This window comes from Apium graveolens, chromosome 6 (genome assembly GCF_009905375.1).
Source record: "Apium graveolens cultivar Ventura chromosome 6, ASM990537v1, whole genome shotgun sequence".
Taxonomy (NCBI): domain Eukaryota; kingdom Viridiplantae; phylum Streptophyta; class Magnoliopsida; order Apiales; family Apiaceae; genus Apium; species Apium graveolens.
In genome coordinates this window covers 3754799-3826887 of record NC_133652.1, presented here as the reverse complement: position 1 = coordinate 3826887, position 72089 = coordinate 3754799, and the positions used below count along the sequence as shown (strand labels likewise).

At 34.2% G+C, this 72089-nt stretch overlaps 6 protein-coding genes across 9 annotated transcripts; 2 read left to right on the top strand and 4 right to left on the bottom strand.

Moving 5' to 3' along the window:
- The first annotated feature begins 32092 nt into the window (after positions 1–32092).
- On the top strand, positions 32093–36119 carry LOC141663645 (axial regulator YABBY 1-like). Of its 2 annotated transcripts, XM_074469437.1 has the most exons (8): positions 32093–32183; positions 32289–32402; positions 32806–32967; positions 33199–33316; positions 34651–34699; positions 34853–34928; positions 35732–35806; positions 35921–36119. In XM_074469437.1, exons 2-8 carry the CDS (start codon positions 32298–32300, stop codon positions 35924–35926), a joined length of 591 nt encoding a protein of 196 aa, XP_074325538.1. In that variant the 5' UTR covers positions 32093–32183; positions 32289–32297; the 3' UTR covers positions 35927–36119. The 2 variants fall into 2 exon arrangements, with proteins under 2 accessions (XP_074325538.1, XP_074325539.1); XM_074469438.1 differs by lacking the exon at positions 34651–34699 and having other exon boundaries at positions 32151–32402.
- Positions 36120–37410: 1291 nt separating this feature from the next.
- Positions 37411–41464, bottom strand: LOC141668979 (putative GABA transporter 2). Of its 2 annotated transcripts, none has more exons than XM_074476044.1 (7): positions 41095–41447; positions 40596–40826; positions 39929–40026; positions 39320–39506; positions 38781–38911; positions 38133–38369; positions 37411–38039 (listed from the first exon to the last, which is right to left on the bottom strand). In XM_074476044.1, exons 1-7 carry the CDS (start codon positions 41192–41194, stop codon positions 37662–37664), a joined length of 1362 nt encoding a protein of 453 aa, XP_074332145.1. In that variant the 5' UTR covers positions 41195–41447; the 3' UTR covers positions 37411–37661. The 2 variants fall into 2 exon arrangements, with proteins under 2 accessions (XP_074332145.1, XP_074332146.1); XM_074476045.1 differs by having other exon boundaries at positions 37879–38039; positions 38110–38369; positions 41095–41464.
- A 2024-nt stretch (positions 41465–43488) lies between these two features.
- LOC141666920 (protein trichome birefringence-like 23) lies at positions 43489–47651 on the bottom strand. Its single transcript, XM_074473167.1, has 3 exons — positions 47275–47651; positions 45972–46249; positions 43489–44645 (listed from the first exon to the last, which is right to left on the bottom strand). The coding sequence occupies exons 1-3, from the start codon at positions 47501–47503 to the stop codon at positions 43872–43874; spliced, it is 1281 nt and encodes a 426-aa protein (XP_074329268.1). The 5' UTR covers positions 47504–47651; the 3' UTR covers positions 43489–43871.
- A 2421-nt stretch (positions 47652–50072) lies between these two features.
- On the top strand, positions 50073–59133 carry LOC141667494 (protein SPA1-RELATED 2). Of its 2 annotated transcripts, XR_012552645.1 has the most exons (9): positions 50073–50297; positions 51431–53281; positions 53425–53582; positions 55457–56267; positions 56644–56790; positions 57259–57576; positions 57732–57794; positions 58310–58567; positions 58663–59133. XR_012552645.1 is itself a non-coding variant. In XM_074474015.1 (8 exons), exons 2-8 carry the CDS (start codon positions 51479–51481, stop codon positions 58499–58501), a joined length of 3492 nt encoding a protein of 1163 aa, XP_074330116.1. In that variant the 5' UTR covers positions 50074–50297; positions 51431–51478; the 3' UTR covers positions 58502–59133. The 2 variants fall into 2 exon arrangements, 1 of the variants encoding a protein (XP_074330116.1); XM_074474015.1 differs by having other exon boundaries at positions 50074–50297; positions 58310–59133.
- A 310-nt stretch (positions 59134–59443) lies between these two features.
- On the bottom strand, positions 59444–60538 carry LOC141667495 (uncharacterized). The gene is made up of 3 exons (XM_074474016.1): positions 60344–60538; positions 59985–60218; positions 59444–59910 (listed from the first exon to the last, which is right to left on the bottom strand). The coding sequence occupies exons 1-3, from the start codon at positions 60513–60515 to the stop codon at positions 59729–59731; spliced, it is 588 nt and encodes a 195-aa protein (XP_074330117.1). The 5' UTR covers positions 60516–60538; the 3' UTR covers positions 59444–59728.
- Positions 60539–60562: 24 nt separating this feature from the next.
- LOC141664445 (uncharacterized) lies at positions 60563–62622 on the bottom strand. The gene is made up of 2 exons (XM_074470397.1): positions 60630–62622; positions 60563–60574 (listed from the first exon to the last, which is right to left on the bottom strand). Exons 1-2 carry the CDS (start codon positions 62616–62618, stop codon positions 60563–60565), a joined length of 2001 nt encoding a protein of 666 aa, XP_074326498.1. The 5' UTR covers positions 62619–62622.
- Positions 62623–72089: the final 9467 nt, after the last annotated feature.

Below are 72089 nucleotides of genomic sequence, written 5' to 3'. Positions count from 1 at the left end.
TATTTCTGTGGAAATCTATTGACACAAGCAAATTCTGATAATTGAGCTTAGTTGAGTTTACTTTGTTTATCTTATTACTAAGTCACAAATTAGAATAATGCTACTCATCTGTTAAGTTCTGATACTAGTAAATCTGCTGAATGCACTAAGTGCTGATAAACCTCACTTATCAAAAGAAAAAGCAAAAGGATCAAAGAATAAAATCAGGTACTCCTTTGAGATCTAGAGTAAAAATGTGGAAGGGACGACCCAAGTGCATTGCTGGTATTAAGTAAATATGCATTAGAAAAGCAAAATATTTTCTTGGTGACTTTTCACACTCTATGATTACTGGAGAAATACTCTGATAATAGCATAAATTCTAATAAGCAGTCGTGACTCACTTACACTGAGAAGCCACTGTGAAATGGAATTTAAAAAGATGCATAAAATTAGCACAAAATAGTTGAGGTGGACTCAAGCATGAACTTATTCAACAGTAGGTTTCAGAATAATGACAGCTCGTTAGCAAAGTTTTAGTTATGCCTTAGTTGTAAGATGTACTGAAGTGAATTAGACTTTACTCTTTGTCTGACATTTAGCTTAATGCACACACTAATCACTCCATATGAATGATGAAAATTATTGTGGTGGTCTATGTTGTTTTAGATAAACAGTCATTGTGTCACTTTGCACAAATTCTGAGGACAAGTTCTGGTTGCATGTTCTGATGATTAAGTTCTGAAGAATATAACTCAGAACTTGTATGAGGACTTACTAAGATAGGCATTCCTTTTTGGAGTTAAGAAATTATGTTCTGATGACTGTTAAGTTCTGATATAAGTCTAAGTTATGATATTACAGTCTAATTCTTTACTTGATTTATCTGTGGATAAAATTTGATAACAGTCTCGGTTCAAACTAGAATATGTTGAAGTGGAAGATTAATAGTCACTATGGTTAGGGTTAATGGTATTCGTACTTGAACAGTCAACTTTTACTTGCTTCTTGTGCGCATTAAACCATGTTTTCTCTTTCCAATGAATGTTTTTCTTTTTCCAAGTCTGGGGAGACGAGGTAGAATTAATTCTACCTGTCAGCATTAAATTTCTTTGCATCTTCTGGCATTCTCTTGCCTATATAAGCAACCACTTCACATCAGCCTTCCCATCAAATCCTTTCTCACAAACTCATCTTACCTTCATCCTTTTTCTTTCAAAAACACCATGGTCAGATACAACATGTTTTTGAACTACGAAACATTCAATATGGAGCTAAGCTGTGCCGATTGGCAGCAGGAATGACACGTCACTGCCATTCCTGATGAGATATGGGACTCTGTCCCACAGGAGGTACTCACCCACCTCCTGTTCTTCTATATGGATTATCATCGCCATCTGGAGCGATTGGAGGAGGAAAGGCTGGAAGCTCTCCGCCAGCAAGAGCGAATCATTCGACTCGCCATTCTGTTTGTCGAGAGTAGGAAGAAAAAATGATTTATTTTCTTCTTCCTGTTTTTCTTCATCATCAGCCTTGCCCTGCTTCTTGAGCTAGGACAAAGGCTGTTGACGTTAGGTTTAGCAGCTTAGGGAAATCTTGTCTAAACTCTGATGTAATTTCAATTTCATGAATGTATTCTCTTGATATATTAATGAAATTTGTCTTTATTTCAAGATTTTGTCTCTGAGATATTTTGTAATGCATTGATAAATCCTGATAAATATTCTGATGACCATATAAATTCTGTTTTAATTTAAGTTCTGATTTTACTTTATCAGTACTTACTCATCTGATTTATCCTGGTCATTTTCACTTGATTTATTTTCAGAATATAAATGTTGCAGTGCAAAAATAATTAAATAAGTGGGAACGGTTTCAATTTTGAATTAAAACTGTTTTACCTTGATTAAAGGAATATCTGGGTAAGTGGAACGGTTTTTCCTTGAAAACAGGCAAGTGGGCAAGTAATGATTACTATTTTCTCGCACCCAGTAACTATCCGTTATTACTGCATGTCTGATAGGTGTCCAACGGTAACATTTTTTTTTGAGTATAAGTAAGAAAAAGAGAAGATTTTTTTAATCTTTTATTTTCCTTCATATTTTTTCTTCTCTCCTTGCTTTTACTCTCTTTCTTCTTCTCACGTTGGTTTTTCATACAGACATTTTATCAAACACCTAACAGGCACGCTTAAATCTCAATTTTTCACATGGCACCTAAGAATTTAATCATTGATGGAGCTAAGTTTGTTCCAAACAACTATGCTGTAATTCTTGATCATGCTGAAGCTCCATCTGAATTGCATTTTGTGCAAGATCTTCTTGCACACAGTGAGATTGGGTATGCATTGACCCAGCCTTCAGTCTTTTCAAGCCAACAAGTTCTGACATTTTGGCGGACTGGGCACTTTGATGATGGTGGTAAACATGGCACTCCTAGTATTATTTTCGAAGTGGGTGATTCTTCATATGCAGTCACTCCTGGTACAATACGCAAGGCTCTACATCTCCCAGAAGGATGTACATTCTCAATTCCAGAGGAATCAGCTCTTCAGGAGTTAATGGCCAATTTGGGGTATGAACAGAGTTTGGCAAAACTTGGGCAGTTGAAACGGGCTCATATCAGAAGATAATGGATCTTCTTCTTCGACTGCATCATTAAAGCTTTTGGGAACAAATGTTCTAATTTTGATGTTATCCCAATTTTGAGTCAGCACATCGGGTATGCTATTATAAACCAAACTCATTTTGATTTTGCAACTGGTATAATTGGTTTTATTGGGGATAGATGACAGAGGATAGGAATGTTGTGTACTTTGCTAGATTCTGTCAACTTATATATACTTTTTGTACTGATGAACCTCAATTAGTCAGTTCCTCAACTCCACCTTTTAAAGTTGTAAAACGCTACTTTAATGACCTGGTAAATGCTGACACTAAGAAATCAGTGGTTAGACCTTTACAGATTCCTCAGTCTGTAAAACAGATCTTAGTAAATGTTGATCCTGATACTTATAGATTTGTTTATTCTGATGTCCAACCAACAACAACCTCCCAAAAATCACAACAACCATCAGCACCTACCACTCATTCTACTCAACCAACCCTCAGACAACATATCAAATCCTATCTCTCCACTTCACAGACAGTTCAACCCTCATCATCAGCACCTACTGTGAAGCCTTCATCTTCCAAACCAAAGAGGACAAAGACTGTTCCTAAAACACTTCAGAAGAAAAGGAAGATTGCTTTGAGAGATGAATCTGATACTGAGGAACAAGTTCCTTGTAACACCCCCAGATCCGGGGTCGGGGATCCGGGTTGTCACGGTCTTTCTTTCCACAATATAACTTCACTTAATTAATAATAAATAACCTCATGCTGTGACCCCATACTAACACACACCACAACCCGTTATAGTCTCAGAGATGAACATCCACAAATAATCACAAGTCGTTTTATTCCACAATTATAAGTCAATACACCTTAAAAGGGTTCTGAATAAATTTACATTTCTTTGCCATTATTACAATTCATAAGTATACATAAATCTGGTACATCAAAAGTTGAAGCCTAGTCTATTGGTAGTTCCCTACCTCAGCTACAGTGACTTCAATGCCTATAGGAAGCTGCGGAACGCTTCCTATCCGCTCGCGAATTGGGAGCTTGGTCCTGTTCATCTTATCTATCTGATGTTGTGTGATGAAAGAAGAAAGCAAGGGTGAGCAGCAAGCCCACCAAAATAATATGTATAATGATTAACAATATATGAGTCTACTCATAATACTCATGAAAGTCTTGGTCAAAAGAAATGAACCAAGTTGATAACTTAATGCGATGAAGTCACAAAATATTCAGTATATATATATATATATACATAGATACTTTTCAAAATATTAGAAGTCCTCTTCCATGCATAATATACACAAAGTCCCAGTGTATAACTGTATATAAAAAAAATATCGTTGCAAGGTGATCTCATATATCTAACCTTGTCTCAACGTTTTTCTGAGAATCTTTGTCATGCATAAGACAATTATTAATTAGATATAAGTTTAAAAGATGAGGTTACCAAATACCCCAATATACTTATATCTTTCCCAAATACTACTTGAACTACCACCGTTCAAGTTATAATCAGTTTTAAGAAAACATCCCATAGATGAGACCACAAGTTAAGACTTGAATAGATTCAATCTTTGAAAGATTATTGAATGAAAAAGTTATGAGATACTTTATTTAATCCCGATATATGTATATCCACATATATACCTCTTTAAACATTTCCTGGAACCTCTGTTATGTAAAGTATGAACAGAGTTTGAAACATCCAATGAATTTTGGAAAGGAAAAGAATTTTGGCATAAACCCGATATCTCGCTGATCAGGCAAAGATACCAATAAGTAACCTTTTCTACTGTAGATGGATGAATTCCTCACCGGTCATCACCCTGGCCGCATTAGGACCTCGCGCTCGACCGTACCCCGGCCCCTCACGCGTTGATGGACTGCCACCCAGCCACTTACACAATAATAGACCGTACCCCGGCCTGTCGCTTATGCCGACTCAATCAAATGGACTTACTTCCCGAACATTGGGCAAGTAATCAAATTGTTTTCTCAAAACAGCAACCTCGTTGCGAATATAAAATACACCACAGAGCCGGATTCCCCAGGTTTTGAGCGAGTATTTAAATCCCCTTAAAAGGAAGATCTTAAATATAAAAAAAAGAGTTTTGGGATCCGCTCTGACTTTTAAAAATCATTTTGAAGACTCGAAAACACTTTAAAGAGTGTTTGGAGTAAAGCTGATTTAATGAAGTAAATCAGTCCCCTGAATATTTAGAAAATGACTGAATATTATTACTTAAATAATATTCCCATAAAGAATAGTCTTTATAAAAATAATTGAAGTAGAAGTATTAAAATTTATACTTGAAACGAGTAGTAAATAACCAAAGATATACTTATATGAAAGTATTATCTTTATTTGAATAATCGAAAATAAGTTTGATTATTGACATCTTATTCTTTGATAAAATAAAGAATATATCTCAGCAAATAATCGGAGTCATAGATCCTCAAATGAATATTCAAATAATATTCAATAAATAAAATAAGCTGAGTCATAATACCTCGAATGAATATTATAAATAATATTCAATAATAATATAAAAGAGTCATAAGCCCTCGAATAATATTCAAATAATATTCAATAATAAAATAAAGTTTAAAGTTATCGAATAAACCTTATTCGATTAATAGTTTGGAAAACTATAACCATATATATATAAATATATATATATATATAAATATCCAAATCCATATATACAAGATTACTCGGGATCCTCGACTCCCGGTTTTAGAAAATATTTTCACCTTTTGGGTCCCTATACTAAGGGTATATGCAAGATACCGCTAGCCTCTAGCATAGGTATTACCAACTGAACCAACAGATATATATTTCAAGAATATGAAACAGGCATGCATATATACCATATCACATGCTACAATATATCGCAAGAATTTGCTAAATAACCAACATGCATCTATCGCAAGATAATGCATATACAAGTGTATTCATCACAACAACAGTATAACGGATAGAATACTTGCCTGAGCGACTTGGGGGTGAGAAAGGCTCGGGACGAGTCTGATAACCTATAAACAACAAGTAAGTTGGAATTAAACCAAAATCACTTGTAAATCTATACTTTAACTAACTTAGACTCTAACGCTTGTTTTGCGCTCACTGATTTGCTTAAGTCACTCGGGTACCCTCGGCTCCACCATTTTTAATAATTTAACCTTTACGAGTTTTAAAGCGATTCCTTCGCGAGTGTCTTACCAACTGCCTAACACACTTACCATAAATGTTTCATACATTAATTAACCCTTTTTGGTCTTTAATCTATGTTTCAAAGTAAGGCGAGGGAAAAAGTTTTGTTCGCGAAACGCCGTTACTTGAAACGGTCGTTTCTCCTAAACCGTGCATCGGAATCGAACGAAATACATATCAAAACGAAGCTCGTAACATGAGCTATCTAAACATGGCAGTGGTCATAATCTAGCAGGGGGTCCTCGGGTCCTAATGTTATGCACAAAACAGTCTAAAGAAAATCGGACGTTACGACGGCTATGTTTACGCGATTACCAATATTTATACCACTCCAATTCTTTACCAATTCACTACAAACCACCCAACCATCATCAATACCTCAAACACAACTTATATCAAGGCAAAGTCAGTCCATAATCTCAAGGTTTTCCAACTTATTCAACCACAAACATGATCTACTAACCATAACTTAAGATTCATTAACCATTAACCAAGATTCATATCCAAAATCACCACAAATCCAACCAAACCATCTAACATACATGGATCTTGCTATACATACATGGATATTTCTATATATACATTAATCCATCCATAAACTCATCAAAACTCAAAGTTCAAACTATAAGTTAAAGGTGAGAGTTGTTTATACCTCCTTGAAGCTTCCTAACACAACCCAAGAGCTTTGAATGCCTAAAAGAACCTTGATCCTTGCTTGTATAACCTTAATCTTTCATAAAAATCCAAGAAAACTAAAGTTATTTCTTGAAGGTTACTATTCACCATCTTCTTCCTTGATTTATAGAAAAAGATTGGCTTGGAATTAGAAGCTTAAACTTATAGGAAGTATGTAACTTAACTAGGAGAAGCTAGGATAATTACCTTGCTAAATAATAAGTGGTGGAGCTTGGATCTTCAAATTTTAAGAAATGGGCCGAGAGCTAGCTTGGGAAGAATGATATTTTTGTGTTTTGTTTGATGAAAATGAAATGATTTGCTTGGTTGGTTGATTTTTGTGTTGTTTTTGGTTAATGACTTAATTAACCTTTTATTTGTGTGGTTATAAACCAACCACACCTCCTCCTTCCCTATGTCATGCTTGTGTCACCTTGCACATGTCATTATGCTCCCACTTGTCCACACCTTGTGGTTTGATGATGTCACAATCCCTGGCTTCTTGTACAAGCTTGTCTCTTGGTCACTTATTTGTTTTACGGTTCGCTTATCTTTCGTTCTCGTTTATCATTTGAGGGATCATACACGGGATCTTATTACTTAGGTTCCCTTAACCTTTCTCAATATATTATATTCCTTTTATGATCCTCTCTTATAATCCTTTAATTTAAATCCTTTTTATCCTGTTACCTTATACTCAATTCTCTCCGTATATTGTGGATTTCCGGGAAAAATCAAAGTGTTCGTAATTGGATTCTGACGATCTTTACATACACTTATATACCTCATAGAGTACTAATAATATCCCATAAGATCAATAATAGAACCCCTACATAGCGTGGCATGAAAAGTTTTCTCGTTCAGCAAAAACACTATTCATAAGGGTTTCAAAATTTCTCAAAAATTGGGGTTATTACAGTCTCCCCTCCTTAAAAGGATTCCGTCCCGGAATCAGATAGAAAACAAATGGGGATACTTTCTTAGCATTGTGCCTTCTAACTCTCTAGTCAATTTTCCCACATTGTGGTTCTACCATCAAACTCTGACTAGTTTGATAACCCTTCTCCTAAGCACTTGTCCCTTTTCGATCTATAACCCTTTCTAGTTGCTCCATATAGGTTACGTCGGGTTGCATATCTATGCGCTCATATGCCTCTATTTATCTGGCATCTGAATTACACTTCCTTAACATTGATACATGAAACACGTTACGACCTGCTACATGTTCGGGGTTAGGGCTAGCTCATATGCTAACTTCCCAAACGTCTTAATATATCCAAGGGTCCAACAAATTGTAGACTTAGCTTTCCTTTCTTTCCGAACCTCATCAATCCTTTCCAAGGGATACCTATAACATTACTAGGTCCCCTATTTCATACTCTTTATCCTTTCGTGTCAAATCAACATACTTATCATGTCCATCTTGGGCTACTACCAGCCGTCCTCTGATTAGATCTATCATATCCTTGGTCCTTTGGACTACTGCAGGTCCGAGCATCTTGCGCTCTACAACTTCATCCTAACATAAGGGAGATCGACATTATCTTCCCTCAAGAATCTCATAAGGCGACATCTCGATAATGACATATGATCTATTGTCGTAAGCTAACTCAATCCGAATTAAGTGATCATTCCAAATTCTTTCAAGTCTATTGCACAGACTCTCATTATAGCTTTTATCATTAGAGCTTCTGCTTCTCAATACCCATTCTTTTCCAGTTCGTAATCGCTACTACCTTCCGTTCCTAATATTATACTGGTTATACTTTTGCTCGTTAGCGTTCTATAACCTTTTAATAACCACGTCAACCTTAGTATCACGAATGTGTTCCCATTCCGCATACTACCACCACTTTATTACTCCTTTTTCAGTTGTTTCTATTTTCCAAAATTTGATCAATCAAATAGAAGTAAAGGAATTTGTTGAGAGATCACTATGATCATGAACACTTGTTATATCGCATAGTTAGTACAGAAGGTGGCCAGCCTTTAGTACTCGACAAGCAATTAAACAATAGCTGGTATCCTACTCGGCTTCTATCACACAGATAGATAGTCATTCGGCAATACCTCCCCTTCTGGAAGGGTTGTTCTTCTCAGCTTACATGAAATGAAAAGAAGAGAAAAGAACGAACTGAAGAGAATTGTATATTCATAAAAAAAATTTATTGCCATAAAATATCTGGCTTGGAATCTACCTCTGAACTATAGAGGTTTGTCATAGAAGAACAAAACATATATGTATTTATATCAACATCAAGTATTATAGCATCGCATTTCACGTGCCTAAATATTCTCGCTATCCCGTCCATCATTCTATGGACCCATGCTCTTCCTCGAGCTTATACACAATCACCTTTGAAACTCCCTCGACATCGAAAATCGAATTTGGGATCTCATTCTATATGTCACCGTTACTAGGATTTTATGCTCGCACCGCAACCTTCCTCGTATAGTAATACGACTCTCTTTTCATAAGAGGGAATAAATATTCAATAGGTAGATACTCTACTTAATTAGTCTATCAATGATAACTTATACACTACCACGACCCGATTAGTGGTACTCAATCTCAACACCCATTCCAATACAACTCTCACGGTTGTAATCAGCTCATTACTCGCAGAATCATTGCTGCCTTACTATGGTCCACCACTGACCTACTGTAGTCATTCATTTTCCATGAAGTCTTAATAGCTAACCATACGGAGTCCATACATCTCGTATCTAATTCTCCTAAGGAGTTAACATAACCACCAATCACAATTCATGAAGAACACTCCAAACTCTGACGTACTTTCATGACATGAAGTAGATAAAATTGCAGAAGAGTTTCAATCAAAGCAACGATAGCAGGTTAATACCATTCTTAATCATATGCCTTAAATAGAAGACTTAACTCAAAGGTTCGTCTAGTCCTTTTTGAAACATGGTCCTGGCTTATCTCAAGATAGGACCTCCTAAGATAGATAGCCCGCTCATGGCGATTACACGAATTAAACCTTTACCAACTACTATTACGGTTGGGTATTGCACAGTCATCAGAAGGAATGTCAATCTTCCAAACCATAATACAACCTTCACAGTTTTAACCATCCTCACTGTATTATTTTGGCACAAGCGCCTATAATTATCCTCTTACCTTTAAAGTGTCGGCCACCTCTTTGGCCTTTCCTGATATTAAAATTTCCTTATAGTCAATGTCATTTTAACCACCTCCAAATAAATTTTCTACCTTATTTCAATCACAGCTTATGTGAAAATGCTTTTCTTTAATATCTGATGAGTAAAAATAAAATATCACCATTTTTCCATAAGTTATTGCCTCAATCCTTAGAGGCTAATCACTGTCAAGACTGACTCATAATCATACTTAGAACATCTTTTATCTTAAGTCCTAATTGCCCTGAACAATTTTGACCATTACTGGTTCGATCCATACTTTCTCGTGGTTTAACACGTGCCCCACTTGGCAACATTATAATTACGTCATATTTCCTTTATCAACATTTCTATTCTTGAAAAATTTTTTTAATATTACCTTTCTCCTTGTAAAACCTCTAAGGTTATCCTCCAATCGTTCCTCCTGTATTCCCTAGATACAGGGCATATCAAGATACCATTTATTAATACCAGAATCATTGTCTATATACTTCTGAAAAATTTCTCCACTGATTCTTAAAGGTTGTTGTTACCTTAACCCTTCCCCAATCATTCTGTCAAAACTCATACTGTCCCTATTAAGGGTGAAATGCCAACCTTTATGCATTCCCCTAGGATTCATTTTAAGTTACCGGTGTTCTATCCTTAATTCCACCTTTAAAAGGTACCTGCATCCTTCCATGGATAAATCAAGTCATATATCCTTGATAGATTATCTTATTCATCATTCCCACCTTGATAGTGTATACCTAACTTCATAATAGCATCCTTATTCAAATTGAGGTCAATCCATATGGCCTCCAAAAGATAACAATGGTCATCCGCTTTTCTTTCCTGATTTGGTAATGATAACATGGATGTTCTGGAAGATATTGGTCATGTTCAACGTGAACTTCTTCTTAATAATTCCTTATTTACTTTTGTTTTTTTTTCTCAACAGTCACCTCAATGTTGGGATATCTTTCATACCTGGCGTCTCCCTTTCTGGGTATCATGCCACCGGTCTTACACTTCACATTCTTGAAGGTCACTTCCTTCATCCAATTTTCCTAGTTTCTTACTTCCTTGTCTCCTCAGTCTATCCGCGTCTCATTGTTTATCCTTCGAACTATCTCAATGTTTCCTCGAATCCTCCCAACTTAAAGGGGATAAAATATATGCATCTCTTATGCCTTCAACCGTCAACTTTAACTCTTGGTGAATCACCCTCATCCTGACGATCATATACTTTTCTATTTCTATTAATATGAGTCTTTAGGATTTCCTCATACCCAACTCCCTTATCATTCCTCAAACTCTGTTGCCTTTATATTCCTTTCCACTTCAATTCCTTTTTATTTTCCTTTCTCTTATCATTATTTCATGAACCAACACAACATAAGCATTGATTTCAAATATCCCGTCATTCTGGATTCGCGTCTTCAGAACGAATCTTAACAACTTTTACAGCTTAGATTCATAATTCATCATACTCGTCTGCCTTTGTTCTGGCTCTAAAGCTTTTACACTATCTCCATAATCTTGGGAAGTACTTTCCCGAAACAATTGGCTGAACTTTAATCAGTTTATTATAATCTCTTGCTCCGTGCCTTCCTTGGCCTTTCACCAGCAGGTGGTCTCTCTCTTAGGAGGGTAAGTGACAAAAACACTCTTTTGTGATTCGCCAATTATTTAAAATCTCAAATGTTCCTGCATTTCCTTTAGCCAGGCTCTTGCCTCGCCTGGGTCAGCTTGTTCCTTGGAACTCTGAGAGCTTAGCGACTTAAAGGTCCTGAAAGAATTTCACACCACATTGTTTCCTCAGGGTGGTGGGTGGGAATAATAGTCTAAGTTCTGTCTAGAAAGGCCCATGAATTGCCATATAGGAGTACCGCTTCGGATCTCCTTTCCTTACTCGACTTTCTGTTTCCTTAGTATGAAATGTTTCATCCTACTCCCCATAATTGGGGTCATCTTTTAATTTAAAATCCTCATTTTCCACTCCATTATGTTATGGCTTCTTTCTTTCTTGATGGCAACCTCCCTGACTATCACATTCAGGGTTTGCCCTAAATCTTATTCCTCAACTATGGCTCTCATCTAAGTTCTCATCCTTAAGCTCTTGAACTTTCGGAACCCAAATTCTATAGGAATACCTCATTATTCCCTTATCATCTTTCTCGGTATTAATTTCATATTTATTTGTTGGCTCTCTGCCTTCATTCATAACTTTTTCTGGCACAATATGATCTTTTCCAATAATTCGGGCTATATTGCAATCTCAAACAGCTTTTCGGTACCGGCTCCGGTTACCTTCACTACTATTTCCATTTTCTCAAAATCTCTTATAAACTCTCCAAAAGACATTATCATCTTGAGTCTCTCCTTTTTACTAAGGGCATCAGCCACCATATTGGCTTACCCCGAATGATAAAGAATCTGCCAATCATAATTCTTGATTAGCTCTAACCGCCTCCTCTGGCGTATGTTGAGCTCTTTCTACGTAAGAATGTACTATAGCACTTATGGCTTAGGTAATTCTCGCACTTCTCTCCATACAAGTAGTGCCTCCAATCTTTAGGGTAAAACTATTGCAACGAGCCTAAGCTCATGGGCGGTGATATCAAATTTCATATTACCTTAATTGTCTTGACGCAGACGCGGTTATCTTGCTGTGCTAAGAAGCACCCTAATTCCTTATGCGAAGCGTCACTTACAAATCACAAAATCTCCTTTTTCCATCCGGCAATGCCAGCATAGGGGCCATCACCAACCTCTGCTTCAGTTCTTGAAAGCTGTTCTCGCATTTCTCTATCCATTCGAACTTCTCAGTCTTACGAGTAAGCCGCGTTAAAGGGGCTACTATCTTTACAACTTGAACGAACCTCCGGCAGTGACCCGCCAATCCTACCTCTGGTAGTCGACCAAACCATGGTCATCAATTCATCAGTGGTCCTTTATCCAATCCTGTCAGGATCCTCCATGGGATCCTCCTCAACAACTATCCCTTCTAGGATAACATCCTCAACCGCTATATCCTCAATATCAACATCATCCGGTCCTGCATTAGGACACTCTATCGGATCCACAATCTGATTTCCAATAACTAATAAAACATCATCGCGTTGTTGCTCCTCAACCTCAGGGTTCGGAGTTCCGCTACCATATACGATAACGAACTACGCTCCTATCACGATATTTATAAGGGTTCCCATAAGGGTTTTAACTGTCAGTACTATGTTAGGTAGCCCGACTATGAACTTGGCAAGAGTTCTTATTATCTTAGTGAATCTTATTATCTTAACGTCCCATCATCTCTGAGGTTTATAACGCTTAGCTCTGATACCATTTCTGTAACACCCCCAGATCCGGGGTCGGGGATCCGGGTTGTCACGGTCTTTCTTTCCACAATATAACTTCACTTAATTAATAATAAATAACCTCATGCTGTGACCCCATACTAACACACACCACAACCCGTTATAGTCTCAGAGATGAACATCCACAAATAATCACAAGTCGTTTTATTCCACAATTATAAGTCAATACACCTTAAAAGGGTTCTGAATAAATTTACATTTCTTTGCCATTATTACAATTCATAAGTATACATAAATCTGGTACATCAAAAGTTGAAGCCTAGTCTATTGGTAGTTCCCTACCTCAGCTACAGTGACTTCAATGCCTATAGGAAGCTGCGGAACGCTTCCTATCCGCTCGCGAATTGGGAGCTTGGTCCTGTTCATCTTATCTATCTGATGTTGTGTGATGAAAGAAGAAAGCAAGGGTGAGCAGCAAGCCCACCAAAATAATATGTATAATGATTAACAATATATGAGTCTACTCATAATACTCATGAAAGTCTTGGTCAAAAGAAATGAACCAAGTTGATAACTTAATGCGATGAAGTCGCAAAATATTCAGTATATATATATATATATACATAGATACTTTTCAAAATATTAGAAGTCCTCTTCCATGCATAATATACACAAAGTCCCAGTGTATAACTGTATATAAAAAAAATATCGTTGCAAGGTGATCTCATATATCTAACCTTGTCTCAACGTTTTTCTGAGAATCTTTGTCATGCATAAGACAATTATTAATTAGATATAAGTTTAAAAGATGAGGTTACCAAATACCCCAATATACTTATATCTTTCCCAAATACTACTTGAACTACCACCGTTCAAGTTATAATCAGTTTTAAGAAAACATCCCATAGATGAGACCACAAGTTAAGACTTGAATAGATTCAATCTTTGAAAGATTATTGAATGAAAAAGTTATGAGATACTTTATTTAATCCCGATATATGTATATCCACATATATACCTCTTTAAACATTTCCTGGAACCTCTGTTATGTAAAGTATGAACAGAGTTTGAAACATCCAATGAATTTTGGAAAGGAAAAGAATTTTGGCATAAACCCGATATCTCGCTGATCAGGCAAAGATACCAATAAGTAACCTTTTCTACTGTAGATGGATGAATTCCTCACCGGTCATCACCCTGGCCGCATTAGGACCTCGCGCTCGACCGTACCCCGGCCCCTCACGCGTTGATGGACTGCCACCCAGCCACTTACACAATAATAGACCGTACCCCGGCCTGTCGCTTATGCCGACTCAATCAAATGGACTTACTTCCCGAACATTGGGCAAGTAATCAAATTGTTTTCTCAAAACAGCAACCTCGTTGCGAATATAAAATACACCACAGAGCCGGATTCCCCAGGTTTTGAGCGAGTATTTAAATCCCCTTAAAAGGAAGATCTTAAATATAAAAAAAAGAGTTTTGGGATCCGCTCTGACTTTTAAAAATCATTTTGAAGACTCGAAAACACTTTAAAGAGTGTTTGGAGTAAAGCTGATTTAATGAAGTAAATCAGTCCCCTGAATATTTAGAAAATGACTGAATATTATTACTTAAATAATATTCCCATAAAGAATAGTCTTTATAAAAATAATTGAAGTAGAAGTATTAAAATTTATACTTGAAACGAGTAGTAAATAACCAAAGATATACTTATATGAAAGTATTATCTTTATTTGAATAATCGAAAATAAGTTTGATTATTGACATCTTATTCTTTGATAAAATAAAGAATATATCTCAGCAAATAATCGGAGTCATAGATCCTCAAATGAATATTCAAATAATATTCAATAAATAAAATAAGCTGAGTCATAATACCTCGAATGAATATTATAAATAATATTCAATAATAATATAAAAGAGTCATAAGCCCTCGAATAATATTCAAATAATATTCAATAATAAAATAAAGTTTAAAGTTATCGAATAAACCTTATTCGATTAATAGTTTGGAAAACTATAACCATATATATATAAATATATATATATATATAAATATCCAAATCCATATATACAAGATTACTCGGGATCCTCGACTCCCGGTTTTAGAAAATATTTTCACCTTTTGGGTCCCTATACTAAGGGTATATGCAAGATACCGCTAGCCTCTAGCATAGGTATTACCAACTGAACCAACAGATATATATTTCAAGAATATGAAACAGGCATGCATATATACCATATCACATGCTACAATATATCGCAAGAATTTGCTAAATAACCAACATGCATCTATCGCAAGATAATGCATATACAAGTGTATTCATCACAACAACAGTATAACGGATAGAATACTTGCCTGAGCGACTTGGGGGTGAGAAAGGCTCGGGACGAGTCTGATAACCTATAAACAACAAGTAAGTTGGAATTAAACCAAAATCACTTGTAAATCTATACTTTAACTAACTTAGACTCTAACGCTTGTTTTGCGCTCACTGATTTGCTTAAGTCACTCGGGTACCCTCGGCTCCACCATTTTTAATAATTTAACCTTTACGAGTTTTAAAGCGATTCCTTCGCGAGTGTCTTACCAACTGCCTAACACACTTACCATAAATGTTTCATACATTAATTAACCCTTTTTGGTCTTTAATCTATGTTTCAAAGTAAGGCGAGGGAAAAAGTTTCGTTCGCGAAACGCCGTTACTTGAAACGGTCGTTTCTCCTAAACCGTGCATCGGAATCGAACGAAATACATATCAAAACGAAGCTCGTAACATGAGCTATCTAAACATGGCAGTGGTCATAATCTAGCAGGGGGTCCTCGGGTCCTAATGTTATGCACAAAACAGTCTAAAGAAAATCGGACGTTACGACGGCTATGTTTACGCGATTACCAATATTTATACCACTCCAATTCTTTACCAATTCACTACAAACCACCCAACCATCATCAATACCTCAAACACAACTTATATCAAGGCAAAGTCAGTCCATAATCTCAAGGTTTTACAACTTATTCAACCACAAACATGATCTACTAACCATAACTTAAGATTCATTAACCATTAACCAAGATTCATATCCAAAATCACCACAAATCCAACCAAACCATCTAACATACATGGATCTTGCTATACATACATGGATATTTCTATATATACATTAATCCATCCATAAACTCATCAAAACTCAAAGTTCAAACTATAAGTTAAAGGTGAGAGTTGTTTATACCTCCTTGAAGCTTCCTAACACAACCCAAGAGCTTTGAATGCCTAAAAGAACCTTGATCCTTGCTTGTATAACCTTAATCTTTCATAAAAATCCAAGAAAACTAAAGTTATTTCTTGAAGGTTACTATTCACCATCTTCTTCCTTGATTTATAGAAAAAGATTGGCTTGGAATTAGAAGCTTAAACTTATAGGAAGTATGTAACTTAACTAGGAGAAGCTAGGATAATTACCTTGCTAAATAATAAGTGGTGGAGCTTGGATCTTCAAATTTTAAGAAATGGGCCGAGAGCTAGCTTGGGAAGAATGATATTTTTGTGTTTTGTTTGATGAAAATGAAATGATTTGCTTGGTTGGTTGATTTTTGTGTTGTTTTTGGTTAATGACTTAATTAACCTTTTATTTGTGTGGTTATAAACCAACCACACCTCCTCCTTCCCTATGTCATGCTTGTGTCACCTTGCACATGTCATTATGCTCCCACTTGTCCACACCTTGTGGTTTGATGATGTCACAATCCCTGGCTTCTTGTACAAGCTTGTCTCTTGGTCACTTATTTGTTTTACGGTTCGCTTATCTTTCGTTCTCGTTTATCGTTTGAGGGATCATACACGGGATCTTATTACTTAGGTTCCCTTAACCTTTCTCAATATATTATATTCCTTTTATGATCCTCTCTTATAATCCTTTAATTTAAATCCTTTTTATCCTGTTACCTTATACTCAATTCTCTCCGTATATTGTGGATTTCCGGGAAAAATCAAAGTGTTCGTAATTGGATTCTGACGATCTTTACATACACTTATATACCTCATAGAGTACTAATAATATCCCATAAGATCAATAATAGAACCCCTACATAGCGTGGCATGAAAAGTTTTCTCGTTCAGCAAAAACACTATTCATAAGGGTTTCAAAATTTCTCAAAAATTGGGGTTATTACATTCCTTCTTCAGAACCTGTTATTGATGAAGCTGAGAAAGAGACTTCTCAGAAGGATTCTGGAATTGGGGGGTCTAGGCTTCTCAAGAGGCTTAGAAGAATGACAGTTCCTGAAACTCTCAAGGAATCCAAATCTACAAAGAGATACAAGAAACAGAGGACAAATAGGTCAGTTTCAGATGATGAAGAGGAAGCAGCTAAGGAAGGGGATCAGGAATCTCTGATCTCACAAGAAAAGGAATTTGCTAAAGTTACTTCTTCTCCATCAACTCCATCTAAGGAAGCTGTTTCTGAAAAGGTCATCACACCATCTGTATCTCCTGTTGATCCAGGCACAAGTGCTGATATTGATGTTCAAAACTTGGTTGTGCCTGAAGTAATTCTCTTAGAAGCTCCAACAGCAACTAATCTTTCAACAACACCTGTTACTGATGTTGTTCAAACTCCAGAGTTATCTGCTACACCTTCTCTGCATCTAGATGTTGATGATCAGACTTTAGGTGAGCATCAGAATATGGTTGTTGATCAGAACTTAGAACCAGATCAGCAATTAGAGGATGCTGAAGCCTCCATTGCTACTCACACTGTTGTTTTAACAGAGGATACTGATTCTGTAAGTTCTGTTGCTGCAAATGCTGGAGATACTGGTGATGCTGCTCCAACTGCAGATGCTGATGAAGCAGGTCCTTCAGGACATGCTTCTCAACAAACTATTCTTAAGTCTGAACTTGTTAAGAAGTTTGTTACCAGAGAAGCACCAGTGCCTTGGAGTGAAACTCCTGCAGGACAGGAGTGGACTAAGGAATGGAACTCAGTTTCCTGTGTTCCAACTGAAAAGCATCTTGCTGAGCACTTGACTAAAGCTGATGAAATGTTAAATTCTGATGATTTTAAAACTCAGCTTAGAGTCACTACATTGAGTACTAAACATCTACAAGGTCTTCATTCAACTACTTATGCAGAGCTTCACAAGATTCAGGAAGAATTTATCAAAAAAGAACAAGTTCAAAAGATTGATAAGAAAAAGTTCTTCCAACCTACCTTTGACAGGATTGCTTATATTGAGAAGACTCAAGATACTCAACAAGCTCAGATTGATGATATTCTGAAAAATCAAGCTTCTCAGCAATCACAACTTAATGAAATCCAAGCCTCAGTGGAATTGTTTGTCTCTCTTCTACTACCTGCTGATGCCAAAAAGGGGGAGAAAGTAATTAAGTCCAAATGCAAGATTGACAAGACACTGAAAGGGAAGGATGATGAAAAGGATGATCTAGGAAACTCTGGAACGGGTAGAGGTCATAGTCAAGGTAGAGGTTTCACATCAAGAAAAGCTACAATCACAAGTCACAGGACAAGTTCTGATACTGGGAAAAGAATAAGTTCTGCTACTAGTAAAAGGATAAGTTCTGATGAACTTTTAGATCTTGATGAGGAAATGTCAAGACAGTTATTTCTTCAGGAAAATCCAGGAATGGACTTGGAGAGTTTAATGGAAGAAGAAGCCAGACTTAAATCAGAGAAAGTCACATCTAAATCTGAAGCTTCTGGTAAAAAGCCACTTCCAAAACTCAAAGGCATTGTGATCAAAGAAATGACACATACTGAAGCAACATTGGCTAAATCAAAACCGCAGATAGATCCAAGATCCAAGGGTAAAGAAAAGATTGGTGAACCTATCAAGGTTTATGTGCCTCCTGAGGATGAAGAAATTACTGATGAAAAGGATGATCTTACTCTGACTTCAAGAAAAGTTCTTAAAACAACCTCTGACATGGCTCAAGTTGTTCAGAGTCAAGAAACTGTAAGTTCTGATATTCAGAAGAAGCAAGTAACCTCTGACATAGCTCAAGTTAACTTGATATCAGAAGATAGACCAAAGACACTCCTATCAGGATTCACTAAAGCAAAAAAGACTCAACCTTTGAAGACTACTGCAAGTGGTTTTGAAGCTAGAGTAGTGACTGGAAAGGAAGCAAGAGATAAAACTGGATTGGGAAGTGCTGATGAAAGAAGAATACATAACACTACCAATGATCCAACTTCCTTGTGTGAACCAGGTATTGGAGCAACTCCTGAGAGATTGAATCAACTGGAATCTGTACAAATGGTTTACCATGCCTACTTGAAAGAATACATCGTGTTGTATTTCATAACAGATGGTAGGGTTTATCATATAAGGCAAAATGCCATTCCATTGAAGTATTTTGAAGAATTGGAGCATGTACTATTCTTACTTCAAGTAGATGACAGATTGACAGGAACTGCTGCAAACTATTTGAAGGATCAGATTCAGAGACAGAAAAGGCTTTATTTTGTTAAATCTGACAGCACATATGTTCCAAAGTACAGAGATCACAAGGGTGATATAGTTGAAATGAAGCCCAATTCTGCTCAAATTATAACTACCTTTCTAGGGTACAGGGCTGTGGAATTCAATCTTGAGTCTGATAAATCTTATTTGATCAGACTGGATTAGGATATAAGAAAAGCAAAGATTAATGATCTCAGGGCTGCAATCTTTCAAATTGGTGAAGATACTGCAGAGCTTAAAGATGCCAAAAGGAGAATGATTGGTGAACTTAGATATGCTGAGAGATGTTTGTTGAAGAACTATCTCAGACCAACTCCTGACATCAGAGAGATCAGAAGATGAAGCCAAGTCAAAGATCTACAACTGCTTAAATTCTGATATTTGTACAGACTGAAGTTGTTATCAGAAGTTAAATATTGATAAAGCTTTAAGGACTGTAAGTTGTAGTTATCTAGTCTAATTCTCATGCATTTGTACTTAATGTTTTTGACATCATCAAATATCTGTTAAACTTGTATATTATGCTAATTTACAAGTTGGGGGAGATTGTTAGATATATTTGATAATGTCATGGCTAATATGATTTATGTTTAGTTTTTCAGATCTTACTTAACAGGACAAATCAGTATTTAACTGGGAATCAGTACTTATACTGGAAGTCAGGACTTAAGGATATCAGTACTTATATTATCAGGAGATAATCATCAGAAGTTGGATATCAGAACTTAAGTGCTGAAGGACGATTAGATAAGGAAAGTAGCTGATTAAAGGAAAGAAGATCGAGATAAACATAAGAAGAGATATGCATGAAGAAGGAGTTCCGTGAAGAATGGAATACTTGGAAGAAAAGATATATGATTGATATATTTTAGGAGGCAGAATTATATTCCATATCAATTAGCGATTATCTTGTAACTGTGTAGTATATAAACACAGACATAGGGTTTACACTAGAAGTGTTATCATATTCGAGAAGATTATTCATTGTAACCCTAGCAGCTCTCGTGATATTTGTTCATCACTGAGAGGTAACAGTTCCATACTGTAACAGAGTTTATTGTTTCAATAAAGTTTGTTTTCTGTTACTCAAGATATTAAAGTTCGATTTGATTGTATTATACACTGTATTCACCCCCTCTACAGTGTGTGTGACCTAACATATTTCGTTTGTCCATATACATGTAAAATTAAGCCTTTGGTAGTACTTGTAATCTGAACTATATAAACAAGAACCGGTACTTATACCTATGCTTCAGAATCATAGTTCAAGTCAACAAACAAAAGTAAATAAATTGTACTACTATCATGTACTTGAAACAATCATATACTATAGTATTCAATTTTTTGATCATTGTAGACGAGATCTTCTGCAATAATGTCTGAAATTAAATATATTGTAATACTATCTTTAGTTAGAATTATGTTAACAGGACAGTAACATGTAAAATGTTTGTAAATTATGATATAACAAGAGTATAATCAACCACTGATTATTATAATTAGCAACTAGAAATTTTTTTCAAAAAATAAACAGTTATATAGGGTAAAAAACTAAATTTTCATATACTATACCTTAATAGAAATTTTTTGCATAACGTGCCACATGCAAAGGCGATGCTTAATAGAAAGCAAACCATTTTCAGCATAAAATGCATTACGAATAGCGACCTTCATAGCAGGACACTGATCAATCACAATGACAACTGCATTTCTTCTCATAGCTTTTTTAAGATTATTAAAAGCCCAGGTGTAATCACCAATACTTTCATGTGATAGAAGGCAAACTGCAAAAGTAACACACTTGTCATGTTTATCCACACCAGTGAAGGGGCAAAGATCATATTGTACCTGAAAAATAAAAATTAGTAAATATTACCAACATAATCATTAAACATTACTAACAGAAATCACTAAATATATATGAGTTGTTTAATTTTCTTTTAAAACTGAATTAAAAATACAATTTTCATACTTGTCTGTATCAAAAGTCACATCAAACGATATTGCATCACCATATAGTTCGAAATTCCGTCGACCGATTGCATCGGCCCAGAAAAGCTTGGTCAAGTGCCCACCAGAATCAACGTCGTAATCAAAATAAAAAGATTCTGATGTTTCTTGAATGACCTTAAACTTATCAATAATCATCTGTCCATCCCTTTCACCAACAAATAATTTCAAATCACGATTAAAATTTCTAAAATCACGTAAGGAAGCACCTACATTGGCATAACCACCTGCTTGTTCCTTCGCGAAGCCAAAACTTTTGCCAGGACCAATATTCACTTTCGAAGCATCAAAAACAATATTTCTCAAACTAATATTCATCTCTCTATTAGACCTCAAAAACTGTCGACCATATTCAGTAGCCAAAGGATGGTTATGGACTTCAACAAAAGTTTGAATAAAATATTTATCATCACCCATAAACTTCAGGACAATTTTGGCTTTGCAGCCACACCTTTGAGAAACAGTCTGCCTTCTCTTAACAGATTTCCTTTCATCGTAAAAATCATTAAATCCCTCACAACTACAAACATAATGTTTAAGAAGAATAGTCTTAACATCATCTTTATCTTTCTTTTATGTTCCCTTGCGAACACCAAAACCACCAAGATAAGCATATTCTTTGTAAAATCTGTATCCTTTATCTAAACTAACAAAAACTTGATTTTCGAATGGAACGTTGATATCACCAACACAGCTTGGTTTATAATACTTCCTAACACCAGGTGACACTATGTAATCTATAACTGAACATTCACTATCTACCGATCCTCCTCCACTACTAACAACACTACTACAATTAATCGGAGAACCATCACCACAACTTGAACCTGGAAATTAAAATATTATCACTAGTAGTACAACCTATTATGACTAATAAAATTACTTTTAAAAACTAAATTAACATATACACTTAGATCAAATAAGAGTAATCTGTTTTTGTGCAACAAATTAATCTCATGAATTAATATAACATTAGCAAAAATCAGTTAACGAGCTAATTAATAAAATTAACATATACACGTAGCTCAACTTAGATTATATAAATTCAACACCTAATTAGGAATTACAGTATAATTACAAAATATAAACTAAAAAAATCAAAAAAAATAGATAAAAATGAAAAATCAATGTTTGCGCAATTGATTAGCTAACATCAATTACTAATATAACTATAAAAAATTAAAATGAACTTCGTTAATCGATATGTAATGAAAAAACAATGAAAAAAATCTAAAAAATAACATGATTAGATACAAAAACCCACAAATTTAACAATTCAACAAAGATACTAACATAAAACGATACATAATACCTTGATTATCACTGATTTTGGTCAAATATGATATAATCATCTTCAAAAACACATACTTAGATACAGAAGCCTATAAACAATAGAGAGAGAGAGAGAGAGTATAAACTCGAGAGATAGATATCGAGAGATGCAGAAATCGAGAGATACAGAGTATAAACTCGGAGAAAATTGCAGAAGAGAGAGAAAGAAGATAGAGGAAAAATTTCTGTTATGACAGAGTTAATGCTGAGATAAATGTCTTTTTTTTTTTATTTTTTTATTTTTATTGAAATAAACGGCTGTGATTAAAGAGGCCTATTAATAGATCTATGGTCCATATTAGGTTTGCAATTTTTATTTTTATTTTAGTTTGTATTTGAGCATTTGTCTAGTTTGTATTTGAGCATTTGTATATATATATATATATAGGGGAATGATCAAATAAAAACTAAAATTAAAATAGAAACTTATAACTAATCTAAACCATTAGATCTACCCAATTTAATGGCCCCCTAAATCACACCACCCAACTACCCTACACCCTCCCACACTCAATTTCAGCTTTTCCCCTCCGTTTTTAATTTGATATTTCCCGTCAAACCGTAATTTTTTTTAAAATCCGATTTCACTGTACTTTTCTACATATCTCAATGATTTATTTGCATACCATATGTGTTATATTTCGAATTAATTTAAAAAAAATTATTTGGTTTCTAGTTTTTATTCTAAATTGGTTTCTATTGGAGTAGCCCCCTATATATATATATATATATATATATATATATATATATATATATATATATATATATCGGCCTAAATCCAAATATGTTTCAATTAGAATCGGATTTTTCTTATCCGATCAAATCTCGGATTAAATTTTAAATAGGTCAATCCATATCCGCTAAAATGGCATCGGACCGAATCGAGTCACATCGAATAATCCAAATGATTTGACTTCTAACCGATTTGTTAATATTAATCCAATTTTTGTATATTTGAACCAGTCTCTTTGAAATACATTGATTAATATTTGATTTGATGTTATATTGAGGCAAATGCACACATGTCTTTCCATTCCAAATGATTTTAGGAAGCCTTTCCCTGTTTAACCTTGTTTTCTGTTCACTTTCCCAAACTAACCTACTTTGTTCAATTCTTCCCAAAATAACCTACTTTTTTCAACTCTTCCCAAACTAACCTACTTTTTATATTTTCTAAGTTTTAGTTATAATTATAAATTATACATTATTATTAAATTATATATATGCTAAATTAATTTTTTAATATAACATTTTCAATAATAAATAAAATTAAAATACAATAATTCATTAATACTTGGTTAAATATAATGCATATTTTAATTTTTTTTTCTATTTTGTTTCGCATATTTCTTGTTTGAGCAATTAAAAAAACTTGTTTGGACAACCACACTACATTATTGATATCAGATATGATCAAATATAAAATCTGGACAACCAATAGAAATGAAGATATTGAGATAATGTTTTATCTTGAAAATTTAATAAAATATCTAAAAGTTGTGGTTGATATCAATGTAATCTTGACAACCAATCAAAATACAAAACAAAATTACTCTTATCCTATCTCTAAAATGCCTATATATACAAACCAATCTACAACAAATAAATCATAGAAAAACAAAGCAAATTAATTTGCATATGGATAATGAGAGTTTTCTAGATATGATGGAAAGAGCAAATGCAGTATTCAATTTAAGTGAAACTGATCATTTAATCTCTTCACACGAGTCTGAAAGTGATGAAACTGATGGTGAAGATGGAGACAATCCCAATTCAGATTCAACAAGTTCTGATGGTGAAGAAGGAGACAATCCAAGCGCAGCAGTCGGAACACATGTACCTACCACCCCATGGTTTACAACAGAGGCTTTTACTAATAATTCAGGTGATTTTTCTAGTGCCTCTAGTGTTAATCCTCTTGGTAGTACTATTTTTGAAGGTCAGTGTTTTGAAGATAAACAATCTGTCATCGATTCGCACAGATATCGATATGGTCAAGCAACAACAAATATGGTTGAAACATATAATGGTCAATTACGGTCCGCTCGTCATCTCCTAGTCACTTCAATGGTTGAGTACATATATTATCGGAGTGTCAAACTTGTTGCTGAAAGACGAACTCAAACACTGAACGATCTTCAAAATGGTCATGTATATTGCAAGAATTCGAGAGAGCTCTTTCAAAAGATTGAAGAAAAGGCATCGCCACATAAGATTATTCCATACAATCAAGAAAGAGGGGTATTTGAGGTGACTACTGCAAGATACAAAACAGATAAAGGATTTCGGAAAGGTGGCAACAAGCATCATATAGATCTCTCTAAAGGATATTGTTCTTGTGGAAAATGGCACAGGTATCACTCTCCTTGTTCTCATATAGTTGCTGCTTGTATGACATGTAACCTAGATTGGAAGTAATACATTGAACCATATCATACTCTACTAAAATTATATGAGATGTGGCAATATGAATTTTCCCCAATACCGCATCAATCATATTGGATATTTCCAATAGCAAATAATTGGGAGGGGTATGGAAAGCTCGTACCTAATGAGGATTGGAGGAAGAAAAAGAAGAAAAAGCACAGCAAAGGTCAAAGTCAAAGAATTCGCACAGAAATGGATAACTCGCAGACTGGTAAAATTTGTGGAAAATGTGGACAACAAGGTCACACGAGACGCAGTGCACGTTGTCCTCGGAAAGATCTTTAATGTAATATTTTTAATTTAATTCTAAGTTGTTAGTTTATTAAGTTGTAATGTTTTCGGTTTAAATAAAAATGTTCTGTCTATGTGTTTTAGTTTATTAAGTTGTTTAATTCAGCATATATATAATTTAATAATAATGTACAATTTATTATTATAACTAAAACTTAGAAAATATAAAAAGTAGGTTAGTTTGGGAAGAGTTGAAAAAAGTAGGTCATTTTGGGAAGAATTGAACAAAGTAGGTTAGTTTAGGAAAGTGAACAGAAAATAAGGTTAAACAGGGAAAGACTTCTGATTTTAGGGCATCACTGATCGTACCAACTAAAGTAGCCAATGCACACCCCCATTTTTCGTTACCACATCATTTCATCAAGCCAAGACAGTAACGACATTTTTCAAATCCCGACGTGTATAAATTAGGATTGTCAACTAAAGTAGCCAAAACAGGGTTAAGTCGTCATCATTACCTTTATATTCACGAGCTAAACCCATCTTATTTCTAGTAATCAAGAGCATCTCCAATACTAAAAATCCCTTAGTTAAAAATATACGTGGCATATCATAAATATCAATTATAAAGATTTTATAAGAAAGTATTTACTCCAATGGTAAATTCCTGTTAGCTAAAAATATAGTCAACCTCCTAACGTTGGCCAAATTTGTTGAACCCCTACAAACCTCTAGTCAAATGCCATACCATAGGTTATCATATCAAAATAAAATATTTTATTTATAACAACTTGAAATAATGATAAAATACTATTTTTAAAATATACCTAATCATTATAGCCAATTCCATTGAACAAAAATTTCTTACAGATTCAGTAAATTTGAGATAATCATTATTTCACGCTATTTAGCCAATCATTTTAGCCAACAAGTATTGGAGATGCTCTAAGATAAAGGCTGATATATTGAAAAAGTGTGGCGGTAACAATTGAGAGTAAACTAGATATTACCATTTAGGTTACAAGGTGAATCATTTTCCAAATAGATTAAAAGATTAAAAAACATATTCAAATTAATTACATAATTGAAGCAATAGAACTATATAATGTAAAGAGTTTCCATGGATATCAAAATGTATATCCCTCGAATTACGAATAACTATCGGATATCAATTAAGTGTTCTAAAATTGAACTCATAAATTTGGTAAGATAGAGTATTACACATTTGAAATTTATTTGATAATTCCTGACTGATCAATAGCTTCTCATAGGTTGCGTGTGAGCTAGATTATGAGAAGTCTTTGTTTTTTTAAAAGAGAAATATAGCAAATTAAAATAATAGAAAAGCAGTGAGTAAGAGATATAAACCCCTAGGTTTGCTTATTAATTACAAACATACACATAAAATTCATTTTTGGTAATGTCTAAGAAGTATTTATACACGAACTACATGTAAATTTACTTAAATGCAAACTTTTTTTATCAGACAGTATATATAATACTCCCTCCGTCCCAATTTATCTGGCTTGTTTGACTTTTTACGGTCAAATTTACCCAACTTTGACCGAAAATTTCATATAGTATAATATCGAAAATACTTATAAAATTTATATCATTAGAAAGTATGTTTAATCTACTTTTATATGTATATTTCAATTTTTCAAAATAATGAAAGGATGAGTTTTTATTTACGGTCAAAGTCGAGTCAATTTGACTATCAAAAGTCAAACAAGACAGATAAATATTCGGCTGGATGACCTAAAAACCAGCTCTAGCCTCTAGCAACAACTATATATGTACCTGTCTTGGAGAACAAGTACTCTCTCTTTCTCTTTCTCTCTCGATCTCACTCTTTCTTCATATAATTAATTTTCTATCTGGATAGATATAAAATCTGGGTCGATCATGCAAATAATTAAGTAGATACAGTCATATTATTGACATGCAGAAACATTCAAATTGCTGCTGTAGCACATGCCACTATTACTACACTCTGCTTAAATTGCTTTCAAGCCTAGCCACAATTTACATGTAAATTAATTCGAAAGTAATATATTCAACCTCACTCCAGGGCCCGTTTTTTTCCCACACGTGCTAGCTACGTTTCCTAATTATAACAGCCAAAGTATTTTAATTGTCACACCCTTTGAAAATTTAACATTATTTCAGAGCATCTGTTATAATACTAATATAAGAGTAATATAAGATCCCCGAAGGGCCTTCCTCTAAAATTTTGAGATTTTAGAATGACAGGTTTTTTAACATGGTTCCTTAACATGATATGAGTTATCGGTTTAGGGAGGGACTCCGGTTCGAGTACTCTCACCCCAATATTTTTCACAATTTATCGCGGACACGAAAGATAAATTAATGCCCAAAATTGTGCGTTCGTGATCCCGTGATCCCGTGATCCATTCTTCGACCCATAAATGGGCTTTCGAGTGAGGGGGAGTACTAGAAGACTAGTATAAGATACTGGAAAGGGAAGTACCGGTTCCTTAACATACTACAAGAAAAATCGAATCACACGACTGATTAAACTGTTGTCTAAACCCCTCAAAAATCGTTGAATATTGCGATGCCGTCTGATACGGTTTAAGTTCATTGACTGTGGGTCGGTGAAGATAACGTAAATTTAAAACAGTTGCAGTGAGGTTGATCATATAACATAGTTTTTAGGGTGTAAAGAAACTGTTGTGTGAAAAAATTAGATAACGCGTATATCGTCAATCATCGTCCATTGAGTATCGTCTGAATCAGTTTTTCTTGTAGTGACAGCAACTTCAACGAGGTTGGCTAAAATGGTTGATTAAAATAATGATTAGCTAAAATCAGGGCCGACCCTGAGACTTGGTTGGCCTAGTGCGAAATATTTTTTTAGGGCCCCTTCATAAAAAATTACAAATATGAATATAAAGAAAAAATTCAAAACAATTTACAATTGAACAGAGTAAAGCAAATGATATTTTATAAACATAAAAAAATTAAATACGTTTAAGCCTTGCCTTTCTTCATCCTGATAGAAATTAAAATTTGCAACCTGCAACACACCAATACTCATCTAAAGTGACCTGTTCTTGCATTTTTAGAAGCAAAATGAGCGACTTTATGCCCCACATCAATATTTTTCAGTATATTTTTCTCAATACTCAAAATCGTCAATCCATTCAACCTCTATTGGCTCATACTTGTTCGCAAATAAGACTTAATTAATTTTAACTTTGAAAAACTCCATTCTGCAGATGCCACAGTAATAGGTATAGTTAATAAAATTCTATAAGCAACTAAAATATTTGGAAATATGTCCATCTTCTTCACAAATTTGTTTCACATTCAAATGCTACACTTGGAAGTATCTCCTGTAAGATTTGTAATTCCGAAAGTAACCGTTTTGCATCAATATCACAATCATCACCATGAGTCGAGTTTTTTTCAAGTTTCATACAATAATTTTTCAGTTCTTCATCATCAAAAAAAATCAGCCGGGATGCATCAAAAAAAATATAATTTTATAAAATTCAGCAAATCATAAAAAGTATAAAGGACATGTAACTATGTAGATTTTAAGGTCATCGCATCTGATTAGGGATAGAGAAACAAGTAGTTGCTACAATTTTGGCATAGTATATAAACAACTAAATCAAAAGATTGAAATTACTTTTATATTTTAAGCCCTAAATTGGAACTTGGAAGATAATTATGGAGTGAATTGATTGTTAATATGATAATATCCACTGTTGTCGTTGTGATGATTGCTGAAGTGATGCTTCGGGAAATTGAAGATGAATTTTTAGTAGATGAATCGGCTACTTAGTTCTGTCCGTGAAGAAAAAGAAGGCTCAGAATTCGATACAAATACAGATATATACTTAGACATATGTTGGGTTAAAAAAAATTGGGCCCCCTGGATCCAATGGGCCCAGTGCAGGAGCACTGGTAGCACTGGTCTAGGGCCAACACCGGCTAAAATATATTGAATTTGTAAGGTGATATGTTCCAATGAGTTTGACTCAATGATTAGAGTTACGAGTTCTGTAACGGCTCCCGAGAGATTCGATAAATTTAACCAATATGAGAAAGTTTGTATAATTTTACCTAAGGGTTCTATGTGGTTGGAACTTCACAGTTTATATAAATTGTGTATAATATCTGGCAACAAAGGTTTTTCTTTAAGTGTTTCTCCCATGGACATGCTCGTATACTCCCTCCGTCCCAAAAAACGTTTCCCATTTTGACTTTTTACACTATTCATGGTAAGCGATTGGAACCTAATTTACGTCTAATCTATAAGATCAAATATAGTCATGAATGATTTTGTTGAATTCGTATTTACGAGTACTTTAATACAATGAAGTTTTTATATTTAATACTAATACGAACTTAAAGATATTAACAATCAAAAGTATGTATCGGCAACTGTGTCCAACACAAATGAGAAAAATATTTAGGGACGGAGAGAGTACTAATTTAGCATTGAATAACTGTGCCAAATTGATGAATAAAGAATGGTACAATCAAGTAGCAAGTGTTTCCAGCCATGCGACGTAAACCCCTATGGTACTTTTTCAGAAAATTTTGACTGAATTCAAGTCTGCAAAAGCAAATGCATGTCATTAACAGGTAATGGTGTGGCCAATATATTTATGCAGCCAAAAGGCAGAACTCCAGCAACCTTATACAGTACATATTATGGCTATGGGTCAAAGGATGAAAGATCTATGCTCTCGCTCTACTCTCAGGATAGCTACTTGTGTGTGTGTGTGTGTGTGTGTGAGAGAGAGAGAGAGAGAGAGAGAGAGAGAGACTCTGGAGAACTTTAAGAGTTTTTATGCTTTTTTTAATCTGTAATCCGACGATTATCTTTTCATTCACAGATGTATATAGCAGATATTTTCTTTCTCTAGGTCTTTTATAAACTTGAACCAACTTGCTACAGATCATTTGTGGGGTTGAAGATCATGCATGTTGCTGAATTTTCTGTCCTCTGTCCAGTGGTCCAAATTATAGAGCCGCATAGACAAAAAACTGTAAAAATACTATCAAATTTTAAAACACACCACATTTTTAATTCAAGGGTAGGACATGCTCTTATAGCCATAGGGTTATAATTCTGGTTCCAATTAAATCAGACCTAATATCTAAAAGAACCATATATCATACTAAAAACCGTTATCGGACTAAATCGTTTGAGTTAGAATCGGATAATCCTTTATCCTTTTAAGTGAAATAGAAATATTAGAGTTCCTGCTCTTGAGGTAAATGTAGATCCAGGTGCATTGCAATTTGCAACTTCTCAATCTGTACATTTTCCAAGCCAAATTCAGCTAGGCAATTTCTCAATCTGTACTTTGCACTTGAGAGCTGATGACCTTGAGTGATAGGACTAGGAGGTGGAGTCATATAGATAGCCCGCCTTTCAAGGCTTTTCTAACCCTTAGGGCCTGAACTTTGAAGCTATATTTCAGTAATTTTATTTTATTATTTTGGAAGCAGGTTATTAAAAAACCAAGAAACTAGAAAAGGATATGAAACAGGCTAATGCACAGTACAGAGTCTCTGAACAGTGAAAACAACAAGTGAATGAAGCAAAGATAATCAGTCTCCATGCACAGGTCCCTTTCTTGATTACTCTCCCCCCACCTATACCGCCTCGAACAGATCTTGGGGAATGACAACCATACAATTTTATATCCCATAAGTAGTAGTGTTTATAGAGATTTAAAAGTAGGGAGCGAGTCATAAGTAGCTAGCGATTGTTGCAACATGCAAACATACCACATAAAGTTTCGGCAGTAAGTGTACAGTAATATATATATTATATATATATATATATATATATATGGAACCAGTGATGTGAATTTTTGAAATTTTTTACGATTTTAATATGCTCCGGAAATATTTACAAAAATAATGTTGACAACCATATTCAACTTCTTCTTTCTTAAGTTTTTTTTCAAAAACAAATGAAGTTGCATTTCATTGCATTCATTTGGTTGAATAACGCATTTTTTTTAAAAAAAATTACATTTTCACATAATCAATTTTATTAAAAAAAATTAATGTTTCAAAACAAGTAAACATTTCATATTTTTCAAAATATCTCTATAAAGTTTAGCCAAAATTATGTGATCCAAAGTTGGACAAATGTTTTGCAAGAAATAGTGAAATTTCACTGCTGGAAAGCTAGACTTGAACGAAACTATAGAAATAGTCCCGCCGTCCCGACCATTTATATACAAATGGTTTGGGCTCGGAGGGCAAGAAATATGTTAATATATTATTAATTTTGATAAATTTGTGGAACGAGAAAGAAATAAAAAATGTAATTTAGTAAGTAAAAGTATAAAGTTGGATAAATTCAATCAATGAATAAAAATTATTTTGAATAAGTTTTGAAATGTAAAAAAAGAAGTGTATAGAAATGAATAGAACAAACGGAGTATAGAATTAGTCAATGTGGTGGATTTTAATTAGAATGAGTCACTGCATTCACATCAATAACACCAATTAAAACACCCCACATCAAGTGTCATGTCATTTTATACAATATTTTTTACAAAATTCTGTACACCTAACACCAATAATTAAGGAAACAGCCTTGAAGTGTTAAATCAAGGAGTGACTCCCTATATTAGCAAGTGCCACTGTCCTTTTCCCTCACTCTCGAACCTATATTTCTCTCACACAATTTATCACTTCATCACTTGCTCACAACTTTCAGAAAGATCAGATCCAAGTTGGTTAGTTTTTCTATCAATCAATCTCTTACCCACGTACACATTTATGTGTACACATTGATCAGTCAATACATCATCAATCAATCAAATCATCATCATATATTACAGGTGAAAAACATGTCCTCTTCAGCTGCTTTTTCTTCACCGGACCACCAGTACTACCTTTCACCCTCCGAGAAGCTCTGTTACGTCCATTGTGACTTTTGTGACACTGTCCTCGCGGTACTCGTATTGTCATAAACACACACACACACATGTATTGATGTACCTGTATAAAATTACATTTCACAATTTTTAGTACTTTCTCCTTTATCTTTCTTGATAAATCACAACCTTACATTTATCATCATATCCTAATACATATACGTTATATTTTTATGTTCTAAAAGACGAGAATCAGAATTATTCAGTTATACATATAAGTTACATATACGTTACATTTTTATTTTATATCCAGTGTTCTAAAAGACGAGAATCAGTTTCATCTACAGATTAATCGGTTAATCAGCCGATTTTTAGAACACTGTTAACCCTATCTATTTTCTCTTTTAGAGAGGTAATGTTGTTAAACTTAGTTGCAAAGTTTTTCACTACCTAAATACTGTTGTTGCAATTGTTGTTGTAGGTGAGTGTTCCTTGCTCTAGTTTGTTCATGACGGTTGCGGTTAGATGTGGTCACTGCACCAACCTTCTATCTGTAAACATGAGAGCTCTGCAGCTTCCTTCTCCCAGTCATCAGCTCCACCAGCTGGGACACTCTAATTTCTTCACTCCTCAAAGCCTTAGGGTAAACATCGATTGAATTAGGGTTTGTATTTAGTGCAGATGACCTCTTTCTACAGAATGTAGGAAAATGCAGAGTAGCTAGAATTTGTGTGTTATACATGATCATTTTGTGTCCAAAATTAATTCATATAGTGGACTAGAAAATAAAAGTTAGGGTTTTAAGTTGTTGATATATACCCTAATTTGTGACTTTCTTGTCAATCTTATCTAGCATTTTGGTGCCATTCTGCAGGAGGAAATTCGGAGCTCGCCTTCTAATATGTTGATCATCGATCAACCTAACCCTAACGAATCTCGTATGCCCGGCCGAGGAGTTGATGAGCTTCCTCGACTTCCTTCAACTAACAAGGGTAAGATTCTTTACATTAGCCCTTTATTCATTTCTTCCCCCAAAGTGTTTTTAGAGAAAAGAACTTTAAAGTATCTTAGGTTAAGTCATTCATTAGAATTTTATTACCTTGATTTGTTATAACTAATGTACTTAAGCAAATTGTGCTACGAACAAACAATATGTCTTCATCATGTTACAAATTTGGTGTTATCAAATACTACATGCTCTCAGTCTCTTCCATTTGTTTACATTTGGGTTGGGCACGTAGATTAAGAAAAATGATAAAATAATGGAGTAAAGTTAAAAAAATGAATAAAGTAGTGGACCAAATAATATTATATGTATAAAGTACGTATAGTGGGGAGAAGTAGGGGATGCAATTACTTTTTATATTATAAAAACTTTACTATTTTTGAAAAATTTTGAAATATAAACAATTGGAAGAAACATACCAAAAGAAAAGTGTAAACAAATGGGAGAGACAGAGGGAGTAGTATTTATAAGAACTTGGAATATGTACAAGTACTGTATACTTTCATTTATTAAGCAGTACCCTAACTTAATTTATCTCCATCATCAGATAGTCTCTTTGAGAAGTTATGCATTTCTTTCTACTCCAACTTAATATATGTACTTTGGATTTTTGCTACTAATTAAAAGGGTAGCTTAAGAGCAACAACTTCAGTTTTTTTTCTTCACGAAGGCGTATTTTTTAACATCGAAATCTTCTCATGACTTTCCCAATAGTACTTCACCCGAATCCCAATAGTTCACCAGAAGGTTTTCATTTTCTCCCCGCATAAAGGTTGTAGGCTTCGATATTTAGAGGATGAATATCTATGTTATAGCTTTGACACTATGTTAAGTAGCAGGCTCTCTAAATTTTAAGGTGTCAAAAAAACACCAATAAAATCTTGTAGTATATATTCAACTATTCAACAAGCATCTCTTTCTTTTATTTTGCTATTTTTTTTGGTTTTTGACTTTGATGTTAGCATCTATTTCTTTTAGTTTGTTTTTGCTTGCACAAAACCAAAAAAGGTTAAATTTCTCCCCAGGGAAGTAAGACATAATATTCATGACCAAAAAAGGTATAAAAGATAATGATGAAGCAATGATAGATTAGATATGAGAGAGAGGGGGGAGGGAGGGAGAGAGGGGGGGAGAGAGAGAGAGAGAGAGAGAGAGAGAGAGAGAGAGAGAGAGAGAGAGAGAGAGAGAGAGAGAGAGAGAGAGAGAGAGAGAGAGAGAGAGAGAGAGCAGCAGCAGAACATCAGAAAAAGTCATAATAAGCTTGTATGAATGTCTGTCAAATTAACTTGTATCCTTAATTATATTTATCCATATATGCAGCTCCAGAAAAGAAACAAAGAGTGCCATCTGCTTACAACAGGTTTATCAAGTAAGCAACAGAGAGGCGGAGATGATAATTTATATATTTTTATTCATTTCTGTTCGTTTATTAATATAGATTAGCATTGTGAAAGAATTCTAGGAATGTGACTTAACCTAGATCGAATATTCAAGACTGCTATGAATTATTTACTGCATGCAGGGAAGAGATACAGCGCATTAAAGCTGGAAATCCTGATATTAGGCACAGAGAGGCTTTTAGTGCAGCTGCAAAGAATGTATGATCAGAGAAACAGTACTTTAATTATTATTTAATTATAATATTGTGCATGTTTTAAAAACTTTTATTTTATTTTTTTAATTAAGCATTTTAATGAGCTCGGAAGTGATATTCTTATAAATAATATTTTTTTTGATTTTTTTCGTTTTGTGGATTTTTTCAAAAATACCCAAATTGCAGAAAATATTTGTAAAAATACTGATCAACCTCATATGCAACCGTTGCAATCTCGGATGCAACCTCATATGCAACTTGCGTCCTATTTTTGCAAATATTTTGGTAAAAAGTGGGATTTTTGATAAATTCCCATTTTTATATATAAGTAAAATAAAGGTAGTCCACATGAAGGGGAAGGGGGAAGGAGGTACTATATTTTTAGGGTTAGTGTTAATTAGGTCTTAAGCTTGTTAAATAATTAAATTTAAACTTATTTATTTACTACTCCCAGCTAGCTCCGGGTGAAGGACAAATTTAGCCTATTTTTACACAAAATTGACAAAAATAACCAATTTCTGAAAAGTTGGCCAATTTTGGCCGATGGGATACTCAACTGTCAGTGGAGTATCCACTTTATATAAGATACCCAACTGGCAGTGGAGTATCCATATATGAAATACCCAACTACCAGTGGAGTATCCTATACAAATTGGGATACCCAACTGACAGTGGAGTATTCAATCGGTCAAAATTGGCCACTTTTTCCAGAATGACTATTTTTGTTAAATTTTTTCAAAAATCAGCTATTTTTGTCATTTTTTCGCTAGCTCCCTCTTGTTTGACTCATTTGTTTTCTTGCATTAGTGGGCCCACTTTCCTCATATGCATTTTGGACTTTTGCCTGATCAATCCCTGAAGAAACCTAATGTGTGCCAACAGGTACTCTGTATCTTATTTGAGCACCAAGTACTTATACTATTATAGCATAATTCAAGATATATTTTAGTTATTATAAGTAATTAATTACCGTCATGTTTTTTGGGAATTATTTAGGAATGAGCTGATGAATAATGGATTTCTTGATGCTGCTAGTGTGGGGATTTCTCCATAAACTCGAAAACTGCGTGTTAGGGTTTGTTTAAAATTTGTTTGCTCTGTTTTTTTTTTATTTGTATCAGTAATTTAGGGTTCTTGCATGTTTTTATGTTGCTTTTGTACTGGAAGATCATTATATAAATAACAGTTTGTTCAAGTTGCATGGCTAGATTTGTGAAGATGTGGATTTCATCAAACAAAACCACTACTCGATCTCTAGGCTTGTTAAATCTTTGTCAAGCTCTAGCATCACTACCTGCAGCCTGGTGGTCATTATACATATCCGACCGAGTAATCTCATTTCTGACCATCAGAAATGAGTTTTTTTCGTCAGAAATGAGTTTTTTTCTTATATGATATTTTTGTCTTGGGTATAAGTCATCTTTGAACTTTTCTTATCATCAATGTTTTCAGTAAAATTCTATATTTTTAAAGAAAATTTGTTCTCGTGTCATGGATGTTGCAAACAAGGTCGAGCTCAGCTCGAAAATTTTCCTCCAATTCAGATGATAAAAATTCAACGGACCTGATAATTTCATCGTTTTATGTTATATTTGGTCAAATAAAATCGACAAACATTAAATTCCAGAGCAATCAGTAGTTTTCATTCTTTAATCGGATAAAATCTGAATTGATCATAAATTAGTCCGACTCTGATCAAATTCAAGATGTATAATTTCAGCTGCTGAAAATTTTTCTTTTTATGCTGTGATTATTGTTAAAATAATAATATAAAATTGAAAAGGACCTTCTGCTAAAATTTTAAAGCGACTGGTTTTTTAACTTGATATCAGAGCTCAGGCCGGCAGATGACGTATGAATGAGGGATTAATATACAGAGACTTCCTAGGGGATTGTTTGTCTTTAAAGCGGGTATGGTGCGATTTCTAGCATTAACCATTATCAAATCAATACAGGGGGTTTGACTCGGTTATGGCTATCAACCGGAAAACCGTCACTAAATCATTTAAAACGGTTTTTTTTCAATTTCGGTTAACCGTTAATTCGTAGAAGGATAATAACGTTAACTATGAGAAATGTAATTGGGTTTCATAAAGAGTCAACAAGTTCTATGGAGATCATATTTTCGTCGGAGACCACGGAGACCATTTATGTTCTGCAACTAAAATCTTGCATAAAAACATTACAAAACATATTATTTTGCGAATAATGTTGTACAAAGATCATTATTTTATTCAAAATCTTGAACATCATACATGTACTACATGCAGAACATTACAAAATATTTTATTTTTATTCTACGAAACAGGTTTAGTTTGCAGAACAAATTGCAGAACATACACATTATACTTATTAAACTTAAATGATATTCAACAAATTTAATGAATTAGTGATATTCATAAAACATACTTCACAAAATAATATATTTTATAGTATTTTGATTGCAGAACATAGATGGTCTTCGAGTTCTCCGATAAAATGTGGTCTCCGTAAAACTTATACAAAGTAAATAATTCATCATCCTTCTTTACAAGAACTGGAGTTGGAACAAGTAGGAATCAGAATCTATTTATGCAACAATTAATCTGAGTGCAGAATTTTACAGAAACTAATTTTAAGTACAAGAATCAAGCTATTCGCTTCTACTCTGCTTCCTGAGTTACCTAAAAGAACATTGCAGAAACTCTGAAGATTTCAAACTACAGCAGTGACAGATTTACAGATTCTACTCAATCAACTAACCGGAAAAGGGCTTGAACGTCTTAGCGTCAAGCACCAACTGTCGTATGGAAGAGAAGGCTCCCAGTAGTCCCACGCAAGTAAAGACTATCATAATTGTGTTGTTAAACCAATATTTGAAGGAAGATCTTGCAGGCTTGTAAGTCATGTTGTACAAAAGCATTGGAAGAATAAAATCTAGAGGGATAAAGCCAACTGCTCCAACTACAGCACTAATGTCTGCAAAAAATGGCAGCATTGCAGCAAAAAGGCCGCATAATAGCATGTAGAGTGATCGAAGCATAATTCTTGGGATTAGGTTTCTTTTCGAGAACAATCCTTGCTTCACATCTGCAGATTTCTTTTCCATGATCTCGTATGTTACTTGAGAGTAAACCTAGTGATGTAAAATCAAGAATGTCAGAGATCAATTGTCATAAAATTCTATGTAGGCGATTTGGACATACCGAGAAATAGTGGTAAAGTTTACCAAGGTAATGGCAAAAAGTTGGAGAAGAACAAAGGCAACTGTAAGTCCGATAAGCCATTTTGGAGCCAATGACGGTCCTCCAAAGGGCAGTAAGTTGTTCAGAATGTTTGGATTGGATTTGTTCCCGAATACCAAGTAGCCCGAAATTGCAACAGAGCAGAAAGTGACAAAAATTACCATATAACAAAGTGTTAGGCCCTTCACCATCTTCCCTGTGGCCGGTGGCGCCAGTGTTGCCTGTTCAGATTGCCTTTCATATAGTGAGGTATGTACTACTGAAATCCTATGTTTAAACTGTCAATGTTCTCTTCATCGAAACACGTAGGTGGTTATGCTCATTTTTTTAACTTTCTTAGGACATGAAATATGAGCAGGGTATATCTAGATAAGAAGAGGATGCATTATGCAGAAATCAAATTGTTTCAAACTTTCTATGTCTTTGCAATAGAACTGAACAATGATGTAGTTATAGGGAGTTAACCACTACATGAATGACCCCAATTAGAAAGTTTTTTCTGTTCTATCTGGTCAGTATTTGAATTAGGAAATTGCGCTCTTAGTGAAAAAGAGTAAGTAACTGAAGATAATTTTAAAGATCATTGATACAAACTATATATAAATTATCTTTTGATGAGGCAATGAAATTACTTGTATCTCAGGTAGTATCCCATTTCCATATATGGCAGCTATTATCGAGATGGAAGTGAAGGCACCGAAAAGCTTTGAAGACGATGAATTGGATAAAGAATAATCCCTTGGAGGTGCATTTTTTGAAGTACCTATAAGATATGACAAAAGATAAAAACACGTATATTTATAAACTCGACGTGCTTGAACACTGAGAACACTGAAGTTTGCAAGTTGCTACTGGAAACATAATACACTACTTTTTAAATTAGGTGAAACATATGAACTTAGATGAAGATTCTGATTGCGCTATAAGCTTAAATATTCAAGTAGGAGGAGCATTATCATTACTTAGTAATGACAACGCTCATGGAATGAGCATTTTGATTGTTTGTAAAAGATATTGATTATACAATATCAATGTGCATGCGAAGAAAGAAAGAAAAAGAATCTGAGTATTATCATGTACTTTCGATAGATGCAATTCTGTAATTTGAACTTTAATGTAGACGTGATAAACGCATAAACAGGTCCCAAACAAGCGGGATAGGAGTATTTACCTGCATAAATACAAGCCGCTGTGATAAGAAAAGAGAAGCCCAAGCAGAGAAGAAGTGAACCTAGATTGATATGCCTGAGAGAGTGGAAGGTTGGCATCTGAGAGAGAAGCATCATTACTACTGTCACCATTGCTATGAATTCATACAATTTCATAGATCCAGTCGGAGTGATTAGCCTGTAAATGATCTTGAAACAAAATATCAGAAGGGATTCTGAATCAGTATAAGATAAACGACTGAAGAAAAACGTTTAAACCTTCGTTTATATGGAAAACTAGCAACAGTTATATTTAAGATTAGTGTTGATTTATCTAGTAATTAACTAATCAGTGTCTAAAAATATGAAAGATCATTATTGTGACATGGTTCTTTCTTTGGTTGTTCTAGTGTGCATTTTGGTAAAATGATAAGATCGGATTGTCATAGACTCATATAGATTATCTTTTGATCTATTTTGTAGTCTGGACTAGCAGCTATTACTAGATATAAACATGCAATCAGTGACCAATTAGTCAGCAAAAAATTCAGAAGAAGCATAATGGTACATGACAGATGAGTCTGGTATGTATTCGAAAGTACATGCAACAATAAGCCTTAAGGTTCCTATACCTGAAGGCAATTTCCAGCAAGCAAAATGCATCCCACTGATACTGCAAAATTGATAGCCGTTTGTATTGATACGACAAAATAAAACATCCATCCAGACCCTAAAAGCAGTCAGTAAGGAAGCAAACACATTAACACTATGGTATTAGCTCAGATTCTAAAATTGCAGAAAGTAACAGGTAAGAATCTCAGTAAAGTTTGCTGTATAATGCAAAGGTCTTATGATGAGTTATTCGATGAGTTAGAGATTCTTCGTCATAGAGCAGAATTACATGCTTTTCTTTTGGTACTTGTTATGAGGTTTTTACAAATCAGTTTTGTAATTAGAGCATGAATGGCGATTTCCAAAGCTTACTATTTCTTCTTAGCAAAAGGACTGAAAAGATAAAGCAGAGTACTTCCAATGGTTAGTGCCTAACCATGTTATCCCACCATGTCAAATTAAAAACCAGATTACACCTATGTTACTCGGACTCTTCATTTTACCTTCTAGTATCCGTGTCGGACGTGGACACTCAGACTCGGACACTTATTTTAGGCCAAAAACATGTATATTTTTCATAATGTCGCCGAGTCCGATACTTGAACACGTGTCCGTGTCGGACACTTCTAGCCGAGTCTGAGTAACATAGGATTACACAACCTCGAACATTAAATTGAAGTGAATTACCTAAGACATCAGCAGCAAGTTCACGAAACCGGATGTGGCGACGACCGGAATTTTCACAGTGATCAAGCACAAGTGACATGAGATAGTAAGCATAGAAGGTCACAGCACCCATGACAATCAAGGAGAAGAATCCCAGTGCCCAACCCATCCCTCTAAACGCAAACGGCAACGCCAGTACTGTTGGCCCAACTATTGCTGTTGTCAGATGGTATCCAGCATGATACCATTCCCCTGTTTATCAACTTAAGTAAATATCAATCCACAACAACAATAATACTAGAATAAAGAGGGCTGGTCAGGACAATCAGTTCTTGCAGCACACTGTGCCGCAATAAGATACTGTGTACACTAAACCGTATGTTGCAACAACCGATTGTCCCTGACCATCTCCCAAAACTAGTTACATCATGTTAAACAAACAGTATAAGCCCTAGTATTGTAGCCTAATGAATGCTCTTTTCACTCAATAACAAAAGGTCTGAGTTAGAATTGAAGGTACCTTTAGATTCAAGAACAAAAGCTGCACCAGCATCTTCTCTAAGACTGTCATCAGTAAGTACTAGACCATTTTCTGGGTTCACTCCCTTGACACTTGCCATGAATAATGAACAAGGACTTGCTAGTTGTGTGTTATATAAATATTAATTTAAACTCAAACCCGAGTCCCTTCCTAAATCGAGTTATGATTTCAAGATAAGTAACTAGTAGAGGGAGGCCCGATTTTATGGTGTCAGAGTAAGGTCCGAACATGATTTTATACTCTTTATGAACGATATTATGCAGAGTTAGTCAGATATGTACACATAGACATGCAAAGAGAGTGTGGGTGATTGAGGAGCTGGACAGATGATTAAAAAAAATGAGTCCGAAAAGGCGGCATAGCAGCGCATGCACGGAGGTGCTTTTGGGCAACAACAGATCATTTAGAACTAAAATGTGTACTACTGTATTATTCTTTACATTCATACATGCTACATTGGTCAATTTTTATCTATATTTAATACATAAATAGTACTCCATCGGTTCCACTGGATTGTTTACGTTATTTTTTGGCACGTTTTTTAATGTTTGTTTAAAATATACTTCCATAATATTTTTTTTAAAAAAAATCTGAAAAAAGTTTTATATTTAAACTTTTATTCAAAAAAAAATTTAAGAAAAAATATTATGAAACTATATTTTATTGAAACCTCGAAATACGTGCAAACAGTGTACATAAACTATCCAGCGGGACGGTGGGAGTGGGTTATAATGTTATCTCATATAGCAATTCATTTCTACACAGTTTCATTTTTGGGATGTCTCCCTCAATTTTATACATTTCAAAAATAATAAAATTTTATAATTAAAAAATAATTACATTCACTATTTTCTTCAACTACACCCATTTTATACATTAAATATCAATTGATCTCATCGTTTTACCCACTTTTCTCATTTTTTCACTAAAATATTTTTTATTAACCTCCATGTTACTCTTTCTATGTATACTACATGTTTAGGAATATGTTGTCACATCCCCTCTCAGTTCGTACACAAATATCGGACACATAATAGATAATCGTTATAACATATAGTATTTTTATTAGTCGTGTAAATATGATATGATATACCGTAACAATTACTCCCTCCGTTCCTTTTAATTGTTTATATTTTTTAGAGAGTGTCCGACACGCATTTTAATGTGTATATAAAATATACTTCTGTAATATTTTTTTTTCAATTTTATTTTTCTGAATAAAAATTAAAACATTCAACTTTTGTTCAGAAAAAAAAAATTGTAAAAATAAGTTACATAACTATAATTTTTATGTATGTTAAAATACGTGTCGTACACTTTCTCATAAATGTAAACAATTGGAAAGGACCGAGGGACTACTTGTTCCGGATTCAGGACCCAACAAGTATTATAAGCAAACAAAAACCAAAAGGATGAAGTAGATGGCTTAACTACTACGTCTAGAATTTGTGGACTTGAACAGTACTGGAGCTTTATTAGAACAGAGCAGGGTCCCGCAAATAAAATAATTTAAGCTGATAAATAATTTATTTATTAAACTATTGCTTATTTTCAGAGCATGTAAGATAGAAGTAAAACTTTAATATATATTTTTATCACTGGAGACAAATATAAACATTCTATGCAAGTCCATTTTAATTTAGTTTAAACGACTATTTTATGAAATAATAGTTTATAGAATTTACAAATATTAGAAAGCAGTTTGCAGTAGCTGTTGGCTAATATAAGTGGAAAATTAACTGATTAAGCATTCAATTTGATTGATTTTGTGACATATTTTCAACATTCGAGCATTATCATAGCCGCCAATGTTATTTCGAGACCAAGTTTGCGAGTGTGTTACTCAGGTCCCTGGTCCAGAGGTATCTCGTTCCAAATCTTTTCGAGACCAATTCTGCGAGTGTGTTACTCAAGTCTCTTGATCTAGAGCTATATCGTTTCAAATTTTTTCGAGACTAAGGCTCCGTTTGGGAGTGTTGTTGAAAACTAATATGATATGAGAAAAAGTGTCGGTGAAAAAAGTGATGGTGAAAAAAATTCAGGAAAATTAGATGATTGTTTGGAACTTTTTTTTAATTTATGCATATTTTGAAATATAATATATAAAAATAATATTTTTGAGAAGATTTGACGGTAAAATAACTACTTTCTGCAAAAGCTGAAAACAGTTTTTTCCAAAAACAGAGGGCCATTCTTTTGCTAACAGCAGCTTTTATACTAAAAGCGCTGCTTTATTAGACGGCGGCTTTTAGAATTTACCAAACGTCTGTCTTCTGACAGCTTTTCAGCAAAAAGTTGTTGTAACTTTCTGCAACAGCAATACTAAACGGGCCTAAGTGTGCGGCTGTGTTCAATAAAGAAAAGAACAGAAGCAGCTGCAATACTAAGGGTTGTATCATTGTAGACCAAATATACATGATACATACTCATGTTGTCAAAGAAAGCAGGTAATACCAGGTTACAGATGTTACATAGCTGTGGTTCTTCAACCAACTTAATAGAAAAATTAACATGACTACTAAGAGAACATTTAGCATGAGAAAGCAAAATGTAATATATCGAACAACAAGGTACGTTAACAACCAAGTACGCACAAAATTCATTTTCCCAACTAGTCGAAAAAAAGTTTAGAACAAAGAACCTCATTCTATGAACTGAATCTCTAGTATTCACATGGTAAGGAGGCCGGGAAGTCTGTCATATATCCGCCACATCTCTGAGGATCAACACCCAGAGTCGCTGATGACATCAAGTACTCAACCCTTTACTATCATCTCCATTAACAAATCATTCCATGAATCTATAGGCCCGGGTAAACACCAATGCAAGCAGTCATTAATAATCTTCTCTTTATTATCCTTTGCAAATGGGTGAAAGTGTCTATATGGACCTGGGTGTCCATCAGGCCTCAGTAACGAAAGTGGAGTTACATCAAGAAGTTTAAGCTTCACTCCAGCTTCCGCGGCTCTGATTTCTGCCTTTGCAAATTCTTCTAATTCAACTTCCCGAAGAAGTCTGTTCAACACATTGTACTGGAACTCGCCTTCCTCGGCTGGTTTTGTTCTTTTGCAGGTCCCGCCACTAAACCATTCCCCATCCTCAAAGTGATCTGGTGTTGGATTTCTATAAAAGATCATGCCTTTGTGGTTGGACTTGATGACAAAGTCAAAGACGTTACTGATTACTTTGCGATAAGCAAATTGAATGCCTAGCTCTGTTAGGTTCCTTCGAGGACAGTAATGGCAGCCCATTATTTTGTCGTTTTCGAAGTAAACTGCACTTTTGACAAACCATTTTCCTGATGAAAATATTATGTAGTCTAAATTCTGGTACACACTAGTCCAGTGTGAATCAAGTTTGTCAACATGCAGCTCAATTTCTGATGATGAAACACCATTATAATCTTCAAAAATTTTAGCTTTGGCAAGGAAAGGTGACCACATAAGTGAGAGAGTGAAGTTGTAAGAGGAGAAGAGCCATCTTCTATTTTTATAGTCTGCATCATGGTAAACATGAAGAGGTACTTCGACCTGAAAGGCTAAAAATGATCAGTTGACCACAAAACCAATGCATACCCAATCAAATTTGATGCATGAGCCAAGTATGTTATTTGACGATGACCAACTGCTTGCTTGCAGCTTTTTATAACATGTTAATCACAGTACCGTGGGTAACATATGTCCTGGTCTGAATAATAATGAGATATTCAAGCAATAATGTGTTTAGTTTTGAATTTAAAGAAGATTGAAGGGGTAATGGACTTCTATTATTTCAATAAATAGCTACAAGTATACATATGTAACAATTAAGCAGAGTCATCATTCTCTTTTTAGAAAGTGAACTCTCTTTAGACTCATTAAACGTATTTTGATATCTATTATCAAACTAACCATTAAACATCAGGACTTGCTTTGTTTATTACCCATCATCCAGTTTCCACTCCCTACAGTATCTTTACCATGAGTTCCTCTTACTACACAATTTAAAAGTGATAGAAAGTAAACCTCAGACTGTCATTCTAGAGAATCAAGAGCCTTATTAGAACATCGTGTAGTTTTTCAATTTTATGAGCAGAAAAATACACATGAATAAAAACCATTAAATGCAAAACAAGGGGAGTTTTAAACCTCAGTTACATAGGTTCAGTTTTGAAAAAAACTATGTTATAGAGGTGTTTCTACAAAAAATCATCATATTCCAAATTATTTTTACGTCATATTGAATATTGACAGCAAAGTGTGCCCAATCATCCCTAGCAGTTTAGCCTACTCGATTCCCTCACTCTTGGTAACAGGAGATCAAGGGTTCAAGTTTCGTGGAGACAGATATGTGCATGAATGTTTTTATTTCTTGATATTGACCTAACCCGAGAAAAATGGGGGCCCCAATCTAGTCTTTACGTGAGAGACTGATATAAACGATGCCATTCGTCCCAAAGTAGGGAAAACAGAAACAGAACAATATAAGCCGAATTCAACAACTCAAACATGGTAGATTTTACATAGGGTATGAGCTCTAAAAATCAAGCACGAGATCGCAAAGGTTATTAGCAGTGCAACTAAGAAATACAACACATTCTGAATATGGAAAAGAAAATCAAAAGGGTCATGGCTTTTTAAGAAGCCCGCCTTTAGTAGATACCATCATACCATGGCCATCAGATGATGCCATTGCTTAACACAATGCTCAGTTGAACAATTTATTGATCAATCACACCAGCAATCATAGAAGAAACATATGCCACAAATTACTTCTATAATTCTATACAAGTATGATAATGATTACTAGAATGATAAAAAAAAACTATTATCTATCAACAGGTACTCGAGCAAAAACAGAAAATGTAAGGATTTTACCTTTGACAGAATACAAAGCAATGACTGAACATGATTTCGAGATATTGAGTCGCCAATTAGTGCCCAAGCTTTATTCCTCATTATTTCAAGAAACTTTTTGGCATCGAACTGGGGTAACTCACAATCCTTTGGTTTCCACCTCCAATAAAGATAGTCCGTATCAGGCCTCCCATTCTTCATACAATTTTGATGGCTTTCAATAAACTGGCAACTCTCATTAGTGTAAAGTGGACCCTCCGGGTTCCTAATCCAATTCCCAACCGTAAAATTACAGCTTCCTGCATCATTCAATAATCATCAAAATCAAATGCCATTTGATCCAAACAAAATCAGACAGTAGCCTCCTACTCTCTTACATAACCAAACAATTCCAAAAAAACAAACATTAAATCAATTAAACTTGAATTAATAATCACAAAATGAATCCCACTCAGCATCCCCAAATAAACTTACTTTAGATTACGTAAATTAAGATCAATCTTCCTACTTTATCTAAAATATCATCATAATTAACCAACACTAATTTCAACAAACAAAAGCAAACAATTTCAACAAAAAACACAACCAACTGACACTAATTAATCAACACTAGAAGCAAAAGCTGCAAATTTATAAACCCACCACTAAAAAAAATCTTCAGTACAAAAAAACAATCACAGATTCCTACATTACCTCAAAATCAGCTACATTTCAGTACACAAGAAAACAAAACACTACCCTCCTTACCACATTCATAACCAAACAATCCATACAAAAACATAAAAACAAAAACCGATTCAATCAACACTCAAACCAAAATCAACAAATTTTAAACCCCACAAATAAAAGTTGAATCTTTTTATCCTAAACCCAATAAAAATCAAACATTTAGTACAATTTGCTCAATAATTCCAAGCACACTCACATCATTAGATGTTTCAATTAAAACTCAAACTAAAATCAACAAAATTCAAAACCCACAAATAAAAATCAAATCTTTTCATCATAAACCAATAAAAATCATATCTTTAGTACCTATATAGTGAATTTGCTCAACAATTCCAGGCACACTCACAAGATTATATGTTTAACTCAAACTAACATCAACAAAATTTCAAAACCCACAAGTAAAAATCAAATATTTTCATCATAAACCCAATTAAAATCATATCTTTAGTACCTATATAGTGAATTTGCTCAACATTTCCAGGCACACTCGCAAGATTATGTATTTAACTCAAACTAACATCAACAAATTTCAAAACCCACAAATAAAAATCAAATCTTTTCATCAAAAACCCAATAAAAATCAAATCTTTAGTACCTTCATGGTGAATTTGCTCAATAATGCCAGGCAAACTCACAGAACCTGGAGAATTAGATGTTTCAACAAAAGGGGTTTTTGTAATATCTGGAAATTGATTGGATCTTGAAGAAATGAGCCTAAAAGCAAGACCCACTAAAAGAACTGAAACAGCTAATTTAACAACAAATTGATTGCTCTTGCCTAGAAAATACCACCATGTTTTTAAGTTCAACTTCATTTCTTTCATGACCCAACATAAAACAATAAAAATGCAGCCTTTTTAAAGAAATGAATCTAAGTAAATTGTGTGTGATGCGTAAGTAATGGTGGATAATTTGGAATTTTAGTACTATGATGAGAGCTGCCGACAGTGAACTATGGGATGTGAAATGTGTGACATGTATACTTACTGTAATTGTAAGTATCTTGATTTATCTAAAAAAAATATGTACATGCTACATACGAATCGAGTTGTGCGGGTCCAGAAAATTTAAAAATTTAATATAAGTAATTCGGGTTTTCAAAATTTTAATCCAAATCGAATCATTTAAATTTATAACCCAAACTAATTGTTGTATTTCACTTTGGGTCGTTTTGATTGATTTAGTAAATATTCTAAACTAATATTAATAACTATAAAATAAAGTATAAAATCTCAAAAGTTTAAAATACTTAAAAATAGTTCAACAAAATATTGTAATCTTCTGTGTTAGGTATGGCTTAAATATCCAAAAGAGAGTAATAATATTATACTTAGGTCCCGTTTGGTATTGTTGTTGCAGACAGTTACGACAGCTTTTTGCTGAAAAACTGTCAGAAAGGTGTTTGGTAAATTCTAAAAGCTGTTGTTTGGAAAAACGCTTTTCGTTTAAAAGCCGCTCTTAGCAAAAATATGTGCCCTCATGCTTTTGAAAAAAGCTGTTTTCAGTTTTTGCAAGAAATAACTATTAGTTTTATCATCAGACCTTCTCGGAAATATTATTTTTATATATTATATATCAACATAGGAATAAATTTTTAAAAAAATATCAAACAGTCATCTAATATTTTCCTGACAGCACTTTTTCCAACGGCATTTTTTCACACAACACAACAGTTTTTAACATCACTCTCAAACAGAGCCTTAGACTTTAAACATTGAACTCGATGAAAGAAAACAATGATATATTCTTTAAATATTGAGAACCTGATATTAGAAGTTACAGATAAATGAGCCTATCTATTAGGCCGAAACATATTCACGGTTATAAAATTAATAAATTAACGCGTAATTATTTATATTTAATCAGGTTGGGCTGAATTGGATTGGTTTAAAATTATCGAAATTCATATTCAACCCCATTAAATCGGGATGATATTTTTTCTACCCAAATATGTATTGGATTGAAAAAATCGGTTTGAATGGACCGAAATAATATCGGTACGGATCGGTTTGATAGGTTTTATCGGGTCATATACACCATGTCATAGTACATGATAGGTGTACTTGAAAAAGAAAGTGTTTAATGTAAAAAAAAAGACTGGAGCTGGTCACGTGACCAGTAATGCAATCACGTGTACCTGTTTTGACACGTAGACAAAGAGGCCTCAGGCGGTCAGGCCCTCAACCCCAACAGAGATGCACGTGGGTCCAGCAGACTGGATTTTGATTCGGTTTTTAAAAGTTAGTGTTTTTTCATCAAATTATGGACCGGATTTTAACTTTGATCGAGCTGATTATTCAGAAATTATCAAGGCTTTTTTTTAGTCCTCGATACGGGTTGAGTCGGGTTTTCTTTTGTGCCCGAACAGGATTAAACTTTTTTCGAGTCGAATCGAAGCGACCTGACTTATTTTGTATTTAATAATTTTTTATTTATTGTAACTGTTATAAATTAACTATAAATATATTTATTATATAATTATGGTCCATCACCTCGAATATCGATAATAATTCATTTGTTATTGTTTTAATGATAAATCTATCAATTTTTCGTGTAGTATACATTTTATTAATGTATGCGAAATTGAAATCTATAAATTTATATATTAAATGATAAACTTATAAATATAAAAATGTTTCTAGTATTTTTTTATGTATTAAGTATAAATATGTATACATATATACTCCCTCCGTCCCGATATACATTTTTCATTTTGACTTCTGATACTATTTATGGTAAGCGATTGCTTATTAATTTACGTCTAATCTATAAGATCAAATATAATGAAGTTTTTATATTTAATACTAATACGAAATTAAAGATATTAACAATCAAAAGTGTGCATTGACAAACGTGTCCAACACAAATAGGAAACGTTTTTAGGGACGAAGGGAGTACTAAATATATAATAAAAATAGGATTTTACCACGGTTCAAATTAGGCTTTTATCCAATATGGGCCGAGCCCGGATTTTTATTAGATCGAATCGGATTTTTAAGAGCCCTGAACACCCTAAACACGGTTCTTAAAATTAAAAATCAAAACCAAAATTAAACATTATTGATGCAATTTCAATTTTTTAACTAAAATTGATGTTTAAAATAATTTGATTTCAGTTTTAAAACCAAACTAAAAAATTTGCTTGAATTTCAATTTCGATTTTTAGTTCGATTTTGCTGGTCCCTAAAATCAAGCACCCACAGGCTTGTTTTAACATTGATTTAACCCCATCTGCAATCAATCTAATAATACAGCCCATCTTGACAGAAAGTGAACACAATCCATCCACAGAGTTGTACAAGGCCCATTGATTCTGGCCTAAAACATGCCACGTCAACTTACTTACTTTTAATAATACATCCTCTCTTCTATATATCTCTCTCCTTCTCATCTCTCTCCTCTCTTTTCTCTCTCTCTCTCTCTCTCTTCTATTTTTATCTTCTTGAATTGCTCATCCCTCATCCTTCACTTCTGACAAACAAATATAAAATATCCACAAAACCCTCTTGACAAAGCTTCAAGAACTTCACTTGTGAGCAGTCTTGTAGTGATCAACGTGGCATCATCTCAGCCATTGATGGGGTCTGATGCTCTGGACTATATCATTTGACATCAAAGGTATGGTTTTTATTTATATACTTATTACATGACACACATATACACACAATTTGTATTGATTTAAGGGGTTATATACAATAATCTTTTGCATGATTTCATTACTTTTATCTTCAAGGATTGTTAGGTATGATTATCTTTGATCAATTTTTGTAAAGTTTGGATTTTTGTTTGTTAATCAATGGTTAAAATGATTTGTATGTGTATGTAATGGTTTATTGAGTAATGGGTATGAGTTGTTTTGAGCTGAAATGTTATCTGATGCTTAAAGTTTCGATTTTTATACCAAACTGATAGCTTTATTGTTAGGCATTAGTATGAATGTGTGTTTTTTAATTGTTAAACAAAGGGCTGAATGATTTGTATCTATGTGTGATTATAGGTTGAGTTATGGCATTGAGTTGTTTTGAGCTGAAATGTTATTGCACTTGCTTATTTGATTGAGGTTTAAAGTTTCGATTTTTATGTCAAACTGATATGAATATGTATTTTTTATAATGTTAAACAAAGGGATGGAATGATTTGTATGTATATGTTATCATTCATTGAGTTATGGCAATGAGTTGGGCTGGAATGGTGGTTTGTATCTAGATGCGATTATCCATTGAGTTATGGCAATGAGCTGTTACGGGCTGACATATTATTGCACTTGCTTGTACTAATAAAATTTTGAAAAAGTTTTGATTTTTACGTCGAACTGATTTTTACGTCGAACTGATAACCCTATTTTACTTTAAACCGATTTCCGCATTTTTAGGCATTTGTATAAATGTTCATATATAACAAGGGAAGATATGATACAATGCTAGGGATAGTATGAAAATATATTAATTGCAAGGTTTGTTAAATTATCGACCTTTCCCGCCATATATGGGGTCTGTCTGGAACTTTGGATTTGAGTTCATAAATGGATCCTAAGATGGTTTTAATTTGATATCAGTAAAGATTTATATACTTGATCTATTTTTCAATGTATATTAATTATTACTGATTTATGTACTCATAATTCTTCATTTGTATTTATGTTCGTATATGTAATTTTGAACTCATGACAGAATGTCTTAGTCATCTGGCTTCTTATTGGCTAATAATAAGCTTTACTAACGTGGAGTAACATATATTTTGCGATTGTGTAGCTTCAGTAGAAACTAGGTGCTAACCAGTGAAATTTCCGACACTTCGGTATGGATGTTAGTATTGGTGATGAAATTACTGCAGACGAGGCTATAAATGGTACACACCAGCCGAGCAAGGATAATGAATATTCACTGAATCCCGGCAGCACCAATGCAATCGGTTTAGATGAAATGATAACACCTGGTGATCACAAGAACTCACTTAGTTTCTTTGTAGGTACTTTAGCTGAAACCCGTGAAAGGATTATTGCTGCTGAACAAGTATCGGCTAGTACGCGGCATGATAATGAAGACACCTTTGAAGAGTTGACATTAAGAGATTGTAATAGTGAAAAATTAGATGAAGAGAGTAACTTGAGTAGTAGAGATAAGTCACAAACTAGACAAAATAGGTGGCATCATCTGTTAAGTGGATCTGGATATAGAGGTTCTCAAACGAGAGTAATGAATGCTCTCGAGGGTGTAGGATGCACGAGTAAATCAGAGATTGATCGCAAGTCTCCAAATGACCATGGATCCGGAGATGCTGCTGTCAGATTTAACATCGAAGAAATGTCTAATGTCCGGGAGGACCTAGGATGCACAATTAAATCAGGGATATTGGACACAGATGCTCCTAACCACAACTGCAATGATGTGGGAGAAACTAGAAATCAAGTTGCATCAAGCAATGTGTTACTATCTTCGAGTTCAATGAGGACGAAAATTCTCTCCAGATCTGGGTTCACACAATATTTTGTGAAAGATACGTTAAAGGGTAAGGGAGTTGTATGTAGAGGGCCGGCACCTCGTGTCGAGTTCAGAGATCAGTCTTTTCCAAAGGCTAGTAATGATATCAAGGTAGATACAAACGCTTCCTTAAACTCAAATGGAGAAATTGTAATGCAGGTAAATTCAGGCACACTCCTAGAATCTAGTAGAGATAAAATGAGGTCACCCCCTCGTGTTACTTCCAACTCGGCTACACTTATGAACTCATATATAGAAACTGTTATCCCTCCTACTCATGCTTCTCCCAGCCCAGTTACAAACTCGAACAGAGATACTCTTAGGCCTCCTGCTCGTGCTTTTCCCAACACTGCTCAACAAACTGTCACTCCTCTTACTCGTGTTATTGCCAACTCTGCAAGACAGACTGTTAAGCCTCTCCGTCAAGCTATTCCCAATCCTGTTCTACTTTCCAATTCAAATGGTGAAGCGTTTATGCCTCGTGCTATTCCCAGCCCACTCCTAAATTCAGATGCAGAAACTTCTATGCTGCCCCATGATAGTGTCAGCCTTAGACAATGGCTGAAATTTGGGAGGAATAAGCGAAACATGGTAAAGAGCCTGCGTATATTTAAGCAAATTGTGGATGTGGTAAGTAATTCACACTCTAAGGGAATTGCTCTGCTTGACTTACGGCCCTCTTACTTCAAATTGTTGCAATCGAATGAGGTTAAATATGTCGGATCAAATGTTCAAATAGAGAATTTGAGCGATCCCAATTCTCCCTACCACCTAAATTATCGAAATGAGAAGAGACCAATGGAGCACACTAATTTTCCAAGTGCCAAAAGAATAAAACCTGAAGAGGACAGCAATTCAGTCATAAGTTGGCCTCAATTTCCAAATAAATCGGGTCTCGCAGCCACTGGAAATGTATATTATGATAACTTTCATTCTGAACCAGTGTATGTTACTCAGAGTGATTTAAAGGGTGCAACCATGTCCGATCCTTCCAAATTAATGTTTGCATCTGCAAATGATACATCAGAAGAAGTGAAATGGTATGCCAGTCCAGAGGAACTGAATAGAAGCCGGTGCACATTGTCATCAAATATTTACAGTCTTGGGGTTCTTCTTTTTGAGGTATGTATTAATCTATCTGTAAGTACTCAGTACACATAGGAGGACTAATGGAAGTTTTTTAAAAGATAAACATCTTTTCAGTCATTTGTGATTTTTTTAAGATTTGAATCTGTTTCTTTCTATTTTCTATTTTATCTTTACAGTTGCTTTGCTCCTTTGATTCTGAAAGAGGTCATGATGTTGCAATGCTCGATGTACGTAATAGGATACTTCCTCCAAGTTTCTTGTCAGGAAATCCTAGGGAAGCTGGCTTTTGTCTTTGGCTGCTTCATCCTGAACCTTCTTCACGCCCAACGACAAGGTAATATTAGCGCATTATTTAGAATTTGTTCAAGGACATTTGCATATGTACATGGGTAGCGTTGCAAGTCTGAGTGGTTAGGAAGTACTGGTACATATCTGCACAAGTTGTAAGCTGTGAGTTTCCGGACGTTAGCTAGGTAGTCTCCTATATTTATTTGTTAATGCTTGATACAGCTGTGTTTATTTGTAAATGCAGCATATTGTAGCATGTGGTAGATGTACATATTCCAACTCGAAAAACTGAAACTAATATTATAAGTCAAATATGTTTGTATAAATTCAAATCTTCGGGAAACTTTGTATGGTAAACTTGGTACATAATATATACCTCGTGTTCAAATGTAGGCCCTTGATTTAACCTATAGTTGATAGAAGCCTTAAATACTGGGACTATATGAAAATAATGTCAATGTGAGCTGTGAGGTGAGGTATAGGAAAATTAATAGTGGAAAATGATAGCTGGTTTATAAGGGATGATAGCTAGAGGTGGCCACCCGTGCGGGTCGTGCGGTCCGGGCCGGGTTTGGAGCGGGTTGGGTCCGAAAAAGCTGAACACTGAACCGGCACTTGAAGCGAGCGAATCAGGCCGGGCTGTGCTTGAACTTACAGAAGGTAACTCGGATTCGGCACTGAGCTCGTGTGCGTGTCAGGCGGTTCACGGGTTGCAGGCGGTTCACGGGTTGCAGGCACACGGGTTGGCGGTTGTGCGGGTTGAACATATTTTTCCGGAAGTCCACACTCTCCGTGCACTCTCTGTAGAAAAGTTATTGCTAATTGTATTCTGATTTGTCCAGCTTATAATATTCGAATAATATTCTGATTTAAATTCATGTATTGAAGATGTATAATAAATATTTTTTACTATTTAAAATTTGAAATTAGTATATCAATTTATTAAAATATAAGTTCCTAATATATTTAATAAAATGTAACACTGTTTTCTATTATGTTACATAATTTATGCGAAATATTATAATTGTAATCAATTAATTTTATTATTTTAAATTTTTGGTTAAAAAGAGGACGGTACCTCTTATAAATTTTATTAATTTAAAAAAATTACAAATGATGTGAGAGAACTCCTCTCTAAAAAACGGAACAAATCGCATCAAACATTAAAAAATTACAAATCAAATAATATTAAAACATTAAAAAAAATTACGTTAAATATTTGTAAAACGAATTAAAACGAATAAACAATATACTATAATAAACAATATAAAATTTGTAAACTGAAATTTACAATCCAAAAACTGTGTTCACCAGTCTAAGAAAGTTAAAAAAAATTAAAAATCCGTAATGTGCACACGAACAGTTGAAATTGAATTCAATTGTTTAGCATATCTGACCATCAAACATTACTTAAATTCAAGTCCACTAATCGAGAATATACTATCCATGAGGGTTCTATAGCCCGTGGGCTCGTGCGGGCTTGTGCAGGCTCGTGCGGTCCCGGGTTATTAAAATCAAATTCGTACTCGGTTCGTATAATTTAGCGAGTTGGGCGGGTTTAAACCGGCCCGGCTCGGTCCGAATTTTTTCCGGTTTCCGTACGAGCTGGTCCCGAATGAGCGGTTCGAACCCGCACATTTGGCCGGCTCTAATGATAGCGTTACTTGTATTATAGTATTCTGATGTTCTGTAATCTGTAAGTGCAGTAAGTTCTTAACTGTATATGGTAGTTCCAAATTATTGTACTTCAATTTTAAGTCTTCGTGTATATGTAAAAAGATTTAGCCAACAGCAAAATTACTAGTTTGTACTGAAAAAATTGCCGTCATTTTGCCTTTTTTTATAGTTTTTAAACATATTACTTCAGCTCATTAATAACGTTTGTCCAATAATATCATTTGTATTGTTGGTTTTCAACAGAGAAATCTTGAAATCTGATGTTATCAAAGAAATTGGAGACTTGAGCAACTTATCATCTTCTCTTACGCATGACTATGCTGAATCAGACTTGTTATTACATTTTCTTGAGACTCTACAGCAACAGAAGAACAAGCATTCCTCGAAGTTGATGGAAGAAATTAATTTATTGGAAGCAGATATTGAGGAGGTTGAGAAAAGGCGGACAAAGATGTTAGCGTTACCTGAGGAGTCACTCCATGCAAGAGGAAAAGTATTATTAGACAAAGGTAAGTCAAATTTTGGAGTAAATTATGATAAAACCGCCCCATTCTGCAATGAAGAGAGATTGATGAAGAATGTCGATCAACTTGAAAGTGTCTATTTTTCGGTGAGATCTACTGTTGACGATTCTACTAATGGGCCAGTTAGATGTGATGTTAAAGAATTGCTAGAAGGTCGAGAAAATTTTTATCATGCAAAGAAAGATAGAGAACCAAAAAAATCAACAGATGGCCTTGGGTTATTCTATAATGGTTTGTGCAAGTATGCTCGCTACACCAAATTCAAAGTACGTGGCACATTAAGGAATGGTGATTTCAGTAATGCAAATGTTATATGTTCCTTAAGTTTTGACCCGAACGAGGAATACTTTGCTGCTGCTGGGGTTTCAAAGAAAATAAAGATATATGACTTTCATGCATTCCTTAATAGTTCTATTGATATCCACTATCCAGTGATTGAGTTGTCAAACAGATCCAAACTCAGCTGCACTAGTTGGAATAACTATATAAGGAACTATCTTGCTTCGACCGACTATGATGGCATGGTGAAGGTGTGATTTCTTTCTCCTCTAACATATTTCAAGTAAATGTCACTCTTGTTATATAGTTACTGTACCAAAACTGAGTTGCCAAATTTGTTGGCTTAATGCATTCCTAACTGGAAATATAGTAATAATTCAATTTTCTAAAATTATTTTTTATCTTTTATTTTTTTTAACTTTTATTCATTCATGTGTACGAGTGAGGATTAAAAAAATTCATGAAAATTGTAATTTGATGGCGATCTTCCAGTGTACTGGTCTAAGTAATTCATATCTGTTTTAGTAGTGGCCTGGGGCAACTGATGGTATTACCTCTGTTTCTAACATATAAACTTGTTTCCAGAGTGTTAATCTTAATCGTGTATAACATAGATATTTGTTTCAGTTATGGGATGCGGGAACTGGTCAAGAAATATCCCAGTATGCTGAGCATGGTACAAGGGCTTGGTCTGTTGACTTCTCTCGAGTTGATCCGACAAAATTAGCAAGTGGGAGTGATGACTGTTCTGTGAAACTTTGGAATATCACGGAGGTATCTTCTCTATCCTTCATTTTTTTAATTTGTCATCTTAGATTATACATCATAGGACCATTATTATATATACCTACGTTACATCTCCCTTCTATTGTTTATTGTTAAAGATTAAATTGAATTTGTATTATCTCTTTATCAGTTTTCATGTCCATTCAGTTAGATATGTGCATCAAATAATGGTATATAAAAACAACCAATTTGTTGTAGACAGTCATGATATTTATGTACATGTAAGTAAATTGTGAAAGTTGCTTGGTTAGTCTGGGTTATGCAATTATTTTTGTCATCGGTTCTAATCTATATACTGTAAAGGGGAAATAAAGAGTCTTGACAACCGAGATGCATCAGTTTGCTGGCATTTGGATGGCACTTCTCTAATTTTTCTGCTGACTTTCAGCTAAGCAATTGTAGGCTTGACATTCAGAAAGGCGTTGTAATAAATAATAAGTTTGTTCCTTTGTGCAGAAGAGCAGTATATGCACAATCAGGAATGTTGCAAATGTCTGTTGTGTCCAGTTCTCTCCAAAGTCTAGCCATTTGCTTGCATTTGGTGCTGCAGATTACAAGACTTACTGCTATGATCTTCGGAATACTTCAAAACCATGGTGTATTTTATCTGGCCATGCCAGGGCTGTTAGCTATGTCAAATTTCTCGATTCAGAAACCCTCATATCTGCATCCACCGACAGCACTCTTAAACTTTGGGACCTCAACAAAACCGGTACCAGTGTGGTTGCGAACGAGGGTTGCATTTCAACCCTTCGTGGGCATACGAATGAAAAGGTTCGAATCTCCAATTAAGAAGTCCTTATTTCGAATGACAATGAAAAACTTGCAAGCTACAAATATGATTTAGCATTTACTGTGACAATCTTTATTGTTTTTATTGTTTCTCTTCCTTTATTAACAGTTTTTATTTTGCATTTTGACTGCAACAGAACTTTGTAGGTTTATCTGTTACCGATGACGGGTACATCGTGTGTGGTTCAGAAACCAATGAGGTATGCTTTGTCCTGTGATAGTAGTATCCAGTCTAGATATGAATCTTAGTTTTGCCAGCTCTATTCGGAATTAATTTGTATGTTAGTGTAAAAAGCAAATATGTAGATGGTTAACATGTCAATTTCCAAAAAATAAAATAAAAATAGACCTCTGTCAATTGAATGCTGTGGTGCGTTAATTCCGTGCTTATCTGAAATGAGGATAATTTAAAATATTAACACATGAAAAGCAGCTTGTGTTCTTGGTTCCCTTTTTGGTTGGAGTGAATATAGCCTGATGGAGAAATGCATTCAATCTCTATGAACAAAAGTCACTTTCCTGAATTACAACAAGCCCGTGGATCCAATAGTTATGACTAGTCTAGTCACCTAATCATCTATAGTGTGTTAATTTATATATTATTATAATAAATGACAATCACTCTCTCTTGCTACAGCATTCTTTTGCATCTATTTGTTGGAAAAGCGAGCATGTCTATATTTAAATGTCTTCTAATTCTTTGTGTTCTCCTTAGGTGTTTGCTTATTATAGATCTCTTCCCATGCCTATCACCTCTCACAAGTTTGGCTCGATCGATCCTATCTCTGGGAAGGAAACTGATGATGACGGGGGACATTTTGTTTCAAGTGTTTGTTGGAGAAAAGAATCTGAGATGGTGGTCGCTGCTAATTCCAGTGGATCTATAAAGCTATTGCAAATGATCTGAAGGAATGTTCAATTACTGAAACTGTATTAAAATGTGCAGTCAGGATGTTTCTTCTTGGGATAGGAGGTAAAATCAATGACTTGCCATATCCTACTAAATGAGAGGAAATGCTTTCAAATTTTGGGTTCAGAATGATGCCAGCTGACTTGTACATAATGTAGGACTTTCTGCAGTCAACATGAGAGGGTTTTTGCAGGATCAGTGAATGCATTGATTCTTGCAACATCTCATGGAAACAGAGTCTGGAGAAAGGTGTGCATTACCTTTTATATATTGACTTGTATATGTAGCTACTTTCCAGCAAAAGTTGCACGGTGATGTTTACTTGCCTAGATGAGAAAGTGCAATATGGAATCTTTAGAGATTAGTTTTTTTTTTCCTTTTTTGCATCTTAATTCTCTATCGCTCTGCATTTGCAGTTTTGCTTCTTACAATTATCAGGCTTCGTCTTTTTTCGGATGTATTTACTTGCAAGTATCTTATACGTGAGTATTAGTTCTTGGAGACTAGGACTAGTGTTACTATTAGATTCTTTTTTTTTGTATATATCTGCAATTACTCATTTTTCAGGCCTTTTTACAGTACTGAATCATTTAGATAAAGAGAATGCATAGTATATTGTTATGTGGTGATTTTATAAAAAATATAAAATTCATTTGATTGCTTTTTTTTGTTTATAATATATAAATGTGATAATTCAATTGATATATAAAAAATAACAGTTGTACATACATCTTCCTCTACAAAATATTTATATTTGCTCAAAGAACATACCGTTTTGGGACTTTGTGAAGGGCATGTGTAAGTGTAAACTGACTTCATTTTAGAAAGATTTTTTGTTTATCAACCGAAAGTGATTAAAAACTGTAATAATAACAGTAACAAATAATTAGAACATAAGAATAGTAATTACTACAAGTGGTACCAATTAAAAGCTAGCTGTAATAAGGAACAGGGTTTTTTTATGAAGATAGTCTACAATCTACTTACCTTTTGTGACACTGCTGAAAATTGTTTTCCTATGTATTCATTTGGTTGAACTTCACAAACTTCTAAGGAAGCAGAGTAGTTTTGTTAACAGAATGACGTCATATTTTGTACATAACTTGTGAACCTCGCACTACTGATCTTTTTGAGTTCTTGGGCTCATAGTTGCTGGTGCTGAAGTCTCTTTGTACATCCTTGTTACTAAGAGCTTGAGTACTTGGCTTCATTGGTGATGAATTTTTATTTATGAGCTCGTTCTGGTGAAGCAAATGTAGGTGATGAGATTTTAGGTACTCTCGGTGGTGGTGGTGATTCCTTGGTAGTTCTTGTTGGTGTGTCCTTAAAAAATCTTGCTGGTGAAGACCGAGGTGATGGAAGAGTTTGTGTTGGTGAATTTCTTTGTGAACGGGATTTAGATATACCTGTGAATCCATGTATATGTATCAAGATCAAGTTAAAGGGTTAGGTTATAGATGAACCGAGTATTCTCTAGTACCTCTTGCATGTAAAGATACATAATCTTCTCTTGGAGTTTTTATTGGTGTTTCCTTAAGTACTCTTGCTGGAGGAGACCAAGGTGATGGTGAAGTTGTAGAATGTACTTTAGGACTTCTTGTCGCTGTTTCTTTAGGAACTCTTGCTGTTGATGACCAGGGTGGAGAAACTCTATTTAGAGGTCGTTTTGGTGAAGTTCTTGGCGAACGACGTTTAAAGTTACCTTTGAAGTTACCTGAATCCACATATAAGTTAATTTGAAGTTGACTAACAAAATTATAGAATCCAATACTGGATTATATATGTAGTTAGTGAAACATATGAAAAAGGATCACTAGATGTGAAAAGCAAAAGACTAACTTAGTGATGTGCTAGATTTGGTATCGATTACTTTCTTTGGGGCAAAAAGTTTCTTCTCCAGAATCTTGAGACGTGGTAGATGTCTTGTCCGTTGTGTAGCCCTTGTTGTTTTCGCCACTTTCATATTCGGGATTGTAGTAGAACTTGAGCTTTGTGTTGCTACTCTCTGCATATTCTTTTTTCCTGTATTGTCTGGAGAAGTAATTTTATCAACTGTTATCATGGATAGTTCTGTTTTCTCGTGATTTTCCAAACATGTTGAGTCTGGTTCATGTGTTGGCAGCACTTTGTTTTCTGGGGTTTCAGGGTGCAGTGGACTACAATCAACATCTGCAAGCGATAAGTTTTTCCTTCTTGGACTTTCAGAACAGACTGACCTTAGATCAGCTACTGATATTGGTGAGTTTTGCCTTTGTAAAACCTCAGATTGAACTGACCTCTGATCATTTTCTTGCAAAAATACATCGTCATCCACATCTTCTTCGAGGATTAAACCTGTTCTGCCTGCTATAAATGCTTCGTTTGCTAGATCCCAACCCTTCTCTTTCAAGCTGCTTGAAGTTTTCTCCTTCTCAATAACTTTGTATGCAAATATTTGAAACGGAATTTGCAAAACAGTATCCAGACAAGAAGTTCCTGCTTCAGGGAACTTATTCAAGTACCCTGTCTCTATGTCACAATAATCGACAAGAGGAGGTGATGCATCTGACTGACCATGATCAGGATTTATCACTAGCACCTTCTTGATATAGCGTAAAATCCTACAGATGGATGAGAAACTTGGACGATTAGATGGTTGAACTTGCCAGCATTTTCTGAGTAGATTTACAAGGTATTTTGGCGAAGGGTGTGGAAATAGAGGCCTAATTCCTAATCGTATATTTCGAGCCATCTTATCCCCCTGAAGATAATCATCTTCAAACGGAACCTTCCCTGTCAATAGTTCAAAACAAAGCATTGCAAAGCTGTATACATCAGCTTTATCTGTATACTTAAAGCTGCTTCTGTTACCTGGCTGTTCTTGTTCATCCAGAACTTCAGGGGCATACCAAATAACAGGATCGCCCCCGGTCTGGTTACTAGATTTAGTTCGATATATGGAATTCTTTATAGAGGTCACGCCAAACCCTGTAACTTTTGCTTGAACATTACCTTCTGAGGATGAATTACTAGCTTTTAACAGAATATTGGAAGGGTTTAAATCTCCATGATATATCTTCCGAGAATGTAGATACTCCATACCTCTTGCAATCTGAAGCATTATGTCAACTGCTACTGGTATGGATAATGATACCTTCTTTCTTTGACCATAGTTCTCTTTTATATATATCTCGAGATTCTTCTGCATCAGCTCCATTATAAGGTATCCCTCTTTCGTCTCCTTGTCGTACAAAGCACAGTGGTATTGAACTATATTAGGATGTGATAGTGATAGAACCAAAGAAATTTCAGCATTTAGTGGTTCAATCTCGCCATAATAGTTTCTTAAGGCAAAACTTTCCCCCAGCCAGCGGATTTCCTTAATGCGACTTTTTGCTGTACCCAGTCTTCGCTTTACATGATAATCTGTAGCCCCAGTTAGAACCCAGCTTGGCAGTATCTCTAAGGTATCCGAGCCACATAGTCTGCTAATCAGAAAATCTCCGAGCCTTTGCTCATGCTTGGCCCTAACATCAAATTCTGAACTCTTCCTCCCCTTAACTGCATCAACAAGTAACCATCTATCTTCTCTGGCAGCCATATCGAGTCTTTTGCTAATCTCTCGAGGAACCAAGTACTGTTTCCCAAATAGCCAGTGAAAAGATACTGGATCATTCAACTCACTATCATACTTCCTCGTTATCATCGATCTTCTCTTCTGCATTTCATCTTCGTTTAGAGCTGATATTTCCGCAGCAGTTTCAAGGGCCTCAATAACAACAGGAAAGCAACACAGCAAGTTGTGAATGTGGAACTCAACACATTCCCTGTTCTGGTATAGACTAATAGCTTTCCCCCACCAATCTTTCAAATCCAAACAATATTTGATGTAGTTTTCACCATCTTTAAACTTTTTGTGAAGTTCTTTTAGAGGGTATTCAAGAGCTTTCCACTTGGTATTCTTATCTTCTAGTCTCAAGTTTTTTCTGATCTCTTCTGATATAGTTTCAAAAGCTAGAGTGTATACATCAAACAGCAAACAACATTGCCTCTGGTTGATAGAAATGTCATGTTTTAACACCATCAGAGCCTGAAGTCTTCCCAGAACCTCCCCAATTTGCCTGAACTGATCCATAAGGCTTCCAGAATCACTAAAGTCCTTTCAAACACATCTACAATATAGCCTTTCCTTTGAAATGAACCCTCAATTTTCCATTAAAATTAAGCTGAACTTGAACATTTCGGAAATCGGACTTATTTGGTTGAGGTACCGATTTGCGATTTATCAGACGATTTGTAATAAATCGGAGGATTTATCGGCGATTTATCGGAGCTCGGTCAAATTGTACTAATATTTTTAACCGATTTTTGAGCAATTTATCGGACGATTTCTATAGCAGAGCTTCAACCTAACAAAATCGAAAACATATTACAAACCGAATCTGAAAGTAGGTGCTATGAAACTTACATTCTAAGCATATTCCATTGTGTTGCAGGAACTTGTTTTTACCATATGCAGATGAACCCAGAAACAGATAACTTGCATGCATGTGTTATTTGATCAATTTCATCTCTCAATATATGAAAAATGCTTAACAAACACAATAATGCAAATAAAAACATGTAAAACAGATAGAAAGTAAAATTACCAGCTAAATCATTACCTATAACCTGCCCTGGTTCTACCAAATTTTCCCAGAGCCTTGTAAAAATCAAGAAATTCTGTTTTGATCTTTAATCTCATGAAACGAAAATAAATCCAGGTAGAAAAATTATAGGTGCATAAGAGACAATTGAAAGAGAAAATTAATAACGGATACAAAAGTAAACCGAAGAGTCCGAGGTACAAGAATGAAGCTGTCAGGTCATTCAGAAAACAGAAAAAAAAAAAGAAGTATAAATTATTATTTTCTTACAAAATAATTACAAATTTGAAAATTTGGGTTTTTAAGAAAATCAATAATTTTGAATTATCGCGTGGCTATTATTATGGAATAGACCAATCTTAGATATACAAAAAAATCATTATGTATATAAATAATAAAGTACTAATTTAAATATTGAACATATCATTTTTTTAGAAAGGGATAATTAACTTCAAAATAAAAAATATAGTTGTTTATGGTTCAAATTCACTCAGTTAAACCGTCTCCTCTCCTCCGCTAGAGTTTGTTAATTTTCAAGTAAATCGAGGGATTCCAGTGGTTTTCTCCGGTGAAAAGTCCCAACTCTTTCATTCTCTTCTGTTCTTGTTAATTTCCCTCCAATAAAATCCAATTTTTTAGGTGTTTGTGTGTCTCTCCGTTTGGAGTGCATGTTTTGTCTCTCCTTTTAGAATGTTTTGTTATGTTTTTGTTTAATTTTGAGAACGAGTTTATTGATATTCTTGGTGATCTGCAAAGCCTGCTTCGAATCTGGAGCGGTGTTGATTATTGCAAGAGCTCACCTTTCACAACCAAAGATTGTTCATCTTTCACGAGTTTACACTTTCGGCAAGTCTATATTTGGTATCCGGCATGTAGATAGCTGTGTTTTCGGCATGTATTTAACTGGTGTCCGACAAGTAGATAGTTGTAGTGTCGCTTCTCCGATTTGTTTCTGAACATTGGGCTAACAATGGTTTTTATGTGATATGCTCAATTGCGATGTTTATTCAGAGACGTTGGTACAATTTGTATCGTTTGGGATGTTTTTGATTTCGTTTTTAATTTCAAGAATTTTTAAATTCTATGTGTTAAACAATCAGAAAACAAATTATCTAATTGTTTTTAGTATGTTATTTGTTTTATCACCAGGTTATATCAACAGTCGCACGGCGTTTTAACCGAAAGAACTTCTTGACAGTTGGGGGTTTGTCCCGACTGTATTACATTCTAGTTAATGAAAGTTTTTTGCATTTGTAAAAAAAAAACACTGTTAATTTTTTTTGTTCTCAAAAAGAGGTTTTAGTTTATTCTTTCTAAAAAAATCCATGTTTTAAGATGGTCATTGGGCCTGAACATAATTTCCCCTGCAAACATCAACCCACTGCTCTTGTTGGGCCAGACAATCATACAACACAGGACCTTTGAGTCCACTATCTTGGTTACTGGAACAACTGCAGAACCCAAAAGGAAAAAGAATTGCAGAAATGGCTTTGTTGCAATGATGACCCATTAAATTCTTGTTAAGGCTCCACCAAAAGTGGCTTTCACTAACAAAGCCTTGGGTTAAAATAAAAATGGACTGCTTTATTTGAGTGTAAAAACTTGCAGGCCTTAATGCCTTATTTGGGCCCAATTTTTGTCAGCTTTATAAGTGGGTATCGCAGTTTTGTCTCTCTATTCTTTCTACCACGACTTGCATTGTATGTTTGTTTTAGTTTGCCGATTAATACTCCCTCCGTCCCCATTTACGAGTCATGTTTCCAACTTTAATCATAAATTAAATATTAATTTTTTATTATTTTGAAATACTGAAAAATACGTATCAAAGTAAATTACATGTACTTTCTAATGATATAATTTTTATAATTTTTTTCAATTACATACTATATGAAATTTTCAGTCAAAATTGGGTCAATTTAATCACAAAAAGTCAAACACGACAGATTAATTGTGACCGTGGAAGTAGTAAAATTGTTCACTTAAATTTTGTACGAGTTTGGTTGGATTACGTAAGTACTTAGTGTATTTTTTTTTGTTAAATGTGCTTAGTATATTATAATGATAAGGTTATAAATATTTGATCAAATTCTATATAAAAAAAAATTGTCACCGTATATTAATATTAAAAATCATTTGTGTACTTACGAGTATCAATCTCATAACTTAAATAATAAATTTCTTTTTTTATATATTTGATCAAATTCTATAATAAAAAAATAGTCACCGTATATTAATATTAAAAATCATTTATGTACTCACGAGTATCAATCTCATAACTTAAATAATAAATTTCTTTTAATGGACGTACCAAACAGAGTTTAGTCAACCAAAAATTCACATTTTCAGTTTAGTTTTTGAAAAATCCTAGAGTTCCCAAAAATTATTTTATATATGGCATATATAATCAATAACGTTTCTGATGATACATTAATCTGCGTGTATAGATATGCATTCACAAATTAAAATTTAAACTTTTTCTCGTAGTAATTTACATCATTGATATTTATATTATACTATAATAACCGGAATGCCCTATAATTTGTAATTTGGTTGTCCCTCATTTTGGTTATCCATTTCCATCACGACCGTTGGATCTTTATTCACCAAATAATCAGAGTCGTTAGATTCAAATACTAAAAAATACACTCCACAAGTTCTCAGGTTCGAATCCCGTCAACAACAAACATTTATATTATAATTTAGAAATATACATATTTCTCGGGTTCAAATCTTACCAACAACAAACATTTACATTATTATTTATGAATAAGATCTCATCAGACATATACTATTTATACTTTTTGAACATAACTTGAAATTATACACAATCAAATTATAATTATATAATCATTATTTAGTATTTAATTATTTATATAAAATATTAATGAAAATAAAATAAAAATCACAAGTTTTTATTTTTAATCAAATACATTATTTTTAGCCTTCGTGCTTTCACGTAATTATATTTTTTTTAAATATGCAAACATCACAAATCCCACCACACCTCATCGTATTTTCGTAGTGTGTTTTGTACGGTTTTTAAGTAGCTCATCAGACATATACTATTTATACTTTTTGAACTTAATTTAAAATTATACACAATAAAATTATAATTATATAATCATTATTTAGTATTTAATTATTTATATAAAATATTAATGAAAATAAAAATAAAAATATATAAATATTAACCAAGACCCGTACATCGCACTGGTCGTAACCTAGTATCTATATAAAATTTGTGTTACAGTTGGAATTTGTAAGCACGTTTTAGAAGTTGTTGAATTGGTCCCTGTACGAGGCAGATGAATAGAATAAATGAAATTCTTTAATAACGTGTTGTAATGAAAAATAATTACCACAATAAAGAACAGCAAATGCTGTGTGAGTACAATAAAGTTGTTTTTCCTTGTAACTGCAGTTAGCTGTATGTTTATTGTTATTTATTCACTGATACATTTATTATTATTTATTTATAGGTATCATGCGTATGAATAGATAGTCGTTAAATGCAATCTAAAGGAATAGACCGGCCTTGTGTGTGATATAATCAAACCTCTTGAATAAAATCTATCTCTTAGATTCTGTCACATGTGTCTACTTTGTCGGTAGGTGACAAGTGCAGAGATTTTTCCCAACAATTTACCATAAATTAAATTTATGAATTCATTAACGAATTATACAGGGTCCTCGTCTTGACAAACAATTTAAATGCAGTGAACACTACGTCACTCTAATTTTGTTTAATTTCTTAATTTAATTTGTTAACAATTCGTAGGATGTGTATCATCGCTGTAACATTTCACATCGATAAAAATACAGTATTTGAGACTTTTATAAATATAAGTCAACAATTAACGTTTGTCAGATCGTTAGTTTTTTCGGACGGAACTGTGGTGGGTTATTGGGTCCCGGTACGCATTCCATTGCAGGTTTGGATGTTATAAATGGTATCAGAGTTCTGCCCGGCCGGAAGTGCAGAGTCACTACCCGGGTTCCGTATGTGTGTATTTGTGAGCGTCGATCCTTTAGGAGGGGGTGTTTGTAACATAGCACATCGATAAGAAAAAAAGTGTTTGAGACCTTTATCGATACAAATCAACATCTAATGTGTACCAGATCGCTAGCTTTTTCGGACGGACCTGTGATGGGTAGTAGGATACCGGTACTCATTCAGTTGCAGACTTGTATGTTATAATCGTCCATTATAATTGTTTGGACCATTGGACACATGTTAAACAGCGTACCATAACCTATGTTATTGAGGCTGGACTAATGTTCAACATGGATATATATTCAACTACAGGAGTCGGCAGTATTTTAAATTTTTACATATTTTTTACCAGAAATAGGCGTTCGAGTGTTCCTACGAAATATCTAGTGTGCAATACGGTTACATGAAAAAATTGAAGAATAGGAAATCACAGCACATAACGACACGGATACACAATAAAAATTGAAGAGTCCAGATGTTGTCGTCCGATAAAAATTGAAGAGTTCAGATGTTGTCGTCCGATAAAAATTGAAGAGTGCAGGTAACAAAGCATCTAGCTCCAACACCGGCATTGGTAAAAATATGAAATTGCTAGCTGTGTATCAGTAGTGTACTACTAATCTACTAGTACTATACACAACAACTCTACAATTTACCATTCCCCTGGCAATGCAGAATGCAGTACTGCAAATTACTATTCCTGCAGGCGGCCCCTAACTGTGCTGGAGAGACGTTATACAAACTGCACATCACTGTTTTATGGTCAAGTGGAGAGCTAGTGAATATATGTCCTCTATGTGTGTGTGGCTGCATTTTCATGGGACCATCATGGACCATTTACATCCCTTGTTTTTTTTTTACTTTGTTTTTTCCCCTTTTCGTTACATATATTTATGTACATGCAGTTAAAAGGCTGCTCATTCTTTATAAGGAACGAAGAAAATCTTATATCTTGTGACACTTCCTTTGCAATTATCTGCTGTTTCAATAATTTTATACTTATATGGCTGTCCTAACTGTTTCGAGTTTCCCCCTCTATTCTTTCAAGTACTTTTGACTGCTTTAATTTCGAAAAAATATTACTCCCTCCGTCTCATAAATTATATATCAAGATTATGTCTTCCTTCGGTGACATTATCATGGCGCGCATGAGCATGATTGTAAAACAACACACAACGTCTCTGTATGTGTCATTTATTAGACGATCTGCTATTATGACTACACACGAGGTACCTTGTGCACCATATTCATTCCGAGTTCGTTTATGTTAGAATAATATAAAATTCTGTGCACCATATTCATTCCGAGTTCGTTTATGTTAGAATAATATAAAATTATGTCAAGTAACCGGTTACTCTAATCAGGCTGGCAGAGGATCAGGTTCGATCCCTAACACCCCCAACTTTTTTCACAATTTATGAGGGACACGAAAGACAAATTTATGCCCCAAAGATGGGCGCCCGTGATCCAATCTTCGACCCAGAAATGGGCTTTCGAGTGAGGGGGAATGTTAGAATAATATAAGATCCTGAAAATGGTCATTCTCTAATATATTGAGATTTTAGAGTAACTGGTTACTTGATAGTTTATTCGAAAAAATATTACTCCCTCCGTCTCAAAGATTATATATACATGAAGGTTATAAAACTCAGAAATTGATTCAACTGAATTGCGTTCTGAAAATCCGAATAATCATCTAATTTGTTCAGTACTCGTTTTCGACATCGGAGTATTTGCTCAAACTTAAACAGACTGACCTCCGATTTTCGAGGAGAACCGATTTTTAGAATACTGAAATACATATCCGAGGCCGTGAAAGTTCCTTATTGTTTGAGCTTTCCCCTCTGTTCTTTCAGAGTAGTTTGAATCCTTTAAATTCAAAATCATAGAAGTGATTTAGTAGTATATGTAGAAGATATGCAAATCTACTTGGTTTATGAATGAACACAAAGATCCATTCACAGGTGATCCCGGAAATCCTGAGAAAATGAAATAACTGTTGTTGTTATGTACTGTATCACCTTGGGCTTGACAGTAACCCTAATCCTACTTGTAGCTCCTCTTATTGTATAGCCCTGTTTCAATTCCACCCTCTTATTTTCAAACTAAGCATCAACATATCAGCTTTAATCAGGCAACATATCTAAAAGAAAGTTACACCTTGCATGCTCTGTCTTCTAAAGATTATCAATGAAAATAATGAATTGAAATGTCTCTAACATTTACCGAAGCTTGTCGACGACAATCGATTGTTAACAATCATTTGTTCGCGATAATTTTTCGCGGAGAGTAAAAAATCCTAGATATGGTGTATTAAGTGTTTACAGATAACACGATCTTTGTATTCACAAATAATGTCATTATATACCCAATGAGAATTATAGCAGATAGATGGTTGCAACTATCGTTTGTCGAAGACTAGGATCTAACATTTAAATCTTCGAGACTACACCAAATTCTCCGCTTGTTACTCGGTGTTTGAATTTTAAGAATAATTATATCAAAATTACACTACAAGAAAAACGGAAATGACCCAAGACATAAACGATCAACGGGAAATAAAATATGCAAGAACTCGAGTCCGGACCGATGCTATTTTTAGATCGTTAGAGCAACTCCAACAGTTTGACCCAAATTTGGACCGATCCTTGGTCTAAATTTGGACCGCACCCCTCTCCAACTCCAACAGTTTGGTCCAAATTTCGTTCTAAATTATAATATGATTTATAATTAATATTTCGAGTATTTTCAAATTGCATTTTCGTTTAAATTGTATTTTAAATTCAGTTGTATGTGTTGTAATCCTTATTTGATATTTTTTAAATGTATTTTTAATTTGAAATTAAGAAATGCAAGTATATATTATTTAATTATATTTTAGTATTTGTTAATACAAAAAATAAAAATAAATAGTAAATATATTATAATATTAGTTAATTACATTTATACATATCTTAAATCAAAATATAATCTAATAAACTAAATAAGAAAAAGTGATAAGCTATTATTTTAATATTATTCAAATTTGGACCAACGAATAGTGTCGGTCCAAATTTGGACCAACACTGTTCTTCGGTCCAAATTTGGACCGAGATTTAGGCCACTGTTAAATGAATTTGAACCGAAATCGTTCAAAATTTGGACTTTTAGGCCACTATTGGAGTTGTTCTCAGATAACCCCAGCTTTTCTTATAATGTTCGATTGGTTTACAAATGGAGTCAAATTGTCACTTGCAAATTTGTGTTCATGTAACAATTTTGTGCAGACATTGAATTTGAGACCCCAAATATTTTGTCTGAATATGGGGATTTGGGGTCACTTGTGAATATACCAGCCCATTACAAGGACCACTCTGGTCTCTTAAGTTTCTACAAGGATCTAAAGAAACAGATAGATAGATTCATACATTAGACAGCTAGATTCATATATTGCAGCCCTTGAGTTTTCCATCCAATCTAGCACACACCTTCTCCACCAAGATCCTATCTTGGTGGACCATCGAAAACAACCTCAAACTACAATAATTACTCAATAAAAAATTGAACACACTTGGGGCCTGTTTGTCAATCCACTTATGTCTTACAAGTCCGTAACATCTTATCGACGAGTGTTTGTCGACCCAACTTATAAACTGACAATTTATAAGCTGATAAGTTGAATGTTAGTAACTACGTAATTTTTCTAAACTTATTTTGATTTTCGTTGATTTATTAACCTCAATTTTAAAATTTATATTTTTAAATGTTAATCTAACTTAAAATTCAATAATTTAGCTAATTGTATTTAATAATTATATATTTTAGTTCATTTAGGATTTTTTTTTTAACTTATAATTAAAATTATCCAAACACTTATTTAACTTATAAGTATTCTCTTACATATCATTTATAATAAGTGCACGTTTGGGAAATCTTATAATTAGTAACTTACGACTTAAAATTAATAAGTATTTAAAAGTGATAAGTAGATGAATACTTATAAATTATGCAATTGTTTGGTTAATTTTAGTTATAACTCAATTTTTTTTTACTAGAATAAGCTGATAAATAACTAGAATAGAACTGATGTTGCAGGCGAACAAGTATTGCGTTTAGACCCCTCCACCTTAACGCCCCTGAATTTAAAAACTTCCATCTAAAAAGGCTTATTGACCTTTTAACCCTCAAGATTTTCGTCAATATACCCATCGGGTCCGGGAAAAAAATAAAATTACCGAGAAAAAAACCACGACAAACCGGGCAGTTCAAGATTTAAAAGGTACGTATTTGGTATTTTAAAGGTCAAAAACAAATACCTTAAAATTACAGGGGAGATGTATATATTGGTACAAATTTTGAGGTTCAAAATGTCACGAAACCATGTAAAAATGTATAACTATCCATATACCACGATGAACTTCTTAAATAAGTTGTACTTTTTTATTTAATACAAATTAGTAATAATTTATTTTATTTGTTTTAAAGTTATACATTAATATTAAAATTTTAATTTTTTAATCACTTATATTTAAAAAAAATTGTTCTTAAGTTGTATAACTAACTTAAATTTGACATATGCAATATATAAAAGTTTGATTCAGCTAATGAACCAAAAATCTTTAAATCAAACAAATTTGATTTCGAGTACCGAACCAAATATATTATATGCCTAAACTGATTCCTTATTCCAAATTCATACCGTCTTCTAAACCAAACGACCCTAACTGATTTCGACTAAGTACTCTATAGAAAGCCAATTTTTACCGTCACGGAATATTATGACGCAACAATCGACCATCTCGGAGTTAGAATTAATGAAAAATATAGACGATTCACGAGCAATGGAATACAATGTCGGCCATGAGACAAACGAGTGCGGGCCTGAGGGGGAGAGGGGCTCTGTGTTTCCTCAGACCAACTCAGCTGACAAATTACGAAAATTCAAAACCGCCCATAACCTATCAATTTGTTAAATTATTTTCTGAAT

Bases quoted from the DNA above. Each gene is read 5' to 3' on its own strand.
- LOC141667494 (XM_074474015.1), top strand. From the start codon at position 51,479: ATGGATGTTAGTATTGGTGATGAAATTACTGCAGACGAGGCTATAAAT. The intron at 56,268-56,643 runs GTGTGATTTCTT...TATTTGTTTCAG, and splicing joins ACTATGATGGCATGGTGAAG to TTATGGGATGCGGGAACTGG. The intron at 56,791-57,258 runs GTATCTTCTCTA...TCCTTTGTGCAG, and splicing joins AACTTTGGAATATCACGGAG to AAGAGCAGTATATGCACAAT.
- LOC141666920 (XM_074473167.1), bottom strand. From the start codon at position 47,503: ATGAAAGAAATGAAGTTGAACTTAAAAACATGGTGGTATTTTCTAGGC. The intron at 46,250-47,274 runs GTACTAAAGATT...TGAATGATGCAG, and splicing joins TGAGCAAATTCACCATGAAG to GAAGCTGTAATTTTACGGTT. The intron at 44,646-45,971 runs GTAAAATCCTTA...TTAGCCTTTCAG, and splicing joins TGCTTTGTATTCTGTCAAAG to GTCGAAGTACCTCTTCATGT.
- LOC141663645 (XM_074469437.1), top strand. From the start codon at position 32,298: ATGTCCTCTTCAGCTGCTTTTTCTTCACCGGACCACCAGTACTACCTT. The intron at 32,403-32,805 runs GTACTCGTATTG...TTGTTGTTGTAG, and splicing joins TTTGTGACACTGTCCTCGCG to GTGAGTGTTCCTTGCTCTAG. The intron at 32,968-33,198 runs GTAAACATCGAT...GCCATTCTGCAG, and splicing joins TCACTCCTCAAAGCCTTAGG to GAGGAAATTCGGAGCTCGCC.
- LOC141667495 (XM_074474016.1), bottom strand. From the start codon at position 60,515: ATGCAGAGAGTAGCAACACAAAGCTCAAGTTCTACTACAATCCCGAAT. The intron at 60,219-60,343 runs GTTAGTCTTTTG...ATGTGGATTCAG, and splicing joins CAAATCTAGCACATCACTAA to GTAACTTCAAAGGTAACTTT. The intron at 59,911-59,984 runs GTACTAGAGAAT...ATGGATTCACAG, and splicing joins TGTATCTTTACATGCAAGAG to GTATATCTAAATCCCGTTCA.
- LOC141664445 (XM_074470397.1), bottom strand. From the start codon at position 62,618: ATGGATCAGTTCAGGCAAATTGGGGAGGTTCTGGGAAGACTTCAGGCT.
- LOC141668979 (XM_074476044.1), bottom strand. From the start codon at position 41,194: ATGGCAAGTGTCAAGGGAGTGAACCCAGAAAATGGTCTAGTACTTACT. The intron at 39,507-39,928 runs GTATAGGAACCT...TTTTGTTTCAAG, and splicing joins TTGCTGGAAATTGCCTTCAG to ATCATTTACAGGCTAATCAC. The intron at 38,912-39,319 runs GTAAATACTCCT...CATATCTTATAG, and splicing joins AGCGGCTTGTATTTATGCAG to GTACTTCAAAAAATGCACCT.